Genomic DNA, 72,089 nt, shown 5'->3' on the forward strand with positions numbered 1-72,089 from the left:
TAAAATGTATATATATGGACTGCAATTGTGTGGATTACTTGAAGATTATTATGATGTTTTATCAGCGGTCTGAACTCTTCTGACAGCCCGTTTACTTCTATCTCAAAATCTGTTCGGGTGAACAAACAAATGGTCCCAATTTATATAAGGTGTCATTCATTAGAGTGATTAATTAATGGGAGTACGGGGGAGAGTTGTGGTCTGGAGTCGTATGGCAGCAGCTATATGTTTTGGTAAATGGTAAGGTGTTTCCCAACTGTTCCTAATTAAACAACTAATTCAACTTATCAGCATGTTAGTAAGGATTTCAAGACCAGAAAGAAATGTGTTAGATGAGGGAGAATGTGTACTGTTGGTGTGTCTCTAAGAACAGGATTGGGAAACACTATAATGTATATGTTCTGTAAGTAATGACTATACATCCTTTATTGCTTCAATAAACCTGTCTCTTGAAATCTCCCTGTGTGAAATAAAGTATTTATTGGCCAGTGTTTTTTTTTTTTTTTTGGTGGTGTAACATCCTTTCTTGCAAGATCACACTGGCATGAAGGTAAAAATGAATAGTGTTGCCAGAAACAACCTTTTGTCTTTAATTTGTAAAATGCTGGACTTTTGGTAGTTCCTAGGATAGCAAAGTCAACTAAAGGAGGTAGAGCTTTCTCACATTTGGCTCCCAAACTCTGGAATAGCCTTCCTGATAATGTTCGGGGTTCAGACACACTCTCTCTGTTTAAATCTAGATTAAAAACACATCTCTTTCGCCAAGCATATGAATAATGTATCTCTTAAATTATGACTGCAGTTGTATCTGATCAAATGCACATTCTTATTCTTTAGCTTGGGTTAAACTAATTAATTTTACTTTGTTGGAACAGCAGCTATGCTAATGATGTCTCTGTTTGTTTCTATGTTTTAGGATTTACACAAGCTCCAGTCTGGATCCAGAACACCTGAGAAGAGATGATGCTGACCCTCAGAGGACCCCAGATGATGCTAACCTTGAATCAACAACAGAACTAACAAATATTGCCACAAGTGTGACTGCATCATATAATAACTGCTGTTAATAATGTTCATCGTCTGGGTGACTACGTCCTGTATTAATATTTATGAAAAATCCTGTCATATGCGCACAAACTGACAGTCACCACTTATAAGCTACTACTAAATATTGTAGAAACGTAATTTTCTGTAAAGTTGCTTTGTAATGATTTATATTGTAAAAGCGCTAAACAAATAAACTTGAATTGAAATGAATTGAATTGAATTTGTAAAAACAAAAAAAGTGAAGATACATAAAGTTTAATACAGCTGTATTCAGCAGTTTGTACAACAACTGTCTACAGTGATTATTCACACTGTTATCTTGCTGTTTATCTTTCACTTTATTTTCAGTTACTCAGACCATAATCATTCAACTCAAACACATCTATTTCATATTGAAGAACATTAAACTCGCTGGTCATATGCTCTCCATATAACCATGTATGTGAAAAATAAAAATCTAGAATCCTAGAATAGAAGCCTTGGGTATTTCAGTTTGACATGTTTTCTTTGTCTCTGCTGAAGGTTTATAGCAATATAAAGTTATTTGAGAGACCTGGTCATTTTTCAGCTTCTAATTAAAACGGATACTTATAAAACAAGTCCATTATTAGCTATGTTTCCATCCACCTATTTGTATATGCATTTTGGAATATTGCATAGAAAAAATATGCACATAAATTAAAAAAAATGTGCATGAAAAAAAAAAATGCATGCGCACATTTGAGTATGATAAACGATTTATCCAACAAAAAAGAAAGTGCATAAACTACGATGGAACCATATTTACCGAATAAATTCCTCCATGCGGATCGAAAAAACTGTGCTTTATTTGTATATGTTTCATCCTTTATTCCAGTTTAGTGCATACATTTAATTTGAATCTTTGTATGGTAACATTGCTACTAATGCTGCACTCTGGAGCAGTGGTGTAGTTGTCTAGTGAATCGAGGACTCAAAGTTCCCTCTCTTTTTCTCCCACTGTAAATTCATGCTTTTACCTTTTGATGTTTAAACCACATCCAGTGACACTATTAGACTTTCTACAAAAAAAGTGCTTGTGTCTCATGGCAATGCCTTGCCTCCAACTCACATACACTCAGCATTTAAGGATCTCAGTCAGAGCAAAGTGAACTTAGAGGAGCATTATGTTGTCCATCTCTGAAACTTTATCCACTGGTGTCTGTGTTGATAAAGTTAATGCTTGGCACACTATTTGATGGCAATTTTTTTTTACAATCCTTTTATTTCGTTTTTGTACTTTTGTTTATTTTTCACTGCTGAATATCTTTTAGGAGTGTCACGACTACCTAGCTCACAGTAGCAATGACATAGGGGAGACCACACAGCTTGTTAAGTTAAATCCAAAATAATTTATTAAAACATTAAATTATACAATGAAATCATAATTTGAATCAATAAATGTACTAAGTCAGTAATCACTAATCTATGGAATGATATTGCGGACTTTATTCAAAAGGAATTGCAAATTGTATTTGCAATTGCGTTTTCAATTTGTGGACGCATAAAATGTGACATAATCCGAACGCAAATGCAAATCGCGCATTACCATTTTCATTTTCGATTAAGTGAACGCACAGTGTCTGCCAAATTTAAAATGGAAATGCAAAGTCCGTTTGCAATTGTGTTTCCCATATCTTACGAGTTATGAGCCTGTCGTATTTAAATAGCAATATTAATTACCACATTTGCCTTTTCACTCTCTCTGCACTGTGCATGTAAACTGCCAAAACTCAAATGGAATCGCAATACCTTTTGCATTTGAATTTCCAACGTCTACACGGAAACCTGTCAATCAAGTGACAAGGGGTGGGGCCACTTTATTGGGCGTGTTTGCATTGGGAAGTGACGATCGTACTAAAATGTACCATATTTTTACTAGGGTAAATATGAGTTAACGATAGTGTTTATAATTAAGCCACAGTAGCCACAAATGTACAGTTGTCTGAGACGTTATGAAATGTTCTTTAACATCATGAACCATAAAATGTAGTCAGTGTTCTGCTATTGTTTATTTTCATAATAGGTAAACACAGGCCACAAGTTAACACGGTCACATTTCCTTGATTCAGCAGCTGCTCGATGTAAAGCCGAGAGTCCTGTCTTGAATATAGAGATCTGGTGCTGATTCAGTGTAGCTTGGTAACTCAGTGGTTAGTGACTGACGTCTCTCACGGCATACCGTCTTTCAGCGCGTGTTCGAAACCTGGGCCAACACAGACGTTCTTTATTTTTTTGTTTATCCTACTAACTTCAGCCGCCTAACGGGCGATCATACAGTGAGGAAAATTGCAGTAGTCAAGGCGAGCTGACATGTTATCAAGTACGCTGCTGTTTGCAGAATTACCGGACCTGCGTCCTCGCAGACATCACACTCCCGAGTCGAATGCACAAAGTCTGAACTACTGAGGATGCAAGTCCGAAATCAGCGGCTGAAGTTAGTAGGATAAACAAAAAAATAAAGAACGTCTGTGTTTGGCCCGGGTTTCGAACACGCGTTAAAGACGATATGCCGTGAGAGATGATAGTCACCAACCACTGAGCTACCAAGCTACACTGAACCAGCACCAAGGAAATGTGACCGTGTTAACTTGTGGCCTGTGTTTACCTATTATGAAAATAAACAATAGCAGAACACTGACTACATTTTATGGTTCATGATGTTAAAGAACATGTCATAACATCTCAGACAACTGTACATTTGTGGCTACTGTGGCTTAATTATAAACACTATCGTTAACTCATATTTACCCTAGTAAAACATGGTACATTTTAGTACGATCGTCACTTCCCAATGCAAACATGCCCAATAAAATGGCCCCACCCGTGTCACTTGATTGACAGGTTTCCGTGTAGACGTTGGAAATTCAAATGCAACAGGTATTGCGATTCCATTTGAGTTTTGGCCGTTTACATGCACAGTGCAGAGAGAGTGAAAAGGCAAATGTGGTAATTAATATTGCTATTTAAATATGACAGGCTCATAGCTCGTAAGATATGGGAAACACAATTGCAAACGGACTTTGCATTTCCATTTTAAATTTGGTAGAAACTGTGCGTTCACTTAATCGAAAATGAAAACGGTAATGCGTGATTTGCATTTGCGTTTGGATTATGTCACATTTTATGCGTCCACAAATTGAAAACGCAATTGCAAATACAATTTGCAATGCCTTTTAAATAAAGTCCGCAATATCATTCCATACTAATCAAAAGTGTAGTGCAGATCAGTAAAGTGTAAACTATGTGTAATGCAACAAAGCAAAAAGGAGTAGGATGGCGCTGCCACCAACCTGGAGGCCAGAGCAAAGCAAAGACGCGCAGCCCAGAGCAACTGGCAGGAGATGTTTTTAAACAGTTCCACCAATCAGCTACTGTCAGATGGACCGAAAACAGACAGCTCCCCCTTCAGATCGGGGGGAGAGAGACGGCCCAAACATATTCTGTCCATGGTGGAGTGAGCACACCCAGCACAACAAAGCCGGGAATAACAGGAGGCACTGCCTCCCTTGCCTTCTGTTAGAAAATGCTCCTGCACTTCAGAAGAACAAAACTGTCACCTGTGCTTTTAGTCAATTGAAGAGGAAGTGAACACCTCTCTCTGTCTCTCTCTCTGTGTGTGTAAGGGGATTAGAGGGGCTTTCATTTCTTTTCTTTTCAGAGCTTCTTTTTTTTTTAGACATGCAAAGTTAAGCATTTACCTCACTCTGATTCCAGAGCACACATACAAACAGGTAGCAAGAACAAAAGCTGTGTACATGTGTGTGTTCAGGGTGTAGTTGAATTTAATAAATCTATAAACGAGTCTTATTCCAATTCCCTGGAAGATTTCTAAACACAACACTGTGTTGTGAATTTAACTTACACTCTGTGTTCCTCTGCTTTAAGTTGAATTGAGATGCATTAATAAGTCTATATATTCTGTTTTATTTCACCAACAGGAGCATCTCGGCATCTGAGAAAAATGGACAGTGGCTCAGCCCACCGTGTTTGTTCATGATCAGATCACACTGATGCTGAAGAGATAGAGAAAGTCAGATATACCCAAATGTCTTTGCATTTACACAGCAAAAGTAAGAGTGTATGGGTGAGAGAATTGGGTTAAATCAGCAGTTGGCAGTTTTTAGATGTAAGATGAGAAGAGCAGAACATGGACACTAATCCTGAATGTCATCTTACAATTGGGGTTTTTATACTTAAGCCTGATAAAAAAACTTCAACTACATAGCACATATCCTGACTGTCTCCACATTGATTGCATTATGGAGAGCTGGAAGGCCAGAAAAGCTTCTGGGAATGATCAAGATTTCCCTAATCCTGCAGACAGACCTGCTCCATTACACCATTCCCATGAGCCCTGGAAACACAAAATAGCACCATTAACACAACTCTGTGAAACTCAACTTAGCATAGAATAATACACCCCATCTGAACAAATACAAAAGTTTAATAATTCATTCATTAATTCAGTCACTTACTCACTCATTCATTCATTATTGTACTTCGTATGTCTACCATAACTTTTAGTATGCTACACGGACTTTTCTTGGCATTTAGTGTACAAGTTCATGAGAAATTCTCAAATCTATCCTGTTAGATTAGGGAGATAAAAACTCCTTAAATGCCCTGATCTTTAATGGGGAGTTTTACTCAAAATGTCTCTGCAAAATGCCCCACAGGTGCTCAAGAATACTTACGTTGGGTGAAATATCTGTGCGCAGAATGTATTATTGTACACAATGGTGTGTGAATTCATAAAGCCCAACTCCCTTGCACCTTCAGCAGTCATATATCATATATATATATGTATATATATATATATATATATATATATATATATATATATATATATATATATATAAATATACAGAAAATCTTATTTTACTGAATCATTTTAACATGCTTCTCCAGGAATTGATCAACAGTATTGCATCAACAGACAATATGTCTTCTTAATAAAGAATAATTGCTGAATTTGTTACATTTCAGATGGGGTGTACTCATTAATGCTGAGAACTGTAGCTTAATGCAATACAATGCAGCTCAACCCAGTACAGCATAGCATAACTAAGCACAAAAGAATGAAATTTAGGCTAACCCTCTGGGGTCTGAGGGGTTTTGGGGCCCTGCAGAAAGAAGTTTTGACATGCCAGACACTTCAGTTTTTTTCAGTATCTTAAAGGCATTACTGGTTAAAGTCTGAATTCATCGTAATCAGCAAAAACTGGGCTACAATAATATGTTTTTGTGAAAACAACATTTATGCATGGTTAGTGAAAAGCTAAATGAGACCATAAAACATACAGAACATACACAGTCTATTTCATTTGCCTCAAAATAGCAACACGTCAACAATGGCACAGGTCATGAAAATTATAACTACGATGGGCTGAAACTAGCAAAAGTCATTTGCTTCGGGCCTGGCGCCACATTGAACCAGATCTATGATAGGGCCCTTAGTGATTCACACCTGAGAGACAAAGTGCCTCCTATAATGAGTTATATCAGTCAGTAATGTGTCTGTGAAGCAGGTATTAAAGAATTTGAGAAGGGGCAAATAATGGGGGGTTTAAATCTCTGTATTTTATGTAAAACATAGTATAATCAAAATACATGCCTTCACAGTGACAGTCGAGGACACATGATTGAACTTACTGATCTAAACTCTGACTTGAACAGTAACACACCTCTGTGCCAAACATTCTTAGACTCACTGTGTAAACACTCATAACACTTTTATATCTTGTGGTATTTATATTTTATATTGCATTAAAAAACATCCTGGCATTGTGAGACGTTTAGATGCACTGAAATGACACATTTCAAAATGTTTCACTTGATTTCATAAATGTAGTCAGGAATTATAGTTTGGGAAAAGTCTAACTAGTAAAATGTGTAAAAAGTTAAGTCACAAAAATGATGACAAAAAATAAGGAAATGAAAAATTGCTCCTAGATTATTAATGAGTGTTTAAAAAAAGGTAGGAATCTGTCCTTTTATTTAGTTAAAACAGGATATCTAGCCGAAAGCTATAAATCCTTTACCTGGTCTACTTATGTGCAAATCAAGTCAAGTCACCGCTATTTACATAGCGCTTTAAACAAACATAGTTGACATACATAGTTGAATTAAAACTTTCAGGAAATAATTTATCATAAAATAAAACTATTAATGACAATAATGACAGTTTGTGATGTTTATTTATTTTATATTATTTTATTTTCTTATTTTTTTCTGTCCACATGTAGTGGCTCCTCTTGAGGCCCCATGTGTGTATTCTCCTCTCTATTGCGCCTGGGGCTCAGTGTTCCACTAGACAGACAAACTGTCGATAGGTTCTGGGTTTTGGTTGCCTAGTACACTTCCCTATGTTGTACTTCCTCTGTAAGTCCAAAGCTGGATTTTTTCCATGTTGCCTTCCCATTGGAAAGGATGTGATCTCTTTAGTGCCTTTACCCTAGGGGGAATAGCCACTGTCCCAATGTTACTAACAAGTCTTTTCAGCTGTTATATTAGGCTTACTATTACTATGGAAAAAGGCTCTGGCTGAAGGGACTTCTGCCTCCATGGAGGCTCTCCTGGATGTTGGAGAGAGAGGTCTTAAGTCTTGGGCATTGGAATGTTGTGAGGAGGAGAGGTGCATTTGGTTGTGACATGTTGGCTTATCAATATCTGCGCCCCCGTGGACTTGTGACGCAGTTCGGCAGTTGTGGCATTTAGTATAGGGACCCCTAGTGTTATACACTCGGCACAACGTCGGAGTGAACGACAGAAAGGGAACATCTCGGTTACGTATGGTAACCCTCGTTCCCTGATGGAGGGAATATAGGCATTGTGCCCTTCATACCACAGCTCAGAATTGCATTTGAGTGGGTTGAGATGCTTTTTGACTACTCAGAACAGACTGAGTGAGCAGATACCTATTTATACCAAGATGTCCGGAGAGTGGCCAGCTATGCATATTCTGCACACCCAATTTCATTGGCCTTTTCTCAAAGATGTCAGAGGTTTTGCAAAAGCAAGAGAATGTCCAAGAGCGAACCCAAGTTTCATACACTCGGCACAACATCTCCGTTCCCTCCATCAGGGAATGAGGGTCACCATACATAACCAAGACATTTTCAGAACAGATTTCAGCACTGCCTTTGGCAAAAAAAGAAAGAAAGAAAGAAAGAAAAAAAAACTTCCATTTTTCAATAAGAGTGAAAACAGATATCTGATAGTTACAGGCTGCAGATGCAATAAATCTGTCACCTCTGTTCTAGTTTCTGCGGGTTTCTGTGGTGAAGGGATCCTGACACCCCTGTTAATCTTGTTTTATGTGATTGCACAACTTCAGTTTTGTTTGCACGGCTACATGCTTATGTCTGTTATGGTCGATGTGTTCCAGGCATGATGCCTGGACACTTCTGTCTAGTCTTCTGTGTTTCGGTGTCGGAATCCTGACATCCAAGTCCTAGAAGCCCAGTTTTCTGTTTGAGCACATGGTGGATGGTGTTTTTCTGCCATGTGCTTTTCTGTCATTCACATGACTTTTGTTTATGTTTGTCATGTGCTCTTGTCTTAACCACAACACTTGTTAACTTGATATTAGTTCATTTGCTTCACCTGCCTTCTTTTAAATCCTTATCAGTTAACTGTTTAACCTTCCTGTGTGCTCTGTTTTGAGTGCATTTGGTGTTTAAAACCCCATTTTTCGTTGGACTCCCACTCAGTTGCCAGTCTCCTCATGTGCTAACATTATGTTTTTTACCCTTTGGAGTTTTTCCTGTTTGCTCATTGTGGCTTCTTTGTATTTACCCTTTTTGTAAATAAAGCTCCTTATCCTCTCCATCTTCAACTCAACCTTGACAAGATGAAAAGATGTTCAATAAAAATTGTCACCTATCACCAGCATCAGCATTTCTTTTTATATAAAACTTTCAAAGCCCTCAAAATATTTTTTTGAATGAGTATCTAAACAAAATATCAAAAGAAAGAAAACATCCCCTGCTTTTATACAACACAAACCATTTAAGTCTAGCTTTGTGCATTCTTTAAATCAACACTTGAATGTGGGTATGTTTAAAAAAAGAATACATCTGGAACATTTTCAGAATGATGATCAAACCACAGACGGAGTAGATTAAGTCCATTAACACTCCCAAAGTCTGCACAATCATAGCACTTTGTGGGTTTGACATATGTTTGGTAACATAAGGTAGTTTTGATTTATATGCTGTTGAATGTTTGATGATTGCCTCAGCTTACATGTGTGTATAAGAAATGCTTTGATCACTTGTTTCTGCTTCTTCTTCACTTGTTTTTGGATTTGGAGATTCTGTACTATTTTAGAAGATGCATAATAGTGCTCCCTACCATATTACAGTGAAAACAAAGATTGCCAGAAAATTTAATCAGTGTCTGGGAAGCACTGTGTCATAAATGAAGGCAAAAAGAATGTTCTACTTTCATTGTGTTTTGTCTCAACATTATATGTCTTCATTCATGTTTTTATAGGTTCATTGTAAGAATGTTCTGGTTATAGCAGATAATTCTGCCTTCATGAGCTGTGCTCAACATTGACAATGAATCAGACATTAGTGAATGTGTGAGAGTTTCATCCCAGATTTGTGCATAGTACCGCTTCTTTACTTTTATAGCAATGCTTCTTTTGATGCTGTCCTGGAATTTTCCACCACCCAAGGCAGTAGATGAAAACTTACACTACAACCATACACTACCAACATCTGAGATACCGCCACAAAACCACCTCCAGCTGGCCCAATACAGCTCAACATCTTTTCACTTCTCTAATAACTGCGGCACTGCAGGGCATTAAAACAATGAGGTTTCTGTTCATCTAACATCCAAACCAGATCAGAGTAATCCATAAACAAACTGAGCACACAAATCCAATAACCAAGAACAGGCAGAAATTTATTTTTGTTTATACTCACAAGGAAATAAAAAGCCTGGAATGTTTACAGTGACTAGGATACAGGAAAAGCCTTGCAGCGGTGGTAAAATGGCTTGTTGTTATGGTTCCAGTAATTCACCCTAAAATTTCCTTTCTTTTATGTAGACTGTGTGCATTGTTATGATGCAACATTATGCAAATACAATGATGATGCGTGGCAAAAGGCTGACCCATAATCTCTATTATTTTGCCATAAAAAGAAAAAAAAAAAGGGCAACAATTAAAGGTATACTATGCAACTTTTGCACATCAGCCCGTTGTTTTTTTGTTTTGTTTTTGGAAACAAAAACCAGGTATGGGTTTGATGTAGACAGAAACAAATTAATGTAAAATAAATAAATAAAAAGTTAATGATTCATATTGTGAAGTGTAATGGAGGCCCTAGACCACTTGTTAAGATTTATGGAATCATCAGGTACAAACAAGTATTAAATTAGCATCCTGACTTCCTGACTGAGCCTTTTAGGATAAACCACACCTGAGAACCCTCTCCCCCTTATGTTGTTTCAAACCCATAAAACCAAATTAAGATTTTTAGATATTAAATCCGAGAGCTCTCTGACCCTCCATAGACAGCAGTGCATCTGAAAGTTCCCATGCCCAGAAACGCAGTAAGAACATCGATAAATAGTCCAGGTGACATCAGTGTTTAAAACAAACGTTTGTTTAACATTGGGGATTTTACTGTGTAATATGTTAACAGCAACGTGTGATGTTATTTATTAAATCATTTATTAAAATTTCTTTGGAAAAGGGTCTTGGTCTTTAACTACGAACACACACTAATAAACATAATATGTAACACATATAAAGTTTAGTTATGGTCCTGTGGGGATCATACCTGCACCCAAAAGACAACAAATGCTGGTCCACCAGCACACCAACATCCCAAGCTGGCCCAGCATGCAAAGCATGCATTATGCTGGTCCACCAGCACACCTGCTTACCATAAAGGGGACCAATGGACCAGCAACAGCTTCCCAAACTGGTCCCAGTGTGCAAAACATACAAATCTGCAATGCTGGATTTTTTAAGCAGGGATATAGGCAGACCAAGAGAAGCTGTACTTGATGTGCCCTGTGACCAGATCTTCTCAATGGAGGAAGTCTCCAAGCAAACTATTAGTAAATGGATTGTAGAGATGATTTCTGCAGTTTATGATAACTTCACCTCTGCTGGTAAGCGCTCATTCAACTAGAGGTATGGCATACTCCAGTGGCGAGCTGTGACTTTTTTTAACCAGGTATGCTGAATGCTAAGATTAATATACGCCCTCGTCATCTACTTTTAGGACACACTCAAAGAGGGAAACACACAACTTTTTACTTTCCAGTTTATATGTAGTTACATTATGATACGTGATATTCAGAGAATCTCCTGATCTTTGTCTCTGCATTTACTAAATTATTTGCTTTTTTTTTATTCCCAGTGAATAGGATATAAAACTCCCACATGAGTGACACTACTCCAACAACAGACCATGCAAAATCTTTAAAATATTGCCAAGTAACATTGTAAACAACAATAAAATCAGAGAAGACTTAACTGTTAGTGACACAAGCACACGGAAAACAATGATAGCCTAAAAAAAAATTTGTGTTGTGTCCTCTATTTTTCCTGATTTTTATTATTTAAAATGTTTTATATATTTTTATAAACCTTTTCTTTTTATTTACCACTATAGGCATGTTGACAGTAGTCAACATTGTCTATGACCAAAAATTTTAGATTTCAGTGGACTTTCAAAAATTTTCTTTATGTACAGTTTTTTTAAATTTAGTCTAGTAAGTTTTGCATCAAACAGAATGTAATGAATCAAGATCAAACCACTAAGAACACACAACAATCCTGAAGAGTGGAGGCACTAATTTTGTGGACAATCTGCTTGCCTGGAAGCTTCCGTAACTCACATAGATCAGGTTATAATCATGTTTATATTAATTCACTGAACGCCACCTGAGTGGCCACTGACCAACTGAAATTGACCTTGGTGGAGGTTAATGCCATCACAGGAGCCGCCACCTGCCTGAAGTTCCTGATGAATCGCCAATAAAAATTGGCGAAACCCAGGAACCGCTGTAACGCCTTATGGGAGATAGGTGCTGGCAGATCGGAGACGGCTCTCAGCTTCGCAGGGTCCATGCAAATCCCCCCCACCGAAATTATGTGTCCAAAGAACGAAAATGACTGAATGTGGAACTCGCACTTCTCCACCTTAACGAACAGCTGATTCTCTAACAGCATCTAAAGCACTTGTCGGACATGCTGGACATGTTCCTGAAAAGAAGAGGGGAAAATTAAGACATCAACCAAATAAACAAAGACCGCTGCGGCGTTGGACAGCCTGAAGGGAAGAACCCAATATTCAAAGTGACCACGAGGCATGTTTGGCTGTCTTCCATTCGTCCCCCTCACTGATTCGTACCAGATGGCCCTACCTCTGAGTAGGGGAAATGGCAGTACCACTCAAATTAACTCTCTGTGGTGAATGAATCCTCTTTACAGGACAGGAGTGAGCTTGATGTCCTTGAGCTGTACAATACAGACAAAGACCCTCCAACAAGCGGCGCTGTTTCTCTTTGGGCATGAGGCGCAAGTGATCTCACTGCATAGGTTCAACCTCCTCGGCACTCAGGGCTGGAGGAGCGGTTGTGACTTGCTCGGAGTTTGCTCGAACTCGGCGGCGCAGCTCTCTCCTGGCGTCTATGTGGAGGGACAGTTTTAATAGTTTGTGATTTTAATATCCATGTTGATAATGAAAAAGATGCATTTGGATCAGCATTTATAGACATTCTGAACTCTATTGGGGTTAGACAACACGTTTCAGGACCTACTCATTGTCGAAATCATACTCTAGATTTAATACTGTCAAATGGAATCAATGTGGATAGTGTTGAAATTATGCAGCCAAGTGATGATATCTCAGATCATTATTTAGTTTTGTGCAAACTTCATATAGGCAAAATTGTACATTCTAACACTTCTACCACAAAAGACTGATTTTTTGCTGATTTTAAGTTATCTTCCTGATGTATCTAAATTCCTTAGCATATCCAAAACCTCAGAACAACTTGATGATGTAACAGAAACTATGGACTCTCTCTTTTCTAGCATTTTAAATACAGTTGCTCCTTTACGCTTAAGGAAGGTTAAGGAAACCAGTATGACACCATGGTATAATGAGCATACTCGCACCCTAAAGAAAGCAGCCCGAAAAATGGAGCGGAGCTGGAGGAAAACAAAACTAGAGGTATTTCGTATTGCTTGGCGGGAAAGTAACCTATCCTACAGAAAAGCATTAAAAACTGCTAGATCCGATTACTTTTCTGCTCTTTTAGAAGAAAACAAACATAATCCCAGGTATTTATTCAATACAGTGGCTAAATTAACAAAAAATATAGCCTCAACAAGTGTTAACATTTCCCAACATCACAGCAGTAATGACCTTATGATCTACTTTACTTCTAAAATTAATACTATTAGAGATAAATCTGGAACCATTTAGCCGTCAGCTACAGTATCACATCAGACAGTGCACTATAGACCCCCTGAGGAACAGTTCCATTCATTCTCTACTATAGGAGAGGAAGAATTGTATAAACTTGTTAAATCATCTAAACCAACAACATGGGACGGCAGTGGCTCAGTGGTTCATGTAGGTTGTCTAAAAAACGGAAGGTTGGTGGTTCAATCCCCGGTTCCACCTGACCAAGTGTCGAGGTGTCCTTGAGCAAGACACCTAACCCCAGCTGCTCCCGACGAGCTGGATAGCACCTTGAATGGCTGACACCACAGTTGGTGTATGAATGAGTGAGTGAATGGGTGAATGTGAGGCAACTTGTAAAGCGCTTTGGATGGCCATGTGGTCTGTTAAAAGCGCTATATAAATGCAGTCCATTTACCATTTACCATGTATGTTAGACCCTATACAACCTAAGCTCTCTAAAAGAGGTGCTTCCAGAAGTCATAGATCCTCTTCTGACTATTATTAATTTCTCATTGTCATTAGGATATGTCCCCAAAACCTTCAAAAACTGGCTGTTATTAATCCTCTCATCAAAAAACCACAACTTTACCCCAAAGAACTAGTTAATTATAGACCAATCTCGAATCTCCCTTTTCTGTCCAAGATACTAGAAAAGGTGGTATCCTCACAATTATATTCCTTCTTAGAGAAAAATGGTATAAGTGAGGATTTCCAGTCAGGATTTAGACCGTATCATAGTACTGAGACTGCTCTCCTTAGAGTTACAAATGACCTGCTCTTATCATCTGATCGTGGTTGTATCTCTTTATTAGTTTTATTGGATCTTAGTGCTGCGTTTGACACAATTGACCACAACAATCTTTTGCATAGACTTGAACACTTTGTTGGCATTAATGGAAGTGCATTAGCATGGTTTAAATCATACTTATATGACCGCCATCAGTTCGTGGCAGTGAATGAAGATGTATCATATCGATCACAAGTGCAGTATGGAGTACCTCAAGGCTCAGTACTGGGGCTGCTACTCTTCACGCTTTATATGTTACACTTGGAAGATATCATCAGGAAACATGGTGTTAGCTTTCACTGTTATGCTGATGATACTCAGCTCTATATTTCTTCGCGGCCCGGTGAAACACACCAATTTGAAAAAACTAATGGAATGCATAGTCGATATAAAAAACTGGATGATGAGTAATTTCTTACTGCTAAATTCTGAAAAAACAGGACCTAAAACTCTGCATGTAATAACCTAGAACACTGTCTAAGACTTGATGGCTGCTCTGTCAATTCTTCGTCATCAGTTAGGAACCTAGGTGTGCTATTTGATCGCAATCTTTCCTTAGAAAAGCACATTTCTAGCATTTGTAAAACTGCATTTTTCAATCTCAAAAATATATCTAAATTACGGCCTATGCTCTCAATGTCAAATGCAGGAATGTTAATCCATGCATTTATGACCTCAAGGTTAGATTATTGTAATGCTTTATTGGGTGGTTGTTCTGCACGCTTAGTAAACAAACTACAGCTAGTCCAAAATGCAGCAGCAAGAGTTCTTACTAGTACCAAGAAGTATGACCATATTAGCCCGGTCCTGTCAACACTGCACTGGCTCCCTATCAAACATCGTATAGATTTAAAAATATTGCTTATTACTTATAAAGCCCTGAATAGTTTAGCACCTCAGTATTTGAATGAGCTCCTTTTACATTATAATCCTCTACGTCCGCTACGTTCTCAAAACTCAATTTGATAATACCTAGAATATCAAAATCAACTGCGAGCGGCAGATCCTTTTCCTATTTGGCCCCTAAACTCTGGAATAACCTACCTAACATTGTTCCGGAGGCAGACACACTCTTGCAGTTTATATCTAGATTAAAGACTCTTTAACCTGGCTTAAACATAACATACTAATATGATTTTAATATCCAAATCCGTTAAAGGATTTTTAGGCTGCATTAATTGGATAAACTGATGGAACCAGGAACACTTCCCATACCACCCGATGTACTTGCTACATCATTAGAAGAATGGCATCTATGCTTATTCCGAGGTCACCGTAGCCACCAGATCCAGTCTGTATCCAGATCAGAGGGTGACTGCAGTCACCCGAATCCAGTACGTATCCAGACCAGATGGTGGATCAGCACCTAGAAAGGACCTCTACATCCCTGAAAGACAGCGGAGGCCTGGACAACTAGAGCCCCAGATACAGATCCCCTGTAAAGACCTTGTCTCAGATGACCACCAGGAGAAGACCACAGGAAACAGATGATTCTTGAACTACTGGTTTCGTCTGGTCAGAGGAGAACTGGCCCCCCAACTGAGCCTGGTTTCTCCCAAGGTTTTTTTCTCCATTCTGTCACCGATGGAGTTTCGGTTCCTTGCCGCTGTCACCTCTGGCTTGCTTAGTTGGGGACACTTCATCTACAGCGATATCGTTGACTTGATTACAAATAAATGCACAGACACTATTTAAACTGAACAGAGATGACATCACTGAATTCAATGATAAACTGCCTTTAACTGTCATTTTCCATATTGACACACTGTTTTCCTAATGAATGTTGTTCAGTTGCTTTGACGCAATGTATTTTGTTTAAAGCGCTATATAAATAAAGTTGACTTGACTTGACTTGAAGACCAGACTAATTAAACCATCCAAACAATCAGGGACCTCACAGGCATACAGTTTATCTTTGACGGAGTCATTGAGACCCTCTAAAAAACGAGCGATAAGGGCCTCTGTGTTCCATCCACAAGTAGCAGCCAGGGTGCGGATCTCCACAGAGTAATCAGCCACCAAACGTCTGCCCTCGCACTGAATAAAGGAATAATGTACAGCTTGTTGGCTCACCAGCATAAGTGGGGGGCTTATTCACTCTAGTCTCAGATGAGAAAGTGGACGGGAGAGGCCCGAGGGGCGCTGAAGCAAATTCTTCCTGAGTGAGATGATCAAGTCGCCCCACCAAATCAACGATTTGAGCCGACAAGTTGTCTACAGAGCGGCGGGTGGAAGACAGTTCCATCTCTGACGGCCCAACATCGCTCCCTGATGCTCCAAAGCAGACAGCCCAGTTGAGCCTTCTGCTGGGTCCATCTTCGGTCAGTGTTTGGTGTCAGGACAGATAAGGACCCAAGAGCAGATGAGGCTGAAAAATAGAATTTTATTAACAGAAAACAGGCGATGGCCTAAAAGTCCCAAAGAATATCAAACACTACTCAGTTCGCAAAAATGGCTCAGTTGTTAGCTCCAAACTGAACAGCGTACAGGCAGTGCACTGTGCAGCGAATCCGAAACAGGAGACAGGAGAATCGTCAAGCAGATGGGGGTGCAGACAGGGCTGAGAACAGCGGGCAGCAACGGGGTCAAAAACAGGCTAGGTCGAAATCCAGAAGAACAGTCCGAGAAACTCTGAGCGCAAAACATAAGTTACACCAAATGGGCAGAGAACAATCTAGCGTTTAGAACAAACAGGAGAAACAGGATGATTCACAGGACACACTGACAAAGAGTGCTGAAACCAAGCAGAATAAATAGGGTGAGAAATGAGATGCAGGGAACAGGTGAGTCAGACAAGCCATAGCTTAGATTGCTAAGAGGGAAGTGAAGGAAAAGAAAACCAGAGTAAATAGATCAAAATTAACGAGAGAGAGGAAAACAGAAACAAAATGAATGAAATAGTAGAAAAAACAAGATGAAACAAATTAATAAACAAACAAAAAAAAAGTAAAAAAAAAAAAACAAAGAGAAAAAGGACAGATCAGACCCAAGTCCTGACAGGACATGACTGCAGCAGTGGATGAAGAAACAGTAACTTCAAATCCCACACAAATTTATGCTGACCTTTAGACACAAAGTATGAACATTTCAACTCCATCTGTTTTCAGGACTTCCTGTTTGCTGTTGTATTTACTGACGTTGAGGGAGGGGAAAGTAATAATTAGAGGCTGAGATGGCAGAAGAGAATGTTGGTAAAGAGACAGAAGATACAGGTTCAGACTGATCCTCTGTGAGGAAACATCTTGTGTCACAGGTGTTCAAGACTACAGCATAACCTGTCATTAATACCTTGAGATGTCTGAGCAGAACAAAAGTCTAAACTTTCAGATAAAGGTTTATATATATATATATATATATATATATACATATATATGCGTGTTTATACATATATATATGTAAGTTTAGTTGGATATTTGTTATTATTATTATTTATTTTGCAGTTTCATTTTACTATTGCTTTTACTAATGTTCAAGGCTGTATAGATTGTACACTTGCGATCAGGCTGTGACAAATGAGTTCTGGACCTTGCTATGCCTGTTGATCAGATAGGTCACTGAACCACAGGCAATCTCAGATACATTACAGGATAAATGCAAACAGAATTTTAATGTCTCCACCTGACAGTCGGAGGAAACATAATATTCAATAATATATTTTCCAATATTTCATATATATACTATTTACTCTGGAACAATCTACCTAACATTATTTGGCAGGCCGACACAGAGACACTGCTACATAGACAACAAACCAGGTGCTTTGGTGCTTGTGTCTAAATCATTCTCTTACTGTATGTGTTATTTTTTAATATCACCATCAGCAGTTTTATAGTTTATTAGTTATTAAGTGTGGTAATTAGGGACTAATCTTTGCAATCACAATTTCCGTGGGTCTGAAGTAGGCTGACCAGATTTTTAGTTTAGATGTCTTCCCTAAACAGCTTTTCAACCTTTCAAAAAAGGGAGACTTAGACAAACATGAGCAACAGTAAGAACAAAAATATAATGATAACATAGCTTTTAAAACATTGCAATGTAGAGGACAAAAGGTACTATAGAGACCTTTGTATGAGGTGTGTGGCAGGTGTGTCTAGGTCTAGGCATATTCCTGTCTAGAGAACATGTCTAAGACATAGAGACTTCGCAGGATTACAGACCATTGACTGTCTGTACTGCAAAGCTACCTTTATATTGTCCTTAACCGCACTCTCATCTGAAGAGTATTTTATTACTGATATTGCCTTTCTGCACTCATTGCCAGGAGGCTGATCTGTGCTCTTTAGTCTGTGTTAAAACAAACAATGGTGTTTCTCTGTGTTAAAAACGCTCTTTAAAACTCTGTTCTATATACAGATGCACAGAACCACTTCAACAAAAAATACATAATGTATGTGCATTAATAAATAAATAAATAAATCTTTTAAAAATACAAAATGAATTAACTGACAAACAAAAGACCATGTAGAAGTAATGGTGGGGAAGATTTAAATCTAAATATCTAAAAACAACAAAGTTTTATATTTATTCAATTTTAAGTCCTTAACCATGTAAACAGATGGTAGTTGTCATTGTAATATATACCTCAAATAAAACAGCTAAAGTTAACATACATTATTGGGCTGCATTTACCAGAAGCATTGCAAGCCTAAGTTGTTTGTAATGACCACAGGTGCCAGTGGTTTGTTTCCATGATCTACTTCGGTTTACAGTGCTTTTGGGAAATGCACCCCTGTTCTGAAGTTGACAATATGGTGATCATCCAGCCAAGGGCAAAACTGAAAGAGGATGTACTGTAGTTTATCAGCTTGGACTTATGAGTGTTGTATGAGTGTTGACTAAATATGAACAACACCAACAACAAGTAAGAACACCAACACTTTTTTTCTGTTAACTGTAGCAGTGTTAGGCCTTATCCATTAAATAAACACTTATGAATTAAATGTGTAGATATCCATAGCAGAACTGTTTTTACCTGTTAGTCTCTTCCTGTCCTCTTCCTTTTAAATGATCATAACCAACATGAAGAAATACAGGCTGATGAGAAAAGGTTCTGTTTTGAACTTTTGAACATTCCTTGGGAGGGGGTTTGTTCTGAAGCTTGGGGAAGTGTTTGTGCTAATGCCTGACACAGTTAGTCCTCTTTTAAATATCTGTGTTCTGGATCTCTTTGCCACAGGGAAATTTGCACGAATGCTATAAAACAGGGGGAATTTACCTATTTTCTTCAATAGGGATTGTAGTGTACTTTTTGTTTTTATTTTCAATTAATAATTGAAAAAGGTATTTTTTTTTTTTTTTTTTCACAGATGCTTTCTGCTTTCTGTGCCTAATTCCCTGAAGCAGGGCCTATGAGAAACTGCTGTGATGCTAATAAGAAATCAGCCATACCTGTATTTATATGGTGGGGAAATGTAGATTGTATTATTATGGGGATTATTGAGGTGTCAGAAGTTGGGGGTTCAAAATGAAGAGGTATTTAAATGAATATGACTAAAGCTTTTCAGTTCCAAACAAGAATTAATTAAAAATATTAGCCAGGTGTTATTGTCAGTTGGCTGCCAATTGAGTTTCATGTAGATTTCACAGGCTTGGTGGCATGGTTTTGTTTAAGGGTGAGGTTGAGGATCAACAGAAATGTACAATGTAAAAAAAAAAAAAAATACACTTTATTTTGTGTTACTGTTACAGTGTATTGTATAATTATATATTTAAGTGCAGAATAATATTAATTATCTACACGTACTTACTACATGGTTAGGGTCAGGATTAGGGGTTAAAATCAACTGACTATTTTAGCTTAATATAAAGTGAGTCAAATAAAATTAACCTGACATTTTATGGTCTGCAAAGCAAAATCATTTAGATGGAAACTTGTTATCAAATAAAAACAAACAGCATACAGTATATGGTCGGTTTCTTGCTTTACACATCTGGAACATGCCTACACATGAAACACAATCATTTCATTCAACAAAATATTTATCTAACAGCTTGAAATGTACTGCCATGTGTATTTGATGGTTCATAACTTGTCCACAGCAACACAGTGTCACAAACTTCTGCTTTGAGAATATTTAAAGCTAAAACTCATAAACATGGCATGTTTAATTTTGTCACAGACCCCAAGTGATCACAGTATGATTAGGGTTTACAGTTTATATAAATTAAGAGTGTAATATTTCCATGATTGTGCATTTGTTCCATTCTTGAAATGCTATGACAATGTTAACAAAGTGTAACAGGCCAAATCATGAGATTTAAATTGTTCCCTTTTGTATAAAACTAACATCACCAGCAGAAGCTACTGAAGAAGCTTTAAAAAGTAACAATCCTAGCTTTGACGACTGACCTCTGAACATGGATATTTGATTGGAACAAAATTGGAGCAAACTGTCCAGCTTCACTAGATACAATGTATTGGGTGTATTGTTCTTTGCTTTAGAGCAGGATAATAATAATAATAACAATAACAATAACAATAATAATAATAATAATAACAACAATAATAATAATAATAATAGTAGTAGTAGTAGTAGTAAACCTTTTATCTCTATTTTTGGCAAAATTTCAAAGATGAACAGAATGTTTCTTCATTGGCATTAGTTTTGTATTCTCCATCTTCCAGCCTCAGTCTCTCAGTCTATTATGTATTTATTTATAGAGCGTTTTCTAAATATACAAAATACCTGGATGAAATACAATATTTGCCCAAATTTGAAATATAAAAATTCTGCTTAATATGTCAGTACAGTTTATACAGAAAACAGTTATAATAAAGTTCTACACTCTTTTTGCATGCTTTTTACACATTACACACATTCCAAAATAGGCTGCCAAATTTCCTCTGATGAATGTCACAATTGATTTTTGGAGGAAGAACAACAACAACACATTTTTCATGTACTCTCCAAAATAGCAGTGTGGCTGTCAGGTTACTGTAGCAACCGGAGTCGTAAAGAGTTCGGATTGACGTCCAAGTTCAGGCATTTATTTAACAGGTTGGTACAGGTAAGGAACACTTCACACACCACAAATCATAAGCACAGACAATCACAGAATAAACAGACTTCATAATTTACAGGAGAACATGATGGAGGGAGAGTGTGGTTTACAATAAACGAGATAAATACTGAAGTTCTAAGAAGGAGATTATTGCAGGAGATCTAATATAGATTTCAGTAGTTCCTTAACCTTAAATAATATTTTCTTTTTTCAAAGTCCACATCATAATGAACAATTAAAAATGGCACAGGTCGACTCATTCTTTTATGTTCAACACATCTACAAAACAGAGAAACAATTAATTACTGTCCATTCTGATCTGTCAATGAATTAAACTGGAAAGCGTTTGTTATTTCTAAACGTGCAACATAAGCAAAGGTCTTCAAAGCTGCTTTTGGAGACCCTCTGTCCTGCAAAGTTTAGTTCCAACCTGCCCCAACACACTAGTATATAATTTTCATGATCCTTAACACCTTGATGAACTTATTTCAGGTGTGTTGGATTAGGGATGAAGGTAGGCCTACTGCGTTGAAGTCCTCATGGGACGTTTGTAATTATGAGTTGAAAAGTCAGGTGCGTTCAGATCACTTTGGTTGAAACAAGATGGCAATTTAACATCTCTACATAAAATAAATAAATAAAATATGTATATATATATACAGTATATATATATATATATATATATATATATATATATATATACATACAATATATAATAGGGTTAAATGTGTGTTTGCTATTATTTTCATTTTAAACAATTTATTTAAATGGCACAAAACATGGAATAGCACTTTCCAAAACATTTGCTATTCAAGATGCACATGTAGAATTGTCTGATCCTTGACATGATCGCACTTGATCCAATATTTTATGTGCAAAATGTTGTAGATTTAAGTAGCAAATGAGAATCGCTAAAATGAATGCATATGTCTTCTTTATGACTTTCCATTTTGTTTATGATAACTAAACATTCTTTTTTAGCGTCCTTGTAACCTACGTTACAAAAAAAAAAAAAAAAAAATTCTATTAATTTCAACAAATTTACTGTCAGTCCAGACCCCGCATATCTAGTGTTTTGACACGTTTTCTCACTGAAACGGAAAACTAGGGAGAATGCTGCATGGACGTTTCATTATGATAGTTAGCTATTTCTATATGTATTGTTATTATATTCTATTCTGTTCTGTTCTAGTCTATTCTATTCTACTCTAGTGCACACCTTAATTCAGAGACAATCTGCACTTAATTTTCCCCTTAATAAACAGTTACAATATGAGGCGTTTTTATTGTAGGCTATCCAAATTGACATACGATTTATTTATTTATTTTGGCCAACTGTGCAGCCCCCATTCATTGTTTAGCCTATACCAATTTCTAATAAATTAATAAAAAAGCGTCACTTCACTACATTATTAAATTGAATGGCAAAATAAATATTTGCGTATATTTTTCGTATTTGTTGTAGATACAGGTAAGGAAGCTCAATACAAGTGCATGCGCTGCGTTCCCACGCGCATCACAGGAGGAGTTTGTAGCGCGAAGATAAAACACTCCGTGTGCAATCGATTACAGCAGTGCAGGAGACACACAGCAGCACACACCAGACATCTACTCACAGCAAGAGTGTGACCTGACCGGCTTGAAGCGAAGATCGAGAACGCTGAGAATGAAGAGTTTGTCTCCTGGATTAACCTGGAGGAAATTACCTGTGTGATTTTTGTGACGTGTGGATTAACCTCTTCTTTCTGCCTAAACTTAATGTTTTATGGATCTTGGGGACAAATATAGAAATATCCACACAACCAGCACGAGTCAACTGCAACAGCATTGGGAATATTCTCTATCAATCTCTGTGGGATTTTAGCATATTATTTTTATTATAAGTATTATTAGTATTATTTAGTATTAGTACTTTTGTTAATAACCATACAGAGCCCAAAGAGGAGGTCTTCCTTAGACGAATAAAACGGGAAGCAAAACACAATAATAAATTACATTTTATATCGACTTGGTCAGACATCAGTGAAGGAACGTCTTGTAAGTTTATCTATCTATCTATCTATCTATCTATCTATCTATCTATCTATCTATCTATCTATCTATCTATCTATCTATCTATCTATCTATCTATCTATCTATCTATCTATCTATCTATCTATCTATCTATCTATCTATCTATCTATCTATCTATCTAAAGACTAGTAGCCTAGATGAATGTCTTTATAACTAAGTGTTTATGACGCCATCTGCCGGCCATCAAGTAAATCTCAAGTCTTAACCTTCAAGTCTCAAGCAAGTAAATTTTTGTGATAATCTTGACTTGCCTGACTTGCTTGCTTGACTTGCTCAAATAAAAAAAGCTTGGCACTTGACCTATCCACTTGACCTATTTGAAACTGATATTTCAAGGTCAAAACATATGTAACACCTTTAACATCTCATCTACAAAAAAAAAATGTAAATAAATAAATAAAAATTAAGAAGTACAGATGTGTATCATGTTAGAGCTTGCATTTAATTGCACTTAATTACACTTTTTAATACTGGGTGACAGCTTTTCTGTTTTATATTTTTTAATTCATAAAAGCACATATAAGTCATTTATTTAGGAAGTGGTTTACACTTGTTGAGTGAAATATTTTGTGCACAGAGGTTAACTTAGGTTACATTATATTATGGGTCACAGTTCCCCTGATGTTGGCAGAGTCTAGTCACACCTCTTTTTCTCTCTTGACAGAAAGGTTTTACATAGCTTCACTATAGAAAATATCGCTGGGTTATGGTTGTCATCTTGGTCCTCTGAGAAGTGAACGAGATGCAGCAACATTTTTTTGACACTACTGGTACACAGTGGCGGCTCCAGACAATTTTGATTGGGGGGGGCAATGGGGGGTCCTGGTCATTTCAAGGGGGGTCTCATGAAAACCAACAAAAAATACAGTGGACACGGCTAACAACTGCATATTACTGCATCGAAAATACATTTTGGTCCAAAAATAGCAAAAACTACGACTTTATTCAGCGTTGTCTTCTGTTCAGTGTCTGTTGTGTGAGATTTCAAAACACCTCAGTTTGTGATATCCGGTTCATGAACGAATCATTCGATGTAACCGGATCTTCTTGAACCAGTTCACCAAATCGAACTGAATTGTTTGAAACGGTTCGCATCTCCAATAAGCATTAATCCACAAATGACTTAAGCGGTTAACTTTTTTAACGTGGCTGACACTCCCTCTGAACAGGGCTGTGCAGAGACCTTTGGAGGGGCAGATGCTCAAAGTATAAAAGGGGAACATGGAACAAGACTTTAAATGGCGCTGTTCAAAATATCAATACAGCAATATATTGTGATGCATTCCTTGCTGATTCTCGTAACGATATGGATGATTATGTATTGATACAGCAGCAAATGCTTTGATGTCGTTTTGAAAAAGAAACAATAGAGAAGACAATTTTAAGTTTAAAATAATAATAGCTCTGGGATTTGAAACTGAAATGTCTTAAATTGTCCCAACCTGATGGCTTTTTCTTCTCTGTTCTACAGAATAATTAAGAACTGTCTCAGGTTACGTATGTAACCATAGTTCCCTGAGTAGGGAACGAGACACTGCGTCCTCTAGGGGCCGCTTTGGGGAACACCTCGTCGTGACCCGTGTCTGAAGCATACATTGAAAAAACACCAACTTGTTGGCCGGTGACAGCCTCCGACGTCACTACCAGCGTGACTATAAATAAGCACCGGGAGAGCACGTCACTATCTTCTTCATCTGAAGCTTGCGTCCGAAGCATGGCAGGGAGCTAGAGGACGCAGTGTCTCGTTCCCTACTCTGGGAACTATGGTTACATACGTAACCTGAGACAGTTCCCTTTCGAGGGAACTTCGAACTGCGTCCTCTAGGGGCCGCTTTGGGGAACAGTATACCCACACCGCCATGCTGAGGGGAGTGCAGGCCAGAACCATGGCCGGACATCCATGAAATTCCCTGCAGTGCTGTGCCAGGCCTGATGATCAAGGAGGCTCCCTCAGAAACCTGTGATCTCAGCCGCCTAATACTGGAACATGAAGCCGGATGGCTGGTGCTGGCGAGTGTTTAGTAAACACTGTAACTGAGCACTGCAAAAGGAAACTCACACAGTTTATTAGTAGACACGTAACCACCATCAATTAAATACACATAAGTATATACACAGAGGGTTACATTTACTCACCCACCCTCCTGCGCTGGAGCCCCGCTCAAGGGGCGCCTCCTTTTAGTCTGGACCATCAGTCAGGTGGTTGCTATGAACATAGAACCATAAAAACATTATAGGTCCAGCATAGGAGACTGTTATGCGAGAGGTTTCCACCTAACCTCGATCAGGTGGAGAGCTGGTGGTTACAGGGGAATTAGGAAGGGGAGGATAAAAGCAGAAGTTAACCCTCTGAAGTCGATTAACGCATATACGCGTTATGAGTCTATTTTTCCCTGATAACCTCTTAGAATCCAGAGGGTTAAAAATCCCCAAAGGGAACGAGTAGATACCTAGGTATCACTCTGATTCAGACGAGAACGTTCATACCCCTTAGTTTCTGCTTACCTCCTCTTGACCCACGATTCCTCTAACCCCTGCCCGCGGGTGGGGGAGGAACGCGAGTTGCGACACTAGCCTTCTGTGCCTTTCTTTGATCCTCAGATCGGGACAGGCCAGGACCCCTATGTTGTTCGGGCTCAGACCTGGACCTTCATGGAACGAAGGATCTGAAAGCAGCAGAGTGCGCCTTCGTCTACCAGAACTTCTCAAATCGCCGTCTCAACGGAAATACCGAAAAGCTCAGAAGGCTAAACCTGAGCATCAAGAAGAAAGCATTTTCTTTCCTCCCGATGTCAATGTCAATGTCAATATCACCTTTATTTATATAGCGCTTTAAACAAAATACATTGCGTCAAAGCAACTGAACAACATTCATTAGGAAAACAGTGTCAATAATGCAAAAATTATAGTTAAAGGCAGTTCATCATTGGATTCAGTGATGTCATCTCTGTTCAGTTAAATAGTGTCTGTGCATTTATTTGCAATCAAGTCAACGATATCGCTGTAGATGAAGTGTCCCCAACTAAGCAAGCCAGAGGCGACAGCGGCAAGGAACCGAAACTCCATCGGTGACAGAATGGAGAAAAAAACCTTGGGAGAAACCAGGCTCAGTTGGGGGGCCAGTTCTCCTCTGACCAGACGAAACCAGTAGTTCAATTCCAGACTGCAGCAAAGTCAGATTGTGCAGAAGAATCATCTGTTTCCTGTGGTCTTGTCCTGGTGCTCCTCTGAGACAAGGTCTTTACAGGGGATCTGTATCTGGGGCTCTAGTTGTCCTGGTCTCCGCTGTCTTTCAGGGATGTAGAGGTCCTTTCTAGGTGCTGATTCACCATCTGGTCTGGATACGTACTGGATCCGGGTGACTGCAGTGACCCTCTGATCTGGACACAGACTGGATCTGGTGGCTACGGTGACCTCGGAACAAGAGAGAAACAGACAAATATTAGCGTAGATGCCATTCTTCTAATGATGTAGCAAGTACATAGGGTGTTATGGGAAGTGTTTCCGGTTCCGGTTTACCTAATTAATGCAGCCTAAAAATCCTTTAACGAATTTGGATAATAAAAGCATATTAGTATGTTATGTGTATGCCAGGTTAAAGAGATGGGTCTTTAATCTAGATTTAAACTGCAAGAGTGTGTCTGCCTCCCGAACAATGTTAGGTAGGTTATTCCAGAGTTTGGGCGCCAAATAGGAAAAGGATCTGCCGCCTGCAGTTGATTTTGATATTCTAGGTATTATCAAATTGCCTGAGTTTTGAGAACGTAGCGGACGTAGAGGATTATAATGTAAAAGGAGCTCATTCAAATACTGAGGTGCTAAACCATTCAGGGCTTTATAAGTAATAAGCAATATTTTAAAATCTATGCGATGCTTGATAGGGAGCCAGTGCAGTGTTGACAGGACCGGGCTAATATGGTCATACTTCCTGGTTCTAGTAAGAACTCTTGCTGCTGCATTTTGGACTAGCTGTAGTTTGTTTACTAAGCGTGCAGAACAACCACCCAATAAAGCATTACAATAATCTAACCTTGAGGTCATAAATGCATGGATTAACATTTCTGCATTTGACATTGAGAGCATAGGCCGTAATTTGTCTGCCAGGTTCATCCACAGATGTCTCTCCGCTGCCACCATGGCCACCATAGTCCTGCCCATGGCAGAGGCAGCCTGCTTGGTAGCACGGAGAGAGATCCATGGTGCGGCGCAGCTCAGCTACCTGATCAGAAAAAGGACCCTGCCTCTATCCAGGTCTCTTAGCAGATCAGTCTGATATGCTTGAAGCACCAGCATTGTGTGAAATAAAGCCACAGCCTGACCTGCTACTGCGTATGCCTTGCCATTTAAGCGAGATGATTTTCTGAAAGGGCTTAAATGGCAAGGAGGGAGATTAAGAGAGGATGTTTCCCCTGCAGAAAGAATAAATTTTCACAGATAAAAATTATTTATAAATAATTTATAAAAAATTTTGCTCTTTCTACAGGGGGCATTCCCTCATAGCCACTTTCGCGCATCACCTCGATGTCAGCAGATTACTTTCATCCCGAAACCGATGGATGTGAGAAGAAAACGGCATCTTTCATTTCTTTTTAATCTCTGTATGGAGATCATGCAGAAATAAAAGGCTCACCTGAGCTGGAGGGTTATGGTCGACCTCCAACAGCTCTACATACGCAGGGCAGGAGAATTGAGAAGGCTCAGCCTCAGCTTTTTCACCATCCTCAAATATCTCCTGCTTTTCCTGGGTAAAAACCCAGCAGAGCACTAACCTCAGTATCAGAAAGTGTTAAAGATATAACATCATCCTCCTGAGGCTCTCTCTCGTCCGCTGCCCTTCTTTCTTTTTTTTTCTTTTTTTACGAGCACGAATGGGAAAGTGTCTCTTTAAACCATACAGACAGATCCACTTGTATTCTCACGAGCTCATTCTGTTCCACGCCTCGGCATGGACACGTCCTGAACTGCAGGAAGCAGATGGCTGCCTTTTTTCCCCTTTTCTTTCAGAAGAGAGACGAACGAGAGCGGAGCTTTTTCCATTGAAAAAACGCTCACAATGCACGCAGATTGCCTCCTCAAAGACATCGCGTGCGTGCTCTTCACCCAAACAAATGACGCAAAGATCGCGTGTCATCGGGTGTCAAATAACGCCGACACGGATGCACACATCGTCTAAATGCTTGCTAGTTGTTGCCATGATAAACAGAGAAATATCGCCCTTACCGGTTCTTTCAGATGCACGCTTCAAACACAACAGTCAGTGAAGATGAAGAAGATAGTGACGTGCTCTCCCGGTGCTTATTTATAGTCGTGCCGGTAGTGACGTTGGAGGCTGTCGCCGGCCAACAAGTTGGTGTTTTTTCAATGTATGCTTCAGACACGGGTCATGACGAGGTGTTCCCCAAAGCGGCCCCTAGAGGACGCAATTCGAAGTTCCCTCGAAAGGGAACAGCGGTTATAGTAAAAACTATAGAAAACACTTGTGCCTCTACATTTTCGTCTTTCTCACCAGCCTCTGTCTCCTGGCTTACTGTTACATGCTCTTTCTGTCACTTGTGCCTCTACATTTCCCTCTTTTTCTTCCTCTATCTCCATCTCCTTATTTGATCTATTACTTTTCACTCTCTGTCCATCTAGGAACAAGGCTCAAATTACCATTTCAGCATTAATCTATTATTTTAACCATCACTACTACTCTTGCACCTAATCAATAAGTCCACCTTAAATATTGATACAAAACATTAAAAAACTGATACACTGAAATATAGTGATTAGTATTATTATTATTACTGTTGTAGTTGTCTAAAATTGAACACCTTTGCAATGTAAACAAATGACAGGCTACATTTGTTATTCATATCCTTCACACTGCACTTTGATGTCAGGTATATTATGCATTTTTTATTGACATTGATATTTTTTACATTCATTTCCAGAGAGATATTATTGAGTTTACAGGCTAAAGTGGTCTTGCTGTTGTAAACACTGTTGCAATTGTAGAAAAAAAATATTTGCGTCACATTAAAATATAATTATATTTGAATTCATTTCTGAATTGTTTTTATTTTTATAATGATAATTCAGAGAATGAGAAAATCTGAATAAGTCTTACCAGTGTTGTGATAATTATTTTTAAGGCACTCTACGTGTTAAAAAATAAATAAGTACTGTAATATAAAAGTTTAGTCAAATAACATAAAAAAGACCAGACCACTCGATGCCAGTGAAACTTTTCTCCCTCAAACAGCACGCTAGTGTTACTTCTACAATACAGGCTACACACAGCAATATAAACAACATATATGCATGTTCTCAAATCACATCATTCTTGTATCCAACTGAATCCAATGATGAACTGCCTTTAACTCTCATTTTTGCATTATTGACACACTGTTTTCCTAATGAATGTTGTTCAGTTGCTTTGACGCAATGTATTTTGTTTAAAGCGCTATATAAATAAAGGTGACATTGACATTGACATTGTAAAATATTATTAAGTAAATAAACATCAAAATCACTTCACTGAGAATGAAACACCACTTACCAGCTGCCACGGTGTTGAAAATATCCTCTAGTAATGAAAAAATACGCATGCGGCGTGAGGAATCGTCCCGGTCGAATGAGGTCGTCGTCGTCAGGTGAAAGGTCATCATGTTGGTCATTTTATTTACGGCTAAATTATTATTAATAAATTGTACTAATATTATGATTGGGCGTGGGTAGGCATTCACAAAAGGGCTCTTTAAGGGCAAAGGAGCAGATGCTCAAGAGAAGCGGTTCTTTCGGACAATTCGATCAAATAAACCAGTTGAAAACAAAACGGTTCACCAGTTCTTTTGTGCTCGATGTAATGTCATTGCCGATGAGTGCCCTTCATTCAAGCCTTCGGTTTACCCGCGCTTATAACATTAGCACAGAATCAGTTCAGAATCAATCACCAAAAGAATCAGTTCGGTTCAGACACTCTGTGTGTCAGTCTGCTTCACACCGAATCACGCATGCGCAGTATCATCAGCTCCTCGGTTCTCGAATCGGACACGTCTGACAGAAACGGTTCTCGGTTCAGTGTACGAATAAATGTCGAAATAATTATTATTAATGTTCTGCGTAGTTTGAAGAGAAATATTGTTTTTAATCTTTATCCCGGATATATATATTTTTTAATCAGGAAGAGGGTGGGGGGTCAAATGGGGGGTCAAGGCGTTTTTTTTGCAGGGTCTTGAGACCCCCCAAGACCCCCCCTGGCGCCGCCGGTGCTGGTACACTTCCAGTGTGTGCCGGTGTCTGAAGAACATGTGAAATCATGTTGAAGTATGGCAACATGTTGCAGGTGGGGATGCAGCAATTATAGATAGTGTTGGTAAGATTATAGTCTGAGAAATGAATCACGGTTTCACGATTATCATGATTATTATGCATTTATTAATTTCACAAATCACATGAACACTCTTTAAATTTTAAAGAGTTGTTTACCGCTGCCTTTTGAAACAGAAATAACACAGTAACCAAATAATATAGTTCAAAATAATAAAGACAAACAAAAGTTAATCTCTCCCATTGGAATTAAGAAGGTGATCTCTGCTTTGTAAGCATCCATGTTAGTAATTCTCTTTTGAAAATAACTAATGAAAATATATCAAAAAAGTATTTAGTATTTTCAGTTTGTATATAATTTGTACATTTGTTTTGGACCTGAGGTAGATAATATGGAAACATGGTGAAAAATAAATAAATAATAATATAACGGGGATAATAAATATGTTAATAACAGGGCTCTGAACCGGTTCAAGGAATGAAAACGAAAACCGAATTTTATAGTTCCGAACAGAATCGGAAATTTGAAATAACCATTAACCGGTTAATAACGTTATTTTATCGTTTGAAATATTTGAAAATTTTATATTTGAAATTTGCTGTCAACCAATCACTAATCCAGCAGTACGGCCTATGCAAATGTGACGAAGCCAACGAGTGAAATGTCGCTCAGCTGTGAACTCATCATAGGCAAGCCGCAATGGCAATGCACCGCCCGTAAGCCTCTGTAATACTTTCCGCAGTTGCGAGTCCTCTATGGACTGCTAGGTAGGCATGACGTAAAAATCGTCTTCAGAGAGAGTGTGTGGAGGCTCAGAGTGGACGACCACATGCCTCCCATTTTGCACGGTCATTAGGCTTCAAAATCACAATTGCACATGTGTAGGCAGTGTATGAAGAAGCCCATTGCTACTAGAACCTGTGCAATCCGTCAATAAAATAATATAAAGATCTGCAATAATTCTGGGCAATTGTTTGTGTTTGCTGCAGAGCGGACCATCAGCGTACACTTTCCGAAGTATAAATGGAAGAAGTCCGCATCCGGATTGTACACGGAAAGTATAACAGATGCTTTAGAGTTTATCTGAGGATAGTGTAAGATGAATTCAACAGATCACACACACCTGCAGCGCTTCTGTGAACGGAGAAAACAGAAAAACTATAGTATTACATAAAAATAAATATAGGCATATAGGCCTACACTAAATATATTTTGCTTAAATCATATTTACAGATTAACGAAACGAAAGAAAAAATGTGCTGAATTACGGTTCATTGTGACACGTTCCAAAGGAAAATGAAACAGCAGCGAGTGGGCCCCTAGTTTTATTTTTTTTTTGCGAAAGCTTTGTTAAATTTTTTCCACAAAATTTGTTAAAGCTTGACGATTTGAATAATGTCTTGCATCTGTATAACCTACCAGCGTTGACCATTGCGCCGATGCCTTACGTGCACACACAACATAATTTAGCTATATTTAAGCCTGTTCATTATCAAAATAAAATAGAGTTAAAGAAACAAATAAAAAAGTTACACTGCTCCGTTGTACAGAATTTGTTGCATTCAGCGTGACCACGCCTCACTGTGCTGATAAAGCCGATGTGAAGGATGACGTTTTATGTCGATGAAAGTACAAACACTATATAATAAATAATATTTTAGCATCCAGATACATCGGGAATATGGAAACACTTGGATTCGTGCCAAATGAGAGAGGTAGGTATCATCTTCACCACGAATTAATTTGTTTTTGGACTGACGTTGTTATATAGCCTAAACTTCAAAAAGAGGATTTTGTTTTGGAGAGAAACTAATAACTTTTTATAATGTTTGTTAACATTTTACTTTAGCCTAAAGGTATTTTAGCCTTCATTATTTCGGAAAATAATAGGGTTAACAAAATGGGATGTGTGACGCGACTCATGTTTTTTTTTTTTTCACTCTCGAAACGCAATCTTATACAAGTATGGTTTTTTTATTTATATATAAAATGCAGCAAACTTAATTAAATATCTTAAAAATACTTTAATGTCTTTAAAGTGTTGACAGACTTTCTATAATTTTTTTTGTTTGTTTCTTTAGTAGCCTGTATTCATTTGGCCAAAATCTAAAAAGAAGAAGTTGGCTGTGACTTAACTCAGCGGGTTATTGGCTAATGTTACCAGATCTCTCTTTTTTCCTTTTCCTTTTGAGTAAAGAAAACACTGTACTTTATTAGGCTATTATTATTTTTAGGCAAATTATAGGCAAATAAAATTGTTTTAAAATAAATAACGTTATTAACCAGTATTTCTTCCACCCGAACCAGGTTTTTTTTTATTATTATACATAAGGTAAACACATAACACAACAACAGAACACAAAAACAACAATAAAACAGCAGTAATAATAACAACAATGAAAAAAAAACAGCAACAACAAATAATAATAGTAATATGTAGAAGTATTAAATAGTATTTAACTAGTAATAGCATGTATAATAATAATGATAATAATATTTAGTGGTGACGGTAACAGTAATATCAGTAATAACAATGACAGTAATGATAAAATAATTATACTACGGATGGTGATAAGTTGTGTTGACGGCAATAGTAATATCAATAATAATAATAATAATAATAATAATAGTAGTGATAATAATGATAATAATAGTGATAATAAAAATAACAGTATTGCTACTCATACTAAAAAAAAAGTGATGATGTTGATATTGATAAAATCAATAATAACAATAATAATAATAATAATAACAACATTTATATCAATAATAATAGCAACAGTAATAACAGTAATAATAGTAATACTAAATATGGCGATAATGATAATATTTTGTATTGAAAGTACAATTGCAATAGTTATATCAATAATAATATAATAACAACAATAGTAATAATAATAATAACAACAATAGTAATAATAATAATATAATATATATATATATATATATATATATATATAATAGTAATGCTAAAGATGGCTATTATAACACTTTGCGTTGACGGCGACAGTGATATCAATAAAAATGATTGTATTAATAATGATAATAATAATAATAATAATAATAATAATAGTAATAATAACAACAATAATAACAATACACACACGTGTGACACACACCCACCACATACCACACCTCTCCTAGTTTATGTGTCAGTTTTTCCTTTTCCCCTCTTTTTTCTTTATTCCTTTTTCTTTTCTCTTTCTTTTTTTTGCCCTTTTCTTTCCCTTTCTTCTCATTCACTGTATAGTTACTATTTGTATGTATGCCTAAACTAAGGTGGTGCATTAAAAGAAGGTGAAGTGCATTAAAATCATGTGTGGTATGTGTTAGATGTTGACTTGATTTGGTTATATTTGTATATTTTATATATTTATATCATTATTATCATCATCATTTCATTTATGCATTTATTTATTCATTTATTTATTTTAATCATTTTATATATATATGTTATACCATTACCGTCCTTATATCAAGCAAATTATCATCACATCACCATCATTCCATCACTGTTAAATGTTTCTATGATATTGAAAATATTAATAACCATAATGTCAATAATAATAATAATAATGAAAATACTCACAATATGACTAAAACCTTGTATAAATGTATAATAATAAATGAATACATAATTAATCGGGATGAGTGTGTCAGATTTGTAATAGTTGGATGAGGTCTGATCTGGTGTGTTGAGGTTCCGATATACAGTTGTAATGAGGTGTAAAATATTCTAGGGAGATGTAGTCTATGAGCACATTTTTCCAGTGTGTTATGTGAATAGTGCTTCTGGATTTCCAGTTCAAAAATATAGTTTTCTTGGCGATGGCTAAGGCTACAAGGGGCATCCTTTTGTTTGTTATTTCCTGATTGAGAGTTGATAGATCATCTAGTAGACAGAGTAAGGGGGATAATGGGATGCGGCAGCCCAGGAGGCGGGACAGGGATTCAGTGACGTCTTTCCAAAAGTGTTTAATGGGTGGGCAGTGCCATGTGGCATGGATATATGTGTCCGGACAGTTTTGTGAGCAGTGTAAGCAAATTCCTGATGTGAATCCCATTTTAGCCAGCCTTTCCCCAGTGTAGTGTGTTCTATGAAGAGTCTTATACTGTATGAGCTGAAGGTTGGCGTTTTTAGTCATGGAATAAATATTTTTACAAATTTGAGTCCAGAAGTCGCTATCAGGAGCAATCGAAAGGTCTTCTTTCCATTTGATTGTTGGTAAAGTTATGGTTTTATTTGAATTAGCTATAATTTTGTATATTTTGGAAAGTAATTTTTTCGGGGAGGATATATTAATTAAATCTGCTAATGCGGTAGGAAGGTGAATGTTGATAGTTCTGTTGTTGATTTTGGATAATACAGCTGATTTGAGTTGCAGATAATTCAAGAATTGATTGCTCCCAATACCATACTCCTGGACTAAGTAAGAAAATGAAAAAAAGTTGTTAGACTGAAAAATGTGCTTTAAAGTTGCTATGTGCAAAAATTGAGGTAAAAATATTTAAAAAATTACCTACACGCATCAAAAGTATGAGAAGAAATAAGGGCGATGATGTCATTAAAAAAATGTCAAGTTATACTGCTGCAGAGATATCAACCTTAATTAGCAGTAGCATTACTAGCCCCGGCCCGACAGGTGTCGTAATACCAGTTTCGGCCATGGGAGGCAGTATGCGGGCAACATAACCACCAGCCAACCTGCAATACACGAATAACTCGCACGGCTTGTGGGCGTACTTATACCTGATGTCAATCATGTGGAAAGTACAGCCCACTACTTCATTTCAGTTCAGGGAAGAGAGCGGAAGGATAACTTAAGCCCTTGGCAAGAGACCACCACCCGCTACAGGGAAACAACCGCGCTCGGAATCACAAATCAAATCCGATAAGAAAAGGAGCCGAACCAGAGTAAACATTGGCACTGCTTTCAATCGCTGGAGACAACTGATGGACCTGAAAGAAATTAGGTTCGACACCGAACTTGCAACATTTCTTTTGGATTGGTAAGTTAGATGCTGTTAGTATTTCGCTAGAAGTTTGTTTTATATGTTTGTGTATTTTTTTCGGGAAGTTATAACATAGAAATGTATCGAAGGCTGTTCTATAAACGTGCTAATGTTAGCGATGGCTAACCGTAGCTGAGTTTGATAATTAGCTAGCTATAACTTACCCATTTTTTATATCATAAGTAACCTGCTCTAACTAGTCTGTTGGTCTCCGTGTCCTCTTTGCTTCGTGGTTTTTCTGTACTTGAGAAAATTGATGTGTGGCGTGAAAGCGTGTGAAAAGAGTCAATTGCGTGTGTCTCACGGTGAATGCTTGAGAGTTGGCAGCTCTGGTTACGTTGGTTGGCGCTAGCTTGGTCAACATCAGCTGTCTGATGTTGACCAATGATGTTGACAGAATGCTGTCTGTCAAATTAATTTAATTCAAATAATGTGTATATACAACTCAATGTAATATGAACAAAACGAATATGAACATATTCACTGGGAAAGGTGAAGGGGAGTAGCTTGAAGATGTCATGTTTCAAAATCACTTGACATAACCAAACGTCCTCTTATGGCAGTGGTTCTCAATTCCAGTCCTCGCGCCCCACTGCTCTGCATATTTTGCACGTTTCTCTTTGTTAACACACCTGATTCAGATAATCAGCTCGTTAGAAATAAACTCCGTTCATGAACTGTTTTTCAAATGTTCATTGCTCCCTACTCTCTGAGCAGGAGAAATCTGTTGAAGTTTACCTCACATCGAAACATTCAATCACTGATTTGTGCTGTGCAGCATCTTTAAACATGGACAACTGTGACATCATATACCTCTGTAAATCAATACAATTTAAATTCACGTCTTGCACACTTCAATGCACTTTGATTGGAACATATAGCTACGTTCACTTCGAACTGGAATCATGGCTGAATATCCTGTGATGTCCACTTCGCAGGGCACTTATGTTCGAATAGAACAAATGTCTGAAGCGCTAAGAGAAACGTTCAAAATGTGCAGAGCAGTGGGGCGCGAGGACTGCAATTGAGAACCGCTGTCTTATAGGCTTTCGGCTATGCTCTAGGATTGTTGTGAAGGTATGGGCGGAGCATAGAGACTATGCCGTTTCTCGTTTGTTACTCTAGAGTAGACCAATTCACTTTATTGAGGCATACTGCCCCCATCTGGTATGGAATGTGGAGTATGACTTGATTTTTTTTGCCAGATATGACAGATGGCACCTTTAAATGTGAGATGCCCTTTTGTGCCCATTTATGGAAATTGAGTGTTTTTTAGTTGCTTGTGAAATCAGGGTTATTCCAGAGTGGGGTGAGTTTAGATGGGGCCTGATTGGAGTTTGTGATGTGATGATATTTCCACCAGGCTGTCAGAGCAGAGTCTATTGTCAATGATTTGAAACATGGGTGGTGTTTAATGGACTGACTAAGAAATGGGATGTCTGATATGTGCAATTTTTCACAGAGTGATTGTTCTATGTCTAGCCATGTAGCCATGTCTGACAGAGTGGGGTGAGTCCATTTATATATGTATTGAAGTTGGTTGTGGTGCTTCTAATCCTCCTAAGGATTTGGGTTTTTGTAAAGTGCTTAATTTTATCCGGGGTGGTTTATTTTTCCAGTAGAATCGGGTAATGATGGAGTCTACAGATTTGAACCAATTGAGAGAAGGTTGGGTTGGGATCATTGAGAAAAAATAGTTTATTTTTGGAAGTACTGTCATTTTGATTATAGCTATTCTGCCCTGGATGGAGAGTGGTAAGTTGTGCCAGCGGTGAAGGTCGTCTTCTAATGTTTTCAGTAGAGGAGTGAAGTTGAGTCCAGTCAGCTCTGACAGCCTGGAGGAAACCTTAATGCCTAAATAAGTGATGTGGCCTGTGCATAGAGGAATGGGTGATACCTGGGCTACAACATCCCATTTAGTTTGATGTAGCGGAAGAATTGAAGATGTATTCCAATTTATTGCATAATCTGATATTGTAGAGTATAGATCAATGGTTTTAGTTATTTCTTGCAGAGATGATTGAGGATTTTGCAAAAAGAGTAAAATGTCATCAGCATATAAACTAATCTTGTGTTGTGTTTGGGGTGTGTGGATTCCTCTGATGAGTGGGTTCTGACGGATGGCTGCTGCTAAGGGTTCAATGAAGATGGTGAATAAAGAAGGAGAGAGTGGGCATCCTTGCCTAGTCCCCCTGTGCAGTGTGAAGCTTTGTGATGTTAGTCCATTGGTTGTGACTGTGGCAGAAGGTGCTGTGTATAGAATTTTAATCCAATTAATAAACGACTCACCAAAGCCAAATTTTTGTAATGTGGTGAATAAAAAGTTCCAATTGACTCTGTCAAAAGCTTTTTCTGCACCTAAAGTGACTATAATGGTATTTTCCTGTTGTAGTGATGAATAATGGATTAAATCGTATAATCTGCGTGTGTTGTTGGATGCCTGCCTACCTTTAATAAAACCAGTCTGATCCGGGTGGATTATGAGCGGGATAATTTTTTCAATTCTATGTGCAAGAACTTTACTGATTATTTTAATGTCTGCGTTGATGAGAGATATAGGACGGTAGTTTGATGGAAGGGTTGGATCTTTATTAGGTTTAGGAATAAGTGAAATAGTGGCTGTATTCATGTGCACTGGTAATCTTGAATTTTCTTTCTGATCTGATTGACCAAATATTTACTAGATTTGTTGCTATGATGGAAGGTTTCTTGACGGAGTCTATGAATAAGAAATTGAGTTTTTTTTTTCTTATTTATGATTTCATTTAGTAGGAATTTTTTTTCTTAATTCATTATATACTACTTCTGTTTGGTTATTTGCATGTAATATTTCAAGTTATTTTATTTTATTTTCTAGTCTGATTTCTTCTTGTTTTTCTATTTTCTTTTTATGGACGGAGAATGAAATTTGGGCCGGTTTCCCAAAGTAATGAAGCTAATAACTTTGGTGAGTCGTTTATTTCTAGGAAGGATGTCCACTCGCTTTTAAGATAACTGTCGAACTCTGGGTCTTTAAGAAGTGATATGTTAAAACGCCATCTACTGATGTGTTTATGTAAATTAGCTGGATTCCATATGAATGTTACTGGAGCATGGTCACTGATGCTGATGGAGTGGATTTTGTGCTCAGAGATATTTGGTATAATTGAATTGCTAGTTAAGAAAAAGTCTATGCGGGAGTAGCTATGATGGACTGACGAGTAAAATGTATATTCTTTGTCAGTTGGATGCTGTAGCCTCCAACCATCACCAAGGCCAAAATCTCTCATGGACTGTATTATTGTGTCAGTGGATTGCCAGTGTCTTTTATTACTTGCGGATCTGTCAAGTGATGGGTCAATTACGGTGTTAAAATCGCCTCCTTCTATAATTACCGTGCCGTATGAAAAATTTTAAATGGAAGAAAAAAAAGTGTGGAAAAAGGCCGGATTATCTAAATTTGGGCCGTAGATGCTGGCGATTGTTACCGGATTATTGTTAATTGTTAAGTTTATAATAATAAAGTGTCCTTCTGGGTCTAAAATAGTTGTATGATGAACAAATTGATTTTTTTTGCTTATCAGGATGCACACTCCTCTTTGTTTTGAATTATAAGTGGCTGAAAATGAGTGAGTGAATTGTGCTGATCTTAGGGTGTTTCGTTTTTAATCTGCAAGGTGTGTTTCAGAACGACAATAATATCAGAGGAAAGCAGGAACAGAAATGTAAAAATATCGATTCTGCTCGGAGTGAACCGATTGCATTTTGTTTTTTGTTTTTCGTTTTCAAGACCTGGTTAATAATGTTAATGTTAATGAAGCATTATTATTATTAAGACAAATTTTTACTTTATTTATCCACCAAGGAAAACTGTTACAGTCTCTCGGCCCCGCCCCACTCGTCACACTGCATTTATTTGATCAAAAATACAGAAAAAACAGTAATATTGTGAAATATTATTACAACTTAAAATAATAGTTTTTTATTTGAATATACTTTAAAAAAATAATTTATTCCTGTGATGCAAAGCTTAATTTCCAGCATCATTCCTCCAGCCTTCAGTGTCACATGTAACATCCAGTCTATCACATGATCATTTAGAAATCATTCTAATATTCTGATTTATTATGAGTGTTGGAAACAGTTCTGCTTTCTAATATATTTGATCAATAAAAGGTTAAAAAGAACTGCATTTATTCAAAATAAAAAAAAATTCTAATGATATATTTTCTTTACAATCACTTATTTATAAATTTAACACATCCTTGCTGAATAAAAGTATTGATTTTATTTTAAAAAAAGAAAGAAAAAAAAATGACTGACCCCAAATTACTGACCAGTAGTGAATATTATTACAAAATATTTATATTTTAAAAACATAGCTTCTTTTTTTACTTTTTATTCATCAAAGTATCCTAAAAAGTATCACGTTCTGAAAAAATATTAAGCAGCAGAACAGTTTCCAACTTTGATAATGAATCATCATATTAGAATGATTTCTAAAGGATCATGTGATAAATATCCTAAAAATTCAGCTTTGCATCACAGAAATAAATGATAATTTAAAGTATAATAAATTTAAAAACAATTATTTTAAATTGTAATAATATATCACAATATTACGTTTTTTTCTGTACTTTTGATCAAATAAATGCAGGCTTGATGAGCAGAAGAAACTTCTTTCAAAAACATTAAAAATAGTAATGTTTCCAAATTTGGTCTGTACTGTACATACAGGTGTATCTAAAAAAATTTGAATGTTGTGGAAAAGTTCATTTATTTCATTAATTCAACTCAAATTGTGGAACTTGTGTATTAAATAAATTCAGTGCACACAGACCGAAGTAGTTTAAGTCTTTGGTTCTTTTAATTGTGATGATTTTGGCTCACATTTAACAAAAACCCACCAATTCACTATCACAATTTTGCAGTTAAAATAAATAAACAGTTTCACATTTGATCACATTTGATCATTTAAATGTCCATTTTCTCCGATAAAATCAAGTTATGAGCGCTGTACGGAACACCATTACAAGCCTGTACGGAACACCATTAACCCCTATCATCTTCCGTACACTGGCAGAGGTGGTACTTTTCACCAATTTTCTTAAAAACTATTGGTCCTGAAGACATCAATCAAAGAGTGGACTGTATAATAGGTATTCCCCGAAACATGCTTGTCTGTCTTTTATAACAACGTGCGGCGAATAGCAAAAAGTGTACGGAACATGGTTAGTCTACGTTACTTTAGGTTTTTTCCTTGTTAAACCAACCTCCCCATCTGCTCCAGAGCATCGCGAGTGTAAGAAAATGTCTGAGAAAAAGTTAAGGAGTGTACAACAGATCACACCTATATCGCACCTATATCACTATAAATAATATGATGTTATAAAACACATTTTAAATTAGGTAACTATAACGTTTAAAACGGTTAACTTACTTCTGGTGTTTCCCAGTGACATCCGCATTTGCGCACTGCATAGCAATTCAAATCTGTGAGAAACGGTTAACGTTAGGCTTGTTCAGGTGAGCGCATCAAATAAATATCGTCATATAGTATTATTATCTTATAAAATACATATCGTAAATGAGGTAAAACACTTAACTCTTACTTTCGGTGTTTTCCTTGTTAAAACCAACTTCCCTGTCTGCTTCGCATCGCAGGTGAAAGGAAATATCGCTCTGAGAAAAGGTTTAGGAGGGTTTAGCACATAAATATAACCTTAAATCAATGTGATGTAATAAAATACATATTTTAAATGAGATAAAAACACTTTCTTTCAGATTTTCCCATTTAAAAATATTATTTTGAAAGGAAATGTCTCTGAGAAACGTTTAGGCACATACAAAACTTAAATATCGTTATAAAACGATATGATATTATAAAACATATTTTGTAGGTTAGACACTCTTTACTCTGAAAGTCCTTAACACTGGGATTTCAACACTGCAGATTTTACTGTACGTAGTAACTGGGATCAAAATTATTATGCAGATACAAGCTGTAACTCTTTCTATTCTTCATTTTGCACAGATAAACATACTTCAATTGTCTACACTAGCACACAGAGTAGCAGCTGAGCTCTGTTTGAAATGTAACTCTTCATCTTATTTCTTTAGGTCAGAATGTTGTTCAAGCTGAAGGTGATGCGCTTGGGGTGGGGTGGAATCACGGACTCACGACATGGAGCGGTCACCATTACCTTCTGTGCCTTCTTTATGCAAGTGTTTGTGGAAGCTAGCTCATGGTGGTATGTAGTGTTTTTTTAAGAACATTTGAAAATACAAAGTCAGTATGTATTTACAGTATGTGTTTCTTTCATTCAAGAAACATTAATAACTCTGTATGTCTTATACGTTGTGCAACATGTCTGTGAGGAACTATTTCTTCCTCATACTGCTGACTTTCAGGATGAAAAAAACTAATTCACTTTTTGAAATGCTTGAAATAACACATGCAAATACAACAAAAACTCTACACATGCATAAAACAACTTTTACAAACCCAGGACCTGTCTAAACAGGCCAATAAGAGACTACTGACTACAACTCTTCATTTTAATTGTTAATTAATTTAATTAATGAGACACAAATGTCTCATTAAAAATATTTGACAATTTTAAAACTGATCAGAGATTAAGTTTGCTGCTGGGGTGATCATTTGATTCATGGGGTCACCGGCATCATCACCCCCTTGCAACAAACCACTGAAGAAACAGTTATGATAAAATAATGCCTTGTTTACTGAAAGCATGTGAGTTTGTCAGTTTGATATATGCTCCAAAACACTGGTTTGAAACAAATGATACAAAACCACCACTGGCTCAGCAACCCTTTACTTAAATTCATAGTTCTGCAAGTGAATAAAAATATATATATATAAAAAAAATCGAATGAATCACGATTTTATAACGAATATACGATGGATAATTTAAAATAAATAAATTTAAATCTTAAATTAGTTGCGTCTGCGACGTAAAGTGCGCCCTCACTGCAGTGACGCAGTGGATTACGTCAATAATCTTCAATTCGCGCCTGTTTGTTGTCATTCGAATAAACGCAGCAGTGCACAATGGAGGGAGGGCAACGAAGAAGAAGAAATTTGCAAGGCACCAGCCAACATGAGATCAAAGGTTTGGGATTACTTCGGCTTTCACAAAGTAAATGGAAAGATTGACAAGTCCGTTACAGTTTGCAGACATTGTAAATCTGAGTTAAAATACTTCGGAAATACAACGAACCTTAGCAACCATCTCCGCAGACGTCATGCCATTAATATAGAAATATCTGCACCTAAAGCAGCTGCTAGTATTTCAGGGTCAGACGTGAGAAGTGCTACTCCTAACCTATTTGGTCAACTTCAGAGTCTTCCCGAAAACACCCATCGTGCTAAAACAATAACTGCATCTATTGCAAGATTTATTTGCAAGGATATGCGCCCCTATAGCGTGGTGGAAAACACTGGTTTCCGAGAAATGATAAACACTTTAGAACCAAGATACAAAATGCCCAGCCGTCAGTTTTTACACACTTTGCTGTATTTACACACTTTGCTGTATTTCCTAAATGTTCAGGAAATGTGTGCAATGTTTACAATAAAAGCACTCATGGTGCATTGAATATGTAGAATTAGTTTTATTTTTCTTGGTTTACTTGCCTTAATGTATTCTTGAGTCCTAAGAAGTTAAGCTATTGAAATGAAGTTCTGAATCAAGTTATTAAATCTATTGAATGGTCATTAATTTCCCAAAAAAATATTTTATTTGCTCAGATACAGATGTATACTAAAATCTACAGAGTAGAATCGTTAATAATCAAATCGAATCAAATTTCATTGTTAATCGAATCGAATTGAATCGTTCTGATTTGCAAAAATCGTTTTTGAATCGAATCAAAAACCTCTGAATCGTAAATCGAATCGATTCGCTGTCTACCCAAAGATTCACAGCCCTAGAACTTAGCTTTATTGTGCCATCCCAAAGAAGCACAAAATCACTTTCACAGACTTTTACATTAAATGATCTGTCCAACTCAATCTGAGCAGTCCATCTTTAAGAAGCAGCTAAAGACACATCTCTTCCATCTTTATTTGACCCTCTAACTCAAGCACTCTCTATTATAATGCTATTTTTAAAAACATGCCCCTTTTAGACTTGCACTCTTAAAAAAAAAGAAAAGAAACTAACACTAGCTTTCCAATCTTTTTTTGTATTCTGTCGTTTTTCTTTTTTATTTATTATACAATTAACAAAAGCAAAACAAAAAGGCCTCTATTATTTTCCTACAGTATTATTTTTTATTAATTTTATTATATGATTTACTTACAACTTACATGTACTGTATTAAGCTAACTGAGACTTGTTATAGCACTTGCATATCACTGCTCTTTTGTTGATTGATCGCTTCCATTGTCCTCATTTGTAAGTCACTTTGGATAAAAGCGCCTGCTAAATGACTAAATGTAATATATATACATATATATATATATATATATATATATACATATATATATATATATGTATATATATATATATATATATATATATATGTGTGTGTGTGTGTGTGTGTGTGTGTGTGTGTGTGTGTGTGTGTGTGTGCGTGCGTGTGCGTGCGTGCATGTGTGTTTATTTCTAAAAATATGAAATGTGATCTCCAGGGTGTTAGTGGCCATTAAGTGCTCATGATCCTGTCAAGACAGCCTCATCTCAGCCAGCTTTTCTGGAATTTGCCATTGGCCCTGATGTCTTTATAGCGGTTAAACATAAGATATAATTCATTCAGGATATATCCAATGGGTACTCTTTCGTCTTTGTATTTTTATGTAACCTAAATGTTGTATCATATTGCTGCCTTTTTACTCTTCACTGAATTGCTTAGAAACTTTTAGAATGTCATTTTTGTTTGTTAAATATTAGTGTTGAATGAATAACATTTGCCTGCTACGAACCGCCCCATGTACAACCAGGTTGCTCAGGAGGATGGATGAGCTGATCACCTGGGCCAGAATGAAGCTCAAGCCACAGAAGTCAAGGATCATCGTGGATCAGCCCATCCGAAGCCTGGGAAGACTTTATACATCCGGTCTCTCATACAAGGATATGGGGAAATTCATCCTTCAGCAGTTGTCAGAAGGCCTGTCCAAGATTGATGCAAGCTAGCTACCTGGCTGGGGAAGGAATTAAGTGATTCCTCCGACAGGGCAGTGGCTGATGCAAATGCCAGAATTGAGACTGGAAGGAAATGGAGGGCTAAGGAAGAGGTGCAGAGGGTGATAGGAAGGCTGCAACACCAACAAATTGTGGGCACGGTCCAGACAGGAAGGACAGGCCACCCATCCTATGGTCCAAGGCAAGTAGGAAGGAGAGGAAGGACCTAGTTGTTGCAGAGGTCACCAGGATTGAGCAGGAGGAGCTCAGAGTAAGGTCTGTGGCACAAGGGCAGCAGGGGCGGTGGACAACTTGGGAGGGTGTTGCAAGCCGAGCGATCAGCTGGGCAGAGTTCTGGAAGCTGCCACAAGCCCGGCTCAGTTTCCTCATTAGGGCAACATACGACACTGTACCAAGCCCAAAAAACCTCCACCAATGGCTTGGAATAGAGCAATCCTGTGATCTCTGAGGGACCATAAATGCCTCACTCCAGCATGTTCTGTCCGGCAGTAAAACAGCACTAGCACAGGGTCAGCTCAGATGGCGGCATGACCAAGTGCTTAGGAAGCTGGCAGAGGTGCTGGAGAAAAGTCGGCAGGAGGCAAACAATCAGAGTCCATTAGAGAGTCGATGTAGGATCCACTTCCTCAGGGAGGGGGAACCCGCAATGCATACCAGCAGGAGACCTCCTGCCAAGTTATTAACACCAGGGGCAGCGTGGAAGATGGAAGTAGACCTGGGAAGGCAGCTCGAGTTACCACAGGACATATGAAGCACCACATTAAGACCAGACATGGTGCTCTGGTCTGCAGCTGTGAAGTCAGTGATAGTGATTGAGCTGACAGTGCCATGGGAGGAAGGGCTGGAAGCTACTTACGAGAGAAAGAAGGCGAAGTATGCAGACTTGGTTGCGGAGTGCAGAGAAAGTGGATGGAAGGTGAGGCTGTACCTGGTGGAGGTGGGAGCCAGAGGCTTTATGGGCAGATCAATATTATGCCTGCTCAAGGACCTGGGATTACGGGGAACCACACTGAACAGATCCACCAAAGAGCTCTCTGAGGAAGCAGAGAAAGCAAGCCATTGGCTCTGGCTGAAATAACATCTAGTTAGGTTTTGCTGCAGGGGGTGTCAGGGAGACGTCCCTGTTCACTGCCCCGCCACCAGGAGATGTTCTGGGTTAAGGGGCGAAACGTCAATGAGCGGTGGTCCCCAGCTGAAGACCCTGCAGCCAATCCACATTGTATGCGGTCAGGTTTAGGCCTGCCTCAGGGAAAAGGACGCCCCTGCCATGCATAGTCCAACATAGGCACTGTAGGAGGTGCGACAGGCCTCAAGGTCCAGCAGAAAGACCACCTCACTGTAATGAATTATATAATTGATATTAATATCATTTTATATTAGTATTTGGTATTGAGAGAGGTATGTGTATTAGTTGTAAGGGGGTTTTCCCTACAGTGGTCAAGGCTGTGGGATTGCTGAATGACTAAAGAAACGATATCAGCATGATGAAATAAAACTGTACAATTCCTGTCTATTACCACTGCCACTTAACAGTAATAAGCACATATAGAATAGCTAAACATGTTGGAGAGTGTTGCTATTGAGTGACTATATTGTATTGCAGTAGGTAGCACTTCAAAGTTAATGTTGATCAAGACTAGGTAGTAGGGGTGAAATGGTTCAACTTTTTCCAATTCGGTTTGTAACGGTTAGAGTCATGGTTTCAGTACGGTTCAGTATGTGCTATGTTTAGAGAAAAAATATATGGTCAAATAAAAATAAAGAAAACAAGAATAATCTATATAACAACAAGCAACACCACAAATAAATACAATAGTACAATAGAGTAAAGATAAAAAAAAAAAGTATTTGTGGCATTGTTTTTTTTACGTACAGAAATTGAATAAAGCAAATGTAAAACAGTATTGCATATTTGACTGTATAAATTAAATATTAACCTTTATTAAAGTTACAAGAGTTTTTCAATCAAGAGCAGTGAGTGATTTATTTGTTGTTACTGTTCGATTAATATAAAGACTGTCACTTTAAGAGAATGCACTGATCCAGTGTACTGATGCAGTGCGTTCTGCCGGCTATGTCTGCTGTGGGATACTTACCAAGACGGGCATTTTGATATAATTTTTGTGTCAAATTGTCGATTCAAATACGATACTTAAGGGAGAGCTTAATATTTGTGCACCTTCTGATGTGCGGGTTTTGTGCTTCGGATGAGCGCACGCAGACATCTTTTCACTGCGTGCACAAGCTCGCATCCTCTGGCTCTTAAATGTTTAAACTGGCAAAGCTTAAATGAGTTTAAATTGAACACAGATATCAATGTGTGCTGTTCAGGTCTCACCTGTGCACGTGCACTATCAGCACCCGGTGACTGAATGGTTTGACCAGGTTTTTTTTTTTTATCGCTGTTGTTGTAATGTACTGGAAAGCCACAATGCGCATCCATCAACATAAATGTAGCGTATGGACCAGATCTGAGCGCCAACCTCCTGCTCTCTCTCATGAGGCCAATAAGGAAGTGACTAAAACTGTAATTCATTGACCGGCCGCTTGAGGCTGGCTGCAAAAGGGAGTCAATTCCATAGACTCCCCATGTTAAAATGCATAACTTTAAAGCAGAAAAAAACATGTTTACAGCCTGGTGCAAAAAATGATTTTGGTCTAAATAGCTAATTTTGCCCTTCATGACAACTGTGAGGGGGTGTATTTTTTTTCTAACTCATCCGTTTAAATTATATTAGGACTTAAAGTTCTACATAATTAAGGGCGTGGCCACTTGAGTGACAAGTGGAATGCCGATGCTGACACTGCCGTCATGCGAGGTGGGCGTGGCTTCAGCAAGTAGCTCCCGCCTTTTTGCCCATTTTTGATTGTCCTGGAGAGTCGCGCGGTGACGCGCTGCCTAGATGGCGACGGCCCGCTCTGCACACTTTAGGCTTCAAAAACACACTTCAGGAGTCTACGGTTGACGTCACCGACAATACGTCCATGTTTTTATACAGTCTATGACCAGATCATGATAACACATTCATTCTAATATTCAGAAAGATTTTTAATCTACTGACTGACCTCATGAAAATCACAACTTAGAGCTAATGAGTCAAATCTGCATCAAACTGTGCCATTGACACCTTTAGGAGCCTGTTTGAGCATCACCAGGAACACCTCTACATTCCTCGATTGGACTCATAAGCTTCAAAGATATCTTAATCAGTCAATGGCCCGAGCATGCAGAGGAAAAGACCTCCCCATGCCGCTCACACACACACACACACACACACACACACACACACACACACACACACTCAAACCTTTTTGCATTTAACTCAAAAAGGTTAATGTAAGCCATTGCAAATGTATATGATATATTCCTGTGTGTTTGTATGTTTCCCAGCTCATACCCACATAGCAAATGTCTTCTGGCCCAGATCTGGGCCACACAATGACTTTTGCCTCAGCCTAAGTACCACAAAGATTTGACGGCCCGGAAGTGGCCCAGAACTGGATTAAAGACTCGGGCCACACATGGGCCATAACTGGCCCCAATCTCAGCCAGTTAATCAGCCTTAGCTGGCCCTGATCGTTTTATTATTGGTGCCAATTCTCAGCCTTAAGTAAACCAGAATCCCCAAATCTGAGCCACACCTGAGCTTTATATAGCCCAGACCCAACCCAGACAGCAAGCAGTGTCGGCCCAGATCCGGCCCAGATCCGGCCCAAATGGATTTCACGCGGGCCAGATGTGGGCCGGATCTGGGCAGGATCTGGGCCAACAGTATATTGCTGTCTTGGAATTTTAATATTTCATATTATTACCTTGTATATTACTATGATTGCAATTATTCATTTTGTGACATGTAGACACAAACTATGCCAATAAAGTACATTAAACTGAATAGAAAATCAGACTTAAAACCCACACATCATGTAACTGTGAAATAAAAAAAACGTATTGCATTGGTTTTTCTATTTATTTTTATAAAGAACAAATCAACCAATAAAGAGTGATTGTATAAAGTATACAGTCTATATGAGAAACGTAACAGATAGACACATGTAACTTAATCATAATTATTTATTACAGATGTGACAAAGAGCAGTACCACAGTAGTCCAAATGACGATGCATGGCAGTTGCAGTCCACTCTGGCAGAATATAATAGTAGTGCGAGGAGCAGGGCATAATTTAAGTTGTTAAACGCTGAAAATACCATCCCGATCCACTCCGTCAAGGCGCGCGTTTCTCATTCAAAACCGCATCATAGGATACACGGCATGTCGCAATCTCTGACGAAACCGACAAGAGCCAATGAGCGTTTGATATCGCTGCCGTAAAACTTGGTGTAAAACTTCTTAACTGCACATTTTTAAACAATTACTATAGCTACAGAGGAAGGAGATACATATCGCCAATGAATGCGGTTTGAATTTGGATCTGTTCCTCACACCAAGTATCAAATGGATACAGGATTTAAATGAAAATAAAATACTGTCATGATCATTTTATTTAATGCTTGTGCATGACAGCATACTAATAAAAATGATGTGCCCCCACTCTCTATTATAGATCAGTGTGTGTCCCATGGTAAACCAAATAAATATTACATGATAATGGTTAAATACTCTCTCTTTCTTTTAATGTAAGGATTCAAAGATTATTTGTACCTAGAATAATAATATAAAATGTAATACAATTATAATTAAGTGCAGTTTAATGCACTTGACTGATTTGCTTAATTTTTAAAAGATATGTTTCCTTCTGTTTTGACTTGTCATTTCAAAGACTACATTTTAACAATACTACACTTCATTAAAATGTATGTGATCATTTAACCATTATCATGCAATATTGTATTTATCTTGTTTATCATGGGTCACATAATATGCTGCCAGATCTTAGCCTGACTGGACTTATCTGGGCCACACTCTTCCCACCAACAATCGGCCCTCATGTTGTTTGCCGGATCCCCGCCGTGCCGTCATTGCCACACATGGCCCAGCTCTGGCTGAAAGGGTACATGCCATTGCCGACAGGAGGCCAGCAGTGCCACCTTGAGGCCACATGTGGGCCAAGTCCGTTTGCTATGTGGGTATTAGTCAGGTTAGTTGACCTCTAAAATGCATCATACTACAACCCGAATTCCGGAAAAGTTGGGACGTTTTTTAAATTGTAATAAAATGAAAACTAAAGGAATTTCAAATCACATGAGCCAATATTTTATTTACAATAGAACATAGATAACGTAGCAAATGTTTAAACTGAGAAATTTTACACTTTTATCCACTTAATTAGCTCATTTAAAATTTAATGCCTGCTACAGGTCTCAAAAAAGTTGGCACGGGGGCAACACATGGCTAAAAAAGCAAGCAGTTTTGAAAAGATTCAGCTGGGAGAACATCTAGTGATTCATTAAGTTAATGGATATCAGGTCTGTAACATGATTAGCTATAAAAGCTTTGTCTTAGAGAAGCAGAGTCTCTCAGAAGTAAAGATGGGCAGAGGCTCTCCAATCTGTGAAAGACTGCGTAAAAAAATTGTGGAAAACTTTAAAAACAATGTTCCTCAACGTCAAATTGCAAAGGCTTTGCAAATCTCATCATCTACAGTGCATAACATCATCAAAAGATTCAGAGAAACTGGAGAAATCTCTGTGCTTAAGGGACAAGGCCGGAGACCTTTATTGGATGCCCGTGGTCTTCGGGCTCTCAGACGACACTGCATCACTCATCGGCATGATTGTGTCAATGACATTACTAAATGGGCCCAGGAATACTTTCAGAAACCACTGTCGGTAAACACAATCCGCCGTGCCATCAGCAGATGCCAACTAAAGCTCTATCATGCAAAAAGGAAGCCATATGTGAACATGGTCCAGAAGCGCCGTCGTGTCCTGTGGGCCAAGGCTCATTTAAAATGGACTATTTCAAAGTGGAATAGTGTTTTATGGTCAGACGAGTCCAAATTTGACATTCTTGTTGGAAATCACGGACGCCGTGTCCTCCGGGCTAAAGAGGAGGGAGACCTTCCAGCATGTTATCAGCGTTCAGTTCAAAAGCCAGCATCTCTGATGGTATGGGGGTGCATAAGTGCATACGGTATGGGCAGCTTGCATGTTTTGGAAGGCTCTGTGAATGCTGAAAGGTATATAAAGGTTTTAGAGCAACATATGCTTCCCTCCAAACAACGTCTATTTCAGGGAAGCCTTGTTTATTTCAGCAGGACAATGCAAAACCACATACTGCAGCTATAACAACAGCATGGCTTCGTCGTAGAAGAGTCCGGGTGCTAACCTGGCCTGCCTGCAGTCCAGATCTTTCACCTATAGAGAACATTTGGCGCATCATTAAACGAAAAATACGTCAAAGATTGAAAATTGAAATGAGCTCATTTTGTGCATAAAATTGTAAACTTTCTCAGTTTAAACATTTGCTATGTTATCTATGTTCTATTGTGAATAAAATATTGGCTCATGTGATTTGAAAGTCTTTTAGTTTTCATTTTATTAAAATTTAAAAAACGTCCCAACTTTTCCGGAATTCGGGTTGTATTTGTACCTTAGTTTGGGTTACCAGATAACCAGTTCATCATGCCATTCATAAAATATGCAAATCAGGTGTCAAAGAAACACTTTCTTGCTCAATCCAACCAAAAGGGGCTCTGGCAGTTTTCAGCAACTTTGTTGATTTACTTTGAAGCAGTCAACCCATGATTGAAATGACGAAGGTTTCACTCCTAACAAGATTCAACATGAACCTACGCATTATACATGCACCGGAACACTTTCCTGATCAACTACAGAACATATGCAAGTAACCGCTTGTTAACTATTTAGATACGCTTCTAGGCTTTGACCCCTTTTAATTATGGTTATGAGATTGTTTGATGGTTCTAAACAGGTTGTGATTTGGTTTATGAATAAATACTACCATGACTCTCCACTTTCTTGCACGTGAGCACTCTCTCTCTCTCTCTCTCTCTCTCTCTCTCTCTCTCTCTCTCTCTCTTTCTCTCACCCTATCCATGCCTTCGTTGCATTAGCATCTATGTTTAATGTGTGTACGTTTGTGTTTAGTCAGATGTTCCATGTTCCCCTGTAGTGTAGTTCAATAAACATCCATATGTATTCATGCTTGGTTGTCTGTGTTTGCTGCTCACAGGACGAGGTCACTTTAACATTCTGGTTTTGTTACATGATCTGGGAGCAATGTATTATTAGTAAAATAATTTTTCGTGGCCAGAGGAATAATTTTACATAGAGCATTGGTCTCAAACTCAATTCCTGGAGGGCCAAAGCTCTGCACAGTTTTGCTCCAACCCTAATCAAACACCCCTGATCCAGCTAATCATGGGTAGGATTACTAGAAACTTCCAAGCAGGTGTGATTTGGAGCTGGTTGGAGCTAAACTCTGCAGAGCTGTGGCCCTCCAGGAATTGAGTTTGAGACCACTGACTTAGAGTCAATAAACGATTAACACTGTCCACCCTGCGGATGAACAAATCATTTTATTGTACTATTAATGCTATGATGCTACAAGTAATTCCTGAAGATGAATGTAGTTAATAATAACCTGTTATGATTAATTATGTAAATCTCACTTTGAGCTAATTTGTTACATAAATATACATCAGCCTAACCCCCCTTTTTACGTGTTTTTTTATAAGAAACCATTTGAAAGAATACTATGACAAAGATATGACTTTCCTCAGTGGATATTCAAACTAATGTTTATTGTGAATATGAGATTGAGCTGAAGTATGAATGCTGTATCAGATGCAGGTAACACACTCACTCTGTCCGTCTCTGTTATAATAGTCTACATAATACAATGAGCTTGCAATGAAGCAACTCAGTATTCCTTTATTACTAGCTCTAAAGTTATGTTTTCGAATTAGCAACAGAGGCTTGGGCTCAGCTGATAAACTGTAAACTTGAGATTTGAGGAAGCACACAAACAGTGTTGTTTCTTATTTATTTACACACTTGTGTCATCAAACTGTTGTAGAAACGCAATATCACACCTGTAACCATGTGAAATCGCTCCATGCCGATATAGAGCGATATCACATAACTACGAGTGTGACATAGCTCATATATACAAAAAACATGTTCATCACTAATTGTGTGTCTTTATGCATGGGGGGTACTTCCAGGTCTCTAGCGATGAATCCCCTCCTGATACCAGAAGCATATATCATAGGAGGACAGCCGCTGTGCAGTCAACTAGCAGGACTTTCTAAAGGTCAGAAGAAGCTTTGCCAGCTTTATCAAGATCACATGCAGTTCATTGGAGAGGGTGCCAAAACAGGCATTCAGGAGTGCCAATACCAGTTTCGCAACCGCCGCTGGAACTGCAGTACAGTGGACAACTCCTCAGTGTTTGGCAGAGTCATGCAGATAGGTATATTTTTAGACAGATGTTTTCCATTTAACAGTAGGGGAGAACCGGGGCGAAAGTAACGCGGGACGAAAGTAACAAAGCGATTTTCTCAGAGCCTATTACTGCATTTGCATTCCCAGCTATGACGGTATATTCAGCATTCAATCCTTGATGGAGCTGAGAAATATCACGTCATTTCCTCATCATTTCCCGCAGTTCGGTCGGTAAAATTGTTTTCGAGTACAAAAAGTAAATTATTGAAGCGGTAATTTTTTTTAATTAGTTGTGTTGTTTTTTTTGTTTTATGTGTCACAGTAATGATCAATCTACAGGTTATTTAGTGCTTTAACACATCCTAAAGTTTGCATTATCAAAGTTTTTTAGTATAAAAGTAAATCAGGTTTAAATGCCAGGAGTTCCTGTCGGGACGAGAGTAACAGTTGTTACTTTTGTCCCGCTACAGTGACAAGAAGTATTTATTTTGTTCCGGTACATGCTATTCTGTGAATTTCTGTCTCTTGCATCATTTATTAAAATGTTTATGTCATATTATACAAAAAGAATATGTCTGAGTGAGGGTCAGAAAGACAAACAGTGGTCTGGTTTTATCCAGATGTTTATGAGAGAGCGTTTGTAGACATAGAGGAACATCTGGGCAGCTCCTTCCTTGCATTTACCTTAGTTATATTTAGGTTTTAGCCATACCTTAGCTTTTACACCTCCAGCTATGAATTTGCAGTGTTTTAATGCACATTTTGAATTTATGCATAAAAACAACTGGATGGAAACATGAATAGGCCTACTGTTACATTATGTTTAGAATTTATATTATGCCAATGTAATTTAATTATTATATTGTTCATTCTGTTGATTTTTTTTTTTATAAAAATACACTGAAATAAAAAAATAAAAAATAAAAAAATAAAGTTTGTGACATTTGATGAAACTTAGATTTAAAATAAAAATATAAATATAAATATGTAATTTAATATTTTTTTTTACAAAAATAAAAGACAGAATATGTTTGCAGTTACATATTTACAAGGTCATAATCAGGTATACTTAATAAAAATAAGAGTAACAGAAAATAAATCTAGCTTATATTGTTGTGTTACTTTTAACCCACCTGTGTGTTACTTTCGTCCCAACCGATGGGGTCAAAAGTAACAATGTGCAACTTATGTTCAAATTGAAATTATACTGAAGCCTTTCTACATTTCTACAAAATACCACCTGGTATTGATAGACCAGACTTATGAGTTACTGACCACAGCAGAAATATATCTCTGTCTACAACATTATCTTTTAAAATGATGTTTTTTCTGAAAAATGGTACTTTCGCCCCTGCTCTCCCCTAATTGATATTTGTCTAGCTGAAAAATGGACAAAACACCATAGAAGCACCTTGTGGCATCTTGTGTGGGAGTGTTGTTGTCTAACAAAACCAAGCTCAGGCAATTCAATTCAAAAGAAACTGGTTTCTTTTTATCAACCAAAAAAAAAGAAAGAAAGAAAGAAAATAAAGAAAAAAGAAAACCAACAAAATGTTTTGCGCTGCTGTCAAAACCTTATTTTCTGCTTATACATGCTATATATCTATTTTTTGTTATTTATACATGCTGATCTCTGAATGTCTAATTAGGTGTGCTTTCTTGTTATAAATGAGGAGATATGTCCACTAGGTGATGAGCTTATGTTATGTTGCTGAATTTACTTTACAAAAGTGATGTTGCAGCCAGCATTGTGATGCACCTAAATTTGTCTTTTTGGTTTCAAACAAAAACATATGTCTATTTAAACTAGTTTGAAGTTCCTTCACTTTTTACATTCTGACACATGAAAGCAATGCTACATAATGTATAAGACAGTTTTTCAGAACAATAATTGTAAAGATTCTTTCCGATTTGGTTAATGTTCATAGAATAAATATATTAGGGTAAACATAATAAATGATTATGATTTATTTATAAACTGTTGCTCATGAAAGCAAAGGTAAACAAAGGTAAATGTGAATTTCTTTTGGTGGTTGTTTGCTTTTGCAGGGAGCAGAGAGACAGCATTCACATATGCTATTAGCGCTGCTGGCGTGGTCAATGCAGTGAGTCGTGCCTGCAGAGAGGGGGAGCTGTCGAGCTGTGGCTGCAGCAGGGCCGCGAGACCTAAAGATCTGCCACGAGACTGGCTGTGGGGCGGCTGTGGTGACAACCTCAATTATGGATACCGCTTCAGCAAGGAGTTTGTGGATGCACGTGAACGGGAAAAAACGTACACCAAAGGCTCTATGCAGAGTGCCAGACTGCTGATGAACCTTCATAACAATGAGGCAGGACGGAGGGTAAGACATCTGTAACTATGTAAAGATTAGTCATTTTCATCTAAACTTGCACACATGGTCAAACTAATCTGCTGTGTTCTCTCTATTTTGTCTTATTTTCTAAAGATTATTTCTCTTGTTTAGACTCCTCAGCCACCTTTTAGGTATTTAGGTTATTTAATAATATAATATAATATAATATAATATAATATAATATAATATAATATAATATAATATAATATAATATAATATAATATAATATAATATAATATAATATAATAATACAAATAATTTGCAGTGGTGTCCTAAAATTAGGAGGCAAAGTTATTATTATTATTATTTTTTTTTTAGATTAACATGACTTAATGTACATATATATAATATATATATGTAATATGTATATATGTTGTATATATGTTTATATATATAAACATTACAATATAATATAAAACATTGCAATATAACATTTCTGTAATCTATATAGCCTACCAGTCAACAGTTTTTGAGCAATAATATTTTCATGTTTTTAAAGAAATCTCTTCTGCTCACCAAGTCTGCATTTATTTGATCCAAAGTACAGCAAAAGCAGTAATATTGCGAAATATTTTTACTATTTAAAATAACAGTTTTCTATTTGAATATATTTTAAATGTTATTTATTCCTGTGATCAAAACTGTATTTTCAGCATCATTACTCCAGTCGACTCCTGTCACATCCTTCAGCAATCATTCATAAATGCTGATTTGCTGATTATCAATATTTGAAACAGATGAGTATTTTTTATTTTATTTTCAGTATTCTTTGATGAATAGAAATAAAAAGCTTTTGCAACATTGTACACTATATCATTCAAAAGCTTAGAATCAGTATAATTTTTATTTTTTGGAAAATAAATTATAGAAATTAATACTTTTATTTAGCAAGGTTTCTTTAAATTGATCAAAAGTGATGATAAAGACATAATTTTACAAAAGATTTCTTTTTCAGACGAATGCTGTTTTTCGGAACTTTCTATTCATCAAAGAAACCTGAACAAAATCTACTCCGCTGTTTTCAACATTATCATAATAAGTGTTTTTTGTTTGTTTTGAGCAGCAAATCAGAATATCAGAATTATTTTTGAAGGATTGTGTGACTGGAGTAATGATCAGCTTTGAAATCTCAATAAATTACATTTTGAAATATATTCAAATAGAAAACAGTTATTTTAAATAGGCTAGTAAAACTATTTCTAAAGTTTACTGTTTTGCTGTACTTTGGATCAAATAAATGCAGGCTTGGTGAACAGAAGAGAGTTCTTTAAAAAAACATTAACAAGCTTACTGTTCAAAATCTTTTGAATGGTGGATACTATGGGCAACTTTATTTTTTCTCTAATTTCTATCTTTTAATTGGCTTATAAATCTATAACTTCTAGAAAATAACAAATAATAATGATTTGTTTATATACTACAAACATTTTTTATCACATTATAAGGCAGAATAGTTTCTATACTATAATAAATTCTATGTCAATTAACACTGCATTGTTCATATACTTTATTTATCACCTGCTTGGAAATGACTTGAAAAACCATATACAGTCCCAATCGTATGTTTAATGTCTTCGTGTTTCCAAAAGTTAGTTTTTCTGTGAAAACAACTGTTTTCATACAGCGATAGCTGGACGCTTTTGTCCATATTAGGAATTTCCTGGTTCGACTTTCTGCGCGAGAGCGTCCTCCGGCTTCGAGTATGAATGAAACACACACTGCATGAGTGTTTAGCGCTCCTTGATGTTCATCTCTCCTTCTGGGTCAGAATAAAATATCAGGTCATGCGCAGACTATTCTGTCTCTTTGAGTTTAAATCTATATTTATTCACAACAGCTCTTGAAAACCTCTATGCGAACACACTTTACTGAAATAGTGCAGGGGACAAATTTCTGTGATATTTAAAGTGGGGAGGACACGTCCCCTGCTTAATCTACGCCCCTGTTTCAGAACATACTTCACAACTCCTTGTTCAAGCTCTTGTTCTGTCCAGGCTGGACTATTGCAATGCTCTCTTGGCAGGTCTTCCAGCCAGTTCTGATAAACTTCTACAATTAATCCAGAAGGCAGCTGCAAGAAATTTAAGGCATTCGTGTTTGCCTATAAAACCACCACTGGCTCTGCACCCCTTTACCTAAACTCATTACTTCTGACTTATGTGCCTTCTAGAAGCTTGTGTTCTTCAAGTGAATGGCGCATTATTGTGCCATCCCAAAGAAGCACAAAATCACTTTCACTGACCTTTACAATAGAAATCCCCTCCTGGTGGAATGACCTGCCCAACTCAATCCTTAGCCATCTTCAAGAATCTGCTAAAAACACATCTCTTCCAACTTTATTTGACCCACTCTCTATTCTAATTCTATTCTATTCTTAAAAAATTAAAATTACCCCTTTTAGACTTGTACTCTATTTATTTACTAACTGCTTTTTTTAATTAAATAAATAAAAAAAGATCTAGATTATTTATTTTTTATTTTATTTTTTTATTCTATTTGTTTTCTTTTTATTATAAAATTTACAAAAAAAAAAAAAACTTGCAATGTGAGCTGCGTTAGACTACGTAAGTCTTTTTTTAGCACTTGCATATATCTTTGTTGATTTTGATTGATTTTGATTTTGAAGTTGCTTTGGATAAAAGTGCCTGTTAAATGACTAAATGTAAATGTAAATGTCATTTCTACATTAATTTGGAGAGTTAGTGTGGAATTATGACAATGTACTATAATAATATGTGATTAATCACAATTAATTTGTGTTCGGTTTTTTTTTTTTTTTTAGATTGTTAGCTATATATATATATATATATATATATATATATACACACACACACACGTGTGCTTGTGCCCCAAGATGCCACAAAAAAATCTTTGGATGGATCATGCTTGTTTAATCATTTCTCAACCGCTGTTGCTCAGTGTAGACTCTAGGCTGTATCTGGGACATTGATCAGAAAATACTTATTCTTTAAACATTTGCCCACAAAAGAGATACAGTAAATGCAAAAAACAAATACATAATACCACAATCAGAGCACGGATCCTTTTCAGGGAATATGTTTTTTAAATTAATATTGAAAGAGTTGGAATTTCAATGGTGCAGTCATGCAACCATGGTGTAGTTCGTTTAGAACCTAAATATAGCATTTTATTCCTGACAGTTTTATTTATAATTAAAAATTAATTTGTGTAAATTATTTTGAAGAACAAAAACAAGTAAGATCATTTTTTTCTGCAGTTAACCAAATCCAATAGAACATCTCTATTGACATTTTGTCGAGGGAACCAGGGTGATACTAAATACTGTGTTGGCGTACAAAATCACATTACATTTTATCATGGTTCTATTTAGCTAACAACCACTTTCTCTATCACAGATAGCATCAGATCTCGCCCATGTGTCCTGTAAGTGTCATGGCGTGTCCGGCTCCTGCAGCCTTAAAACATGCTGGTTGCAACTTGCTGATTTCCGGAAGGTGGGTGACGCACTGAAGGAGAAATATGACAGTGCTGCTGCCATGAGGCTGAACAGCCGCGGGAAGCTTGTTCAAGTTCACTCCAAATTTAACTCTCCTACCAGCAGTGACCTGGTGTACATAGACCCCAGTCCAGATTACTGTGTAGAGAACAAAACTACTGGCTCTTTAGGAACTCAAGGCCGCCTCTGTAACAAGACATCCGAAGGCATGGATGGCTGCGCACTCATGTGTTGCGGTCGAGGTTACGATCAGTACAAGACACAGCTGGTTGAGCGCTGCCACTGCAAGTTTCACTGGTGTTGCTACGTCAAATGCAAACACTGTTCACGAACAGTTGACCAGTTTGTGTGCAAGTAGTAGCACAAGGCAAGTAATAAGAGCATGTAAGAGAAGTAAAAACAAAAATTATTTTATAGAGCTGAAATCATTATGAGACTGGTTTCGTGCTATGAATTTCTAAGTTGTAAGTACAAAGCATCTAAACTGCAAATATCATTTATATATTTATTTTTTGATAAATATGATTTTGAAATCCTCTGATTATGTAATATCAATGAAAACAGCCTGAATACAGAGCCTTTCAGTAGGGTAACTGAACATTCAGATGAGAAACCGTGCTGCAAAAAAATAAAACATAAAAATAAAAAAACCTTTAACTGTAAACCTTCAACTTCATTAAAACCAGATAATTGTATTTTTGAATAAGACTTGTTTTGAAATTGAGAAAATGTCTTAAATGTTCAGTGGTTTCTAATATCACTCAATTTTTGCTAATAAAACAAAATTAATCCATTTTCTAATGAGATTCACAATATATTCTCTGAAAAAAAAGTTTTATCTAACATTAACTTTTCAAGTGAAAATATCTTGATTTACAAAGAACAAGATAATACAGAAATACAGGTAAATTAGGTTACAACACAGTTAACTTATCACTGTTAAACCGTGTGCAGTGGTGGGGCATCTCCAGGACATAAGTGAGTCAACTGCATAACAAAACATGCATAGTTACTGTGTAGTTACCACTGTGTTCTTTAGTCTGACATCATCTCACTCTTTGTGGATTTGCATTCAAAATCTAACAGATTTTATGCAACATGTTTTCTGCAGTAAACAATATAATTTCTGTACAATACCTTCACATGGTCACAGTAAATAAAGTCATTAAAGAGAATGTATGTTTGCGTCTATTCATTCACCCCAGCTGACTTCAGATGCAGTTATGGTAACACTTTACAATAAAGGTACATGAATAATCATGTACTAATATTGAATTAATATTTACTTTGACATGAACTCTTGATTAGTGAAGACATAAGCTAATCATGAACCTGTGAACAGCTAGGCTTAAACACAACTGGTGTCATAAGAATCTGACTTAATTACATGTTAGTACATGTTTTATAGTTTATGTATTACATCTCATTTATTTGTAAATTAAATCAAACAGTCTCTATGAAATGAAGGTATAACACATTTGTTGACTTTTAAATACATTTTCACAATTTAAAATATTCATGATATAATTATTTTCACTGACCCTCCTTATCAAAAAAAGTATAAACTATATAATAAAAAATAAAATAAAAAGTGGGGGATAAATCGTACTTATATGACCGCCATCAATTCGTAGCAGTGAATGAAGAGGTATCATGTCGATCACAAATGCAGTATGGAGTACCTCAAGGCTCAGTACTAGGGCCGCTACTCTTCACGCTTTACATGTTACCCTACTACCCATGTACCCTTTATCATCAGGAAACATGGTGTTAGCTTTCACTGTTATGCTGATGATACTCAGCTCTATATTTCTTCGCGGCCCGGTTAAACACACCAATTTGAAAAACTAATGGAATGCACAGTTGATATAAAAAAACTGGATGAGTAATTTCTTACTGCTAAATTCTGAAAAAAAAACAGAGGTGTTAATTATAGGACCTGAAAACTCTGCTTGTAATAACCTAGAACATTCTCTAAGACTTGATGGCTGCTCTGTCAATTCTTCATCATCAGTTAGGAACCTAGGTGTGCTATTTGATAGCAATCTTTCCTTAGAAAGCCACGTTTCTAGCATTTGTAAAACTGCATTTTTTCCATCTCAAAAATATATCTAAATTATGGCTTATGCTCTCAATGTCAAATGCAGAAATGTTAATCCATGCATTAATGACCTCAAGGTTAGATTATTGTAATGCTTTATTGGGTGGTTGTTCTGCACGCTTAGTAAACAAACTACAGCTAGTCCAAAATGCAGCAGCAAGAGTTCTTACTAGAACCAGGAAGTATGACCATATTAGCCCGGTCCTGTCAACACTGCACTGGCTCCCTATCAAACATTGTATAGATTTTAAAATATTGCTTATTACTTATAAAGCCCTGAATGGTTTAGCACCTCAGTATTTGAATGAGCTCTTGTTACATTACAATCCTCCACGTCCACTGCGTTCTCAAATCTCAGGCAATTTGATAGTACCTAGAATATCAAAATCAACTGCGGGCGGCAGATCCTTTTCCTATTTGGTGCCTAAACTCTGGAATAACCTACCTAACATTGTTCGGGAGGCAGACACACTCTTGCAGTTTAAATCTAGATTAAAGACCCATCTCTTTAACCTGTCTTACACATAACACACTAATATGCTTATAATATCCAAATCCATTAAAGGATTTATAGGCTGCATTAATTAAGTAAACCGAAACTGGGAACACTTTCCATAACACCCGATGTACTTGCTACATCATTAGAATAATGGCATCTACGCTAATATTTGTCTGTTTCTCTCTTATTCCGAGGTCACCTTAGCCATCAGATCCAGTCTGTATCCAGATCAGAGGGTCACTGCAGTCACCCGGATCCAGTACGTATCCAGACCAGATGATGGATCAGCACCTAGAAAGGACTTCTACAGCCCTGAAAGCCCGGAGACCAGGACAACTAGAGCCCCAGATACAGATCCCCTTTAAAGACCTTGTCTCAGACGACCACTGGGACAATACCACAAAAAACAGATCATTCTTCTGCACAATCTGATTTTGCTGCAGCCTGGAATTAAACTGCTTCTTTCGTCTGGCCAGAGGAGAACTGCCCTATAATAATTGCTGTAAATAGTGTTCATCGTCTGCTTGACTATGTCTTGTATTATTTTTTCTGAAAATTCCTGTCATATGCAAATGAACTGACAGTCACCACTGATAAGCTTTTACTAAATATTGTAGACATAATTTTCTGTAAAGTTGCTTTGCAATGACTTGTATCAGAAAAGGCCCTATACAAATAAACTTGAATTGAATTGAATTTTAGAGGAGTGCGGGGTGATTAGAGTTCAGGGCTCTCACAGCCTGTGGGAAAAAGCTGTTGAGCAGTCTGGCGGAGTAGTCTCTGATGCTCCGGCACCATTTTCCTGATGGCAAGAGCTGGAAGAGACTGTGGGAGGGATGGGTGGGTTCCTTCACGATCTTGTTGGATTTGCTGGAGCATTTGCATGGCTTTGCTGGAAAATGTCCAGGATGGAGGGGAGAGGGGCACCGATGATCTTTGCAGCTGTGTTCATTGTCCACTGGAGGGTCTTGCGGTCTGCTGCACTACAGTTCATGTACCAGACAGTGATGCAGCTGGTCAGCATGCTTTCTGTGGTGCCCCGTAGAATGTGGTGAGGATGGGTGGAGGGAAACTTGCTCTTTTCAGCCGGCGGAGAAAGCTTAGCCGCTGTTGTGCCTTCTTGGAGAGTGACATGGTGTTGGTGGTCCAGGTGAGATCCTCTATGATGTGCTCCCCCAGGAATTTGGTGCAGCTGACTCTCTCCACAGTTGAGCTGTTGGTGGTCAGTGGGGAGTGTTCAATGGAGTTTCTCCTGAAGTCCATCACAACCTCCTTTGTCTTCTCCACATTCAGGGGCAGGTTGTTTGTGCCACAACATTCAGCCAGCTTTGCCACTTCCTCTCTGTAGTGCGTGTCATCGCTGTTGCTGATGAGACCTACCACCGTTGTGTCATACGCAAACTTAATGATGTGGTTGGAGCTGAACTTGGCAGTGCAGTCAAGGGTCAGCAGCATGAAGAGCAGCGGGCTGAGCACACAGCTTTGTGGGCCACCTGTGCTCATTGTGGTACTGCTTGAGGTGTTGTGGCCGACACAGACCGACTGAGGTCTTCCAGTTAGAAAGTCCAGGATCCAATTACTGAGAGAACTGTTAAGGCGCAGCATGTTTAGTTTGTTGATGAGCTGTTGTGGTATTATTTTGTTGAATGTTGAAGTCGATGAACAGCATTCTAACATAGGAGTCTTTATTCACTAGGTGTGTAAGGTATGGAGTGGTTTGGAAGGTATGCAAACTGGAGCAGATCGAGTGTGTTGGAGAGGCTGGTTTTGATGTTATGCATGACTAACCTCTCAAAGAACTTTTTCATGATTGGAGTCAGTACTATAGGTAGTTGTTTACACAGGACACAGATTATTTTTTGATGAAATAGGGAACATTTATTCACTATTAACTATTTCCCTCAGTAAATTCCCAATTTGCTGCTTATTAATAGTTAGTAAGGTAGTTTTTAAGTTTAGGTATTGGGTAGGATTAGGGATATAGAATACAATGATGTAGAATAAGGCAATAATATGTGCTTAATTAGTACTAATAAAAGGCTAATATTCCAGCAATATGCATGCTTATAAGCAACTAGTAAAGAGACCCTAAAATAAAGTGTATCCCATATATCTTTATTTATACAGCTGTATATAGAGTCAATAATGCACAAATCTATACATAAATCTACTGTTCCAGATTATACACATTATTATTTGTCAGTTTTTTTTTCTCATGTCAGATGTGTATGTACCAGGTGCACCTTTAAAAACCTCAACAAATTATTTGTGTGTTTTCGCACATCTGGCGAATAAAGCTAATCCTAATTGTGAAAAATAAAATCTAAATATATGATGAGACCCAAGTTTCTGGCCAGAAGGACTTTCTGAAGGAATTTCTGACATGTGAAGGTTGAACAAGAGGTAAAGATTGATTGGCCTAAACTGTGGGTTAAACAGAGTCTAAAAAAATGATGACATAGTGTGTGGTATGGATCTGCATAGTTCAGAGAAGTGGTTCTATGTGTTTATTTGACAAGTATAGTGTGAAAAGTAGCAGTTCACTGATAGGGCCATATAGTCTGAGCACATAAATTGTGAGCTTTGGCTTTACATTGCATGCGATTTACTTCAGTAAGAGTTTGTATTTAACAAAACATTGCTGAAATTTCACATTGTATTACCTGACTTTACAGCTCTTGCCAACATCTGACTAGCTTGTCAAGTGGGAGGGACCCTACCCACTGCGCAATGTGCCATCAGAGTGATGTCTTTTTCATGTAATTTTTGGACATTCAAATTCAGTCCAAATGACATCCAAAACTCAAGGTCAAATGTTGAGTGTCATGGTTGGACGTCCAAATAGTGGACCTAGTTTGGATGTCGAATAGATGTTCAGAAATGGCCATGGACCGACGGACCTAATATAGACATGATCTGCATGTCTATGCGACGTCCAACTTTCCGATGTGTTTAGGGGGTATGAGGTTTTGAGAAACATGCCAAATATGAAATACCTTCCTAAAGCCTGCAAGAAGACTCGGGTCCTACACACCGGCCTGCTGAAGCCATGGAATTTAGATTTTTAGAGACATAAGCAGACACTGGCAATGCGCACAAATATTTGACAAAATAAATAAATAAAAATCAAATATCAATTCACATCTTTGTTCTCTTTGTATTTTTTCAATATTTTATTTCAAAAGTTTACAAACTGCAGTATGTTTTTTGTAAGGCAATGTTCATTTAGAACATCAACTTTTTATATTTACCATTGCATTATCACAGTTGTTTGTCTGAAAATCATATATTATAATACCTTATTACAGAACAAAAAGCTGATTCTATGACACAATTGTATTTATTTTCAGATATTTATGAATTGTACTTTTATTCAATTTATTAATTAGCACAGTAATCAGTCTCTTGTAGCCATAGTTGTAAAATGTTGTCTATTATCTATACATACATAAAATATCAATATTATTAAAAAGAAAAAAAAAAAAAACTTTACAGTACGTATGCAGCTGTCTATTAAGTGATTTTGATGATTTGTTCATGATTTGTCTTTTAATGTAAAATAAATATTTATGTAATCAATTTTTGCATGCTGGACTGAGTGAAACTGGCATGACCGAAGTGGACGTATGCGTCAAACTCTGTTTTCATCACCTGGGAAAGATGGTGACTATCAGGACTATAAGAACTGTAGATGTTAGTGACGGAGTCAAGCCCACAGAACCACCACACTCCATTGAGTTTTCCTGCAGATGGATCAAATAGAGACAAAATAACTTAATAACAGAATTCTAAACTCTAAGACTATCAAAAACCTGGACAATCCTATAGAAAGCCATCAATGCACAATTGATCCCAATGTTCACCTATGGAATTACAGAAATGGAATTAAAAAATAAATAAATAAATAAAAATACAAAAAAAAAAAAGTTTCCAGCATATGTGATTTGTTGTAGTAATCAAATATTACTTGATTCATTATTACTCTAACTATGGTTCACTTTTTTATAGATTATTAAATGTCACAATATGGGGGCCTGGGAATGGTTATGACAAATTATTGCCAAAATAATGAAATATTGAATGCAATCAAACGCAAATAATGCATGTTTCAATTTGGACTAAGGTGCAAATAACATCGACCTGCACTGAATTGTTATAGTTGCTGTAACTCTGTTAAAGGTGTGCGGCTAAAACTATTTATCAATCCATTCATTCAGCTCAGTTTAAGTGATTTTTGTACCTCATGATGGAAGGGGTGGCATGTGTCTGGTCGCCTTCTGTCCTTCTGAAACTTCAGCCGTTCACATTTCAGAGACTCGTTATGTGCAATGAAATTAAGGGAAAAAACATGACAAAAGACAGTTGGCAAAACAGAGGAAAACACTGACCACAGAGAGAGTGTCTACAAAAAAAAGCATTGCTTTAGTCTGCTGTTTGTAGTATCAATGGAAGTTAAAATAAAGAGTTAACTAGAATTGTCTAAGAAAAGTCTTTTTATGAAGGATATACATAATTTCGATGGGGTCTGTGGTGACAGGTCCAAAGTCACTGCAGTCACATGTATTGTCAATGACCACCATGAAAAGATTACTACTGGGAATCTGCTGAATTACAAATGATCTGGGAAAGAAAAGACAAAAGGGGAGATGGACAATGAGATTCAAATGACTTTTTTATCTGCAGGAAGAGGTGGCAGTACACTATGTAGACAGACAAGTGTTCATATACTGGAAATGTACCACACATGTTTATGCACACAAGTTTTTTTAGCATAGTCTTTTCTCTTACTTTGGATAAAAGTTAGTAACAGAAGTCACCAATGTATATATAATGGCACATTACAGTCAGTCTGAGCTCAAATCAGTAAGTTGGCTTTTGTTGTGCTGTTTGAATCACATGCTGTAACACTGCAAAAACTGTCGGTCTTGGAAGCATTGAGCTTTTGTTGCTACTCTTATTTTAGAAAATCCACAAATGCTGTCAACATGTTTGACATAGACTGTACTTTTACAGAAAACCTCCCCTAACCATAACCTAATCTTCTACTAATAGTCTAATAACTAAATTTAGTTGACATGTAGTTGCAAGTTACTTACAGTCAACAGAATTTCAAAAGGGACCATGAAAATAAAGTCTTAGAAAAGCCAAGGTATGTACAGTACGCATTAAATAAATAAATAAAAATAAAACAACTAAAATTGAATTACCATTGTGTACAAAATGTGCTATATAAATAAACTTGCCTTGCCTTAAAATGTAATCGTATGCTTTTGTAATGCATTTAACTAATTGCTGCATTGAAGAAATGCATGATTGCCAACAAAGTGGATATGATTCCAACATTAGCTGTTTGAATATTTACAACAATGTTATAAAGACAAGGATTGCAAGCTTCCTGTAATGATGTAATACAGCACCATTTTAAAACTACATTTAAAAGAACAGATTTGAGTTTTTACTTTCTTTCCTTATCTTGTACATCATTCACTCATGCACATAACACAACACAATATCACTCATTATATTCAACTGAGCAATTAATGATGTAAATATACAATGCAAGTAGACAGATACCCTGTTGCTACATACAACATGCTGTGCAGCAAATAAAGATGCTCATTTGTAGCAAGGTATGAAAGATGGTGATAATGTATATACAGTACAGTAAGTGTAAATGTAGTCTGTTCACTCACATAATTCTGAATCAAGCGAATAACAATTCTATATGAGAGAACAGATTATAAAGTTGTCTGATATCTTTCAGCTGACCCCAACTGTCTTATGTATATGTGCTTGCAGATGAATTTTTGTGATTGTTGTGTCTCTGAGTGCTGCACTTACTTTACACAACTTTCACAGTCAATATTTCCCACGGTTTCTTTAATGGTGCGCTCAGACACGAATGCTGGATATTCTTTATCACAAGGAACCAACATAGTTTTGCCTCCTCTCTGAGCTAGAGAGAAAAACAGAGAGAGAGACATTGCTTTTAAATGTTTTTTCTGTGGCAAGGCTTAACTGTATCACTTCAGAAAAACAAAAACAAAAAAATTATTTAAAATTTATGGACAGAAATGAATGCCAGGCACGCACTCCTGTTGAATCTGCTTAACATCTATACATTTAGTTTTTTATGGATTTTTTTTCTTCTCATGTTACATATCTTAATAATACATTGACTACTTGAGAGTGGGGGAAAAAAGTGAATTGTCCCTTTTGCTTTGAATATGCCCTCTCTCTGTGAATTTGGTAGTTTTATTTGCATTGAGCTGCATGCTCCAGCCAGCAAAATTGTATATTCATAGTGGCCTCACTGCAAAGCACATTTCTGCATACAAGATATTCTATTATGCAATCCAAAAAGTACTTAATTCAACTCTCTCCATCCGCTGGCATTAGCATGAGTTAGTTCGTCATTTGCTGCTTTCCACAAGAATTCAACTGCAGGCGGTTTAGAGAGGTTGGGCCATAATATTGGCAAATAAAGCCTTGCCCACAGTCCTGGCTTCAGTATTAAGAGTTATATGTGGCTGAGTAGAGTTGCATCCCTAAACACCACTCTACTTCAGCTGAAATGTAGCACTGCACATGGTGATTTATTAAATTAATGTAGCACATAATATTGTAGCACATAATATTGCTGTCAGTGCACATTTGAAACCTTGACCTTGAGCCTTGAGGACTAGTTATAGAATATACAAAAAAAAAATATTCTTGCAACCTCCTGAAATCTTTACTGACATATAATGTGCATTTAATGTGCTTTTAGGTCTGATGCCGTCAACACATCACACACTCACAGATGCTCATAAACATACAAACCCTTAGTGGTGAGGTCAGAGTGCCACCAACTGTACAGGTTGAACTCAACCAGAAATCTGCAAAAGCAAATGAAAGAGAAAAATAATGAAAGCAAGTGCTGAAAAGAGAGAAACAAACAAATAAATAATACACCGATAAAAGAGGCCAAAATAAAGATTGAGATGTACAGTACTATTACTTAAATGTGTCCTATGTGTGCTTCCCAACCTGAGATGCTTCATCATATTATAAAAACAAACCATATTATATTATAAAAATTAACTTTGGAATCTACACTGTAAACTTAATGTTGTCATTACTATAGCAAATCTGAAAAGATTTTAAAAGATTTTGATTTCCATGAGCATATAGTAGTATCCATTTGATACTACCGCCTATGACACTTGAAAAATATGGGATGCGGATTGTAAATGTTGTTAGTGCCATCACATAATATTGCAAAAATTATGATTATGCTTGTATAGTTTTATAATTAAAATATCCAAATTTCCATATATATATATATATAATTATTATATTATTATATCATACAAATATTTAAAATAACAGTTTTCCCAGGATAATTATTCCCATTCCATTAAAATATTTGCATTTATTTCAAACAAACCAAATGTATCTAGTTTTGCCTATCAAGTAGATACATATTTTTTTGGAAGTTGAGATATTTTCAACTAAAAGTCAAACATACACCTGCTGTTGTGTGTCCTGATATGTGCATGGAAAATGGAATACACACTTTTCAAAACTCGTAATATCACAGAAACGTTCATGAAATTAGAGACTTACATGACAAACTCAGTCAGAAGCCACCGGACAGCTGCGAATAAAGCAAAGTAGGGCTAAAAAAGAAAAGAACAAAAACTAATCAAACACTGAGAGCTACACAGTAGTTAAATTATCATGGCATCATTTGGTTAATCATGTGATATTTCCGTTATACATACAACATAAAAATAAACTCTTATACTGTTATTTGCTCACTGGCATTCCCAGTGTTTCTTTTAATATTCTTTTTTTATATATTTCAAAAAGGGAAAGCAGGGGCCAATTTACTAAATGGGGAAAATTAGCGCAATTCCAAAACAGCACTGATGGGTGTAGAAATTTCTGCTAACAACTAACAACTGGTCAGACTCTGTCCCATGTTATGTGTGTTTGATTTCTTTCCAGGTGACCCCGCATATTGCGTTAATTTGCCCCAGGTGTTTCCTATGTTGTTTCATTAGTCCCAGGGGTTCCTCGTCCTCCCATTTGTCTTGTCCTGTGTATAAATAGTGATTCCAGTTTAGAGTTTCTTTGTCAACTGGTTAAGCATCTTTCTGTGTTTGTGTGTTTTCCACGTCTTTGGATTAAAATTCCATGTTGAAAAAATCTCCAGCGTCCAATCTCCTTGCCTCTGTGTAACATGACAGAACAGCCAACCGAAACAGTAAGCAGAACAGCTTTTCCTGAGTTTTTTGTTTTGTTGCAAAAGTCTTGTTTTCTTTTTCGTGTCATGCCCTATGGATGAACAAACGATGTTCATCGCCATGGCTCAGTCAGACCTGGTCATGTATGCGAGGGCATTTATGCCAAAGGATTTTTAGGCTGCATTAATTAGGTAAACCGGAACCGGAAACACTTCCCATAACACCCTATGTACTTGCTACATCATTAGAAGAATGGCATCTACGCTAATATTTGTCTGTTTCTCTCTTGTTCCGAGGTCACCGTAGCCACCAGATCCAGTCTGTGTCCAGATCAGAGGGTCACTGCAGTCACCCGGATCCAGTACGTATCCAGACCAGATGCTGGATCAGCACCTAGAAAGGACCTCTACAGCCCTGAAAGACAGCGGAGACCAGGACAACTAGAGCCCCAGATACAGATCCCCTGTAAAGACCTTGTCTCAGAGGAGCACCAGGACAAGACCACAGGAAACAGATGATTCTTCTGCACAATCTGACTTCCTCTGGTCAGAGGAGAACTGGCCCCCCAACTGAGCCTGGTTTCTCCCAAGGTTTTTTTCTCCATTCTGTCACCGATGGAGTTTCGGTTCCTTGCCGCTGTCGCCTCTGGCTTGCAACTGGCTTGGGAAGTCGTGGCCTAATGTTTAGAGAGTTGGACTTGCAATCGAAGGGTTGTGAGTTCGAGTCTCAGGCCGGCAGGAATTGTGGGTGGGGGGAGTGCATGTACAGTGCTCTCTCCACCTTCAATACCACGACTTAGGTGCCCTTGAGCAAGGCATCGAACCCCCAACTGCTCCCCGGGCGCCGCAGCATAAATGGCTGCCCACTGCTCCGGGTGTGTGTTCACAGTGTGTGTGTGTGTGTTCACTGCTCTGTGTGTGTGCACTTCGGATGGGTTAAATGCAGAGCACAAATTCTGAGTATGGGTCACCATACTTGGCTGAATGTCACGTCACTTTCACTTTTTTTTTTATTACTTTCAACGATGGCGATATCGTTGACTTGATTGCAAATAAATGCACAGACACTATTTAACTGAACAGAGATGACATCACTGAATTCAATGATGAACTGCCTTTAACTATAATTTTTGCATTATTGACACTGTTTTCCTAATGAATGTTGTTCAGTTGCTTTGACGCAATGTATTTTGTTTAAAGCGCTATATAAATAAAGGTGACTTGAGTTGACTTGACTTTAAAGTGTTGATAGAATTTATTTATTTATTTATTTATTTTATTAGCCTATATTTGGCCAAAATCTAGAAAAGATGATGCTTTGCTTTGACTTACCGCAGTGGGTTATTGACTAACGTTACATCTCTATTTTTTCCTTTTCTTTTTGAGTAAAGAAAACACTGTGCTTTTATTATTATTATATTACTATTATTGTAGGGAGTGAAATATAAGGTTAAAATTAATGTTCTATCCACATTTTTCCTGACGTAAAAATTGGCACAGCCATTTGTAATTTTTTTGGTCTAGCTTCCGGACTCATTTGTGTCCAGCTATTTTTAGATGTACAAAAGAGTTTGTTTTGCTGCTTGATATTGACAATTGATATTATTTTAATATGTTATCTTAATTAAGAACACACTGGTTTGTACTGCAAACAGTTTTAGCGTTTACTGTTGTTATTCTCCTCGTTATTTACCTATAGCGGCTAATGAAATGGAAGTCTCACCCATAGGCTTACTTCCGCTTTGAGGAAAGAGGTGGATATCTTAAAATAAGATCTAAAGGTAATATCGCGAGAACAGAGACCCGCACAAGAATAGTCTGCGCACAGTTGTGAGAGGTAGAGAGGGTAATCAGGCTAATTCCTGATGTTCACCTCTTCATGTTTGATAAATCAAGTGTTATGATCTGCCGAGATCTTTGTCAGTGTCCTCCTTCCAACAAAGCCAAGAACCCACGAGCTAGCATGCGGTAAGAACTGTAAAGCCTGCATAAAGAAACGACGCATGTTACGTTATTATTAGGCAAATTATAGGCAAAGAATATTGTTTTTGAAAAATAACATTATTAACCGGTATTCCACCCGAACCGGTTTCGGAACAGTAATTATATCAGAGGAACGCAGGAACAGAAACATTAAAATATCGATTCTGCTCGGAGTGAACCGATGGAATTTTTTTTTTCCGTTTTCAAGCCCTGCCTTTAGCCAACTTAAGCT

The 72,089-nt window shown here is 37.3% G+C and overlaps 2 protein-coding genes across 3 annotated transcripts in view; one reads left to right on the forward strand and one right to left on the reverse strand.

Annotated features, from left to right (window-relative positions):
- The first annotated feature begins 23,214 nt into the window (after window positions 1-23,214).
- Window positions 23,215-59,667, forward strand: wnt5a (wingless-type MMTV integration site family, member 5a). The gene is made up of 5 exons (XM_059502994.1): window positions 23,215-23,337; window positions 41,798-41,928; window positions 52,993-53,240; window positions 55,262-55,554; window positions 58,944-59,667. Exons 2-5 carry the CDS (start codon window positions 41,804-41,806, stop codon window positions 59,400-59,402), a joined length of 1,125 nt encoding a protein of 374 aa, XP_059358977.1. The 5' UTR covers window positions 23,215-23,337; window positions 41,798-41,803; the 3' UTR covers window positions 59,403-59,667.
- Window positions 59,668-64,446: 4,779 nt separating this feature from the next.
- The window catches only part of cacna2d3a (calcium channel, voltage-dependent, alpha 2/delta subunit 3a), a 243,042-nt gene continuing 235,399 nt past the window's right edge, over window positions 64,447-72,089 (reverse strand). For both annotated transcript variants that reach the window (XM_059503008.1, XM_059503007.1), the window contains 6 exons: window positions 69,253-69,305; window positions 68,467-68,522; window positions 67,486-67,600; window positions 66,147-66,264; window positions 65,885-65,962; window positions 64,447-65,387 (listed from right to left, as the gene is read on the reverse strand). In XM_059503008.1, coding sequence (XP_059358991.1) covers window positions 65,292-65,387; window positions 65,885-65,962; window positions 66,147-66,264; window positions 67,486-67,600; window positions 68,467-68,522; window positions 69,253-69,305 — 516 coding nt within the window. In that variant the 3' untranslated portion in view covers window positions 64,447-65,291. The remainder of the gene's footprint in view (window positions 65,388-65,884; window positions 65,963-66,146; window positions 66,265-67,485; window positions 67,601-68,466; window positions 68,523-69,252; window positions 69,306-72,089) is intronic.

Source organism: Carassius carassius, chromosome 21 (genome assembly GCF_963082965.1).
Source record: "Carassius carassius chromosome 21, fCarCar2.1, whole genome shotgun sequence".
Lineage (NCBI taxonomy): Eukaryota > Metazoa > Chordata > Actinopteri > Cypriniformes > Cyprinidae > Carassius > Carassius carassius.

Coding starts and splice junctions, on each gene's coding strand:
- wnt5a (XM_059502994.1), top strand. CDS start 41,804: ATGTTGTTCAAGCTGAAGGTGATGCGCTTGGGGTGGGGTGGAATCACG. Junction 41,929..52,992: donor GTGGAAGCTAGCTCATGGTG/GTATGTAGTGTT, acceptor GGGTACTTCCAG/GTCTCTAGCGATGAATCCCC. Junction 55,555..58,943: donor ACAATGAGGCAGGACGGAGG/GTAAGACATCTG, acceptor TCTCTATCACAG/ATAGCATCAGATCTCGCCCA.